The sequence below is a fragment of the Argopecten irradians genome, chromosome 2 (genome assembly GCF_041381155.1).
Source record: "Argopecten irradians isolate NY chromosome 2, Ai_NY, whole genome shotgun sequence".
Lineage (NCBI taxonomy): Eukaryota > Metazoa > Mollusca > Bivalvia > Pectinida > Pectinidae > Argopecten > Argopecten irradians.
The window spans coordinates 53,378,269-53,444,376 of NC_091135.1; the positions used below are offsets into that span (position 1 = coordinate 53,378,269).

At 34.9% G+C, this 66,108-nt stretch overlaps 2 protein-coding genes across 40 annotated transcripts; one reads left to right on the plus strand and one right to left on the minus strand.

Annotated features, from left to right (window-relative positions):
* Positions 1-13,443: 13,443 nt before the first annotated feature.
* LOC138315927 (F-box and leucine-rich repeat protein 13-like) lies at positions 13,444-25,294 on the plus strand. 2 transcript variants are annotated; one of them, XM_069257306.1, is made up of 3 exons: positions 13,444-13,789; positions 17,802-19,695; positions 24,936-25,294. In XM_069257306.1, exons 1-2 carry the CDS (start codon positions 13,766-13,768, stop codon positions 19,680-19,682), a joined length of 1,905 nt encoding a protein of 634 aa, XP_069113407.1. In that variant the 5' UTR covers positions 13,444-13,765; the 3' UTR covers positions 19,683-19,695; positions 24,936-25,294. The 2 variants fall into 2 exon arrangements, with proteins under 2 accessions (XP_069113407.1, XP_069113406.1); XM_069257305.1 differs by having other exon boundaries at positions 13,450-13,789; positions 17,802-25,294.
* A 2,146-nt stretch (positions 25,295-27,440) lies between these two features.
* On the minus strand, positions 27,441-57,263 carry LOC138315928 (uncharacterized). Of its 38 annotated transcripts, none has more exons than XM_069257312.1 (12): positions 57,115-57,263; positions 55,903-55,965; positions 45,904-46,021; positions 45,339-45,484; positions 41,322-42,716; positions 37,777-37,887; positions 37,333-37,383; positions 36,417-36,500; positions 34,872-35,086; positions 31,926-32,034; positions 30,113-30,265; positions 27,441-28,390 (listed from the first exon to the last, which is right to left on the minus strand). In XM_069257312.1, the coding sequence occupies exons 2-11, from the start codon at positions 55,939-55,941 to the stop codon at positions 30,149-30,151; spliced, it is 2,385 nt and encodes a 794-aa protein (XP_069113413.1). In that variant the 5' UTR covers positions 55,942-55,965; positions 57,115-57,263; the 3' UTR covers positions 27,441-28,390; positions 30,113-30,148. The 38 variants fall into 38 exon arrangements, 33 of the variants coding, with proteins under 33 accessions (XP_069113413.1, XP_069113410.1, XP_069113414.1 ...); XM_069257309.1 differs by lacking the exon at positions 57,115-57,263 and adding an exon at positions 56,470-56,759 and having other exon boundaries at positions 30,109-30,265; XM_069257313.1 differs by lacking the exon at positions 57,115-57,263 and adding an exon at positions 56,470-56,758 and having other exon boundaries at positions 34,962-35,086.
* Between the last annotated feature and the right edge of the window lie 8,845 nt (positions 57,264-66,108).

The following is a 66,108-nucleotide window of genomic DNA, read 5'->3' on the forward strand; positions in this document are numbered from 1 at the left end:
TCTGTCTGTAGTGGCAGTAAAGATACGGATATCTCTTGATGTGGTGCAATGGTAACATTCTGAAAAAAAAGTTATTTATATAGATACTCAAAATGTGTGTCAGTATCTCCATAATAGTATATATTTTAAAATATGATAATAATAGATAAATTATATAAGTAAGTATATAGCTACGATGACCAGGTGGCATGATGGTGTGACCCGAGGGAATTGTGATATTGATAGAGTCTGTATAACTGATGCCCCGAGGGAATCGTGTTATTGATAGAGTCGGTATAACTATGATGACTTGGGGGAATCGTATTATTGAAAGAGTCTGTATAACTATGATGACCCGGGGGAATCGTATTATTGATAGTGTCCGTTTAACTATGATGACCTCGGGAATCGTTTTATTGGTAGAGCCTGTATAACTATGATGACCCCGAGGAATCGTTTTATTGACAGAGTCTGTATAACCACGATGACCCGGGTGAATCATGATATTGAGACTATTATGACTCGGGGGAATCATGGTAATTATATACCTAATACATATAACTACGATGACTCTCGGGAATCATGGTATTATTAGAATCTGAATAAGAACGATAACCCGGGGGAATCATGGTATTGATCGAAGATAGAGTATGCACCACTACGATGGCCCGAGGGAATCTGCATGAGTATTGATAGAGTATGTACATTATGTATCAATTCGATGAATATGGGGAATCTTGGTATTGATGAATAAAAAAAAGCAAAGAGCGAATTTAGTGTTGTGACAGGGAAATGATGTTTAAATATACTTAAAAATTCATTATTACTTACTTTATTTGAGCAAGCGGCAGGCGTAGAAAAGTAGGTCAGATTACATTTGTCATCCACTTCTTTCAGCTGAAGAGTTCCGATACAATTTAACGATATTCATACGCCGCATACTTGATGCCCCTGGGTCACCGAACGGCGAGGAAATTATCCTTCTGCACTCGGACCTAAGTAGTAACCATTTTGGACTACTTTCGGTAAAAAATGGCGGCGCCCATGGTAACACGCTTCATTTATTCCTCGACTGCATCTATATCTACTATGTATGGGTTATTGATGATGTTTTCTTTGATTTTGTATATAAATAACAACTAGGAATTCGATTTATTGCCTCATTTTTGATAATGATTCAGTCGCTCTCTTTTGGGCGGTGTACGGTCAAACCGCAGGCCTTTATTTAAAAGGTCCCAGTGAAAACAGTTCCTCTATTGAGAGTCATCAATGTATAATATTTAAATTCAAGAAACATATTACGACTTTGTTGTTTATTATCCCCCGCCCAACGAAGTTGGCGGGGGATATACAAATGGGTTCCGTCCGTCCGTCCGTCTGTCCGTCCGTACGAATGGTTTCCGGAGCATAACTCTAAAAGCAGTAGAGATATTTCCACGAAACTTCATACACACATTGGTCTTATGGTCTAGTAGTGCCTTTTGCTATTTTTAGGTTTTCATTTTTTGCACTTTTTCCGTAACCATGGAAACATTGATGAAAATATCATATTTTTGTACCAGGTTCGTTTCCGGAGCATAACTCTAAAACCAGAAGAGATATTTCCACGAAACTTCATAGACACATTGGTCTTATGGTCTAGTAGTGCCTTTTGCTATTTTAAGGTTTTCACTTTTTGTACGTTTTTCTGTAACCATGGAAACATTGCTGAAAATGACAGATTTTTGTGTAAGAATCGTTTCCGGAGCACAACTCTAAAACCAACAGAGATATTTCCATGAAACTTCATAGACACATTGTTCTTATGGTCTAGTAGTGCCTTTTGCTATTTTTAGGTTTTCACTTTTTGTGCTTTTTTCTGTAACCCTAGAAACATTGCTGAAAATATCATATTTTTGTAACAGGTTCATTTCCGGAGCATAACTCTAAAACCAGCAGAGATATTTCCACGAAACTTCATAGACACATTCTTTTTATGGTCTAATAGTACCTTTTGCTATTTTTAGGTTTTCATTTTTTGCACTTTTTCCGTTACGATGGAAACATTGCTGAAAATATCATGGTAAATGTTACTTTGCAAAACTCCACCCATCTTTGTGTATATAGCTATATATAGTCTAATATAAATGTCAAGGCTGTATACCTGATTCAACAATTGCAGCCCCGCTCTACTTGAATTATACTCCATCTTTCTTTATCTCAACTACCTTTTTCCTGGGTTTCTTTCATGCACATAAGTCTCCACAATCAAACTTACCTCAGCTTTGATATCTCCATTGGCGGGGGATCTGAATGACTATGTCCTTGTTCATTTTTTCAACCGTTTACGTTCAATATTTCAAAGTTATACTATACAAAGTTTATCTAAATGACTAGAAATGAATTTTATCTAGCGGTAGTATGATAATTTAGCATAAATGTGTCGATCACATTTTTGTCCATTGGAGGGGATCCAGTGAACAAGTTAATCAAATTTTCTCGATCACTTTTTTGTCCATTGGAGGTGATCCAGTGAACAAGTTAATCAAATTTTCGCACAGTCTCTTTAAAAATCTACCCTAGGAGTAATGGTAGAGAAAATATGCTATAAAACGCTTTTTCATATACGTATCACTATACTTTGGAAATAGTGTCCGATAGTTGTAATGTCTTCAAATTTCTTGTGGTAACGAAGGTAGGTTTTTGTTAAATAAGAAAAAAATGTCAAATCCTAAATGCAATTGATCTTGTGAACCATCAATTGCAACATATATAGATAACTTTTTTGATTTAGGAAGGGGCCGGTATGTTTGTTTGTTTTGTGTTTTTGTTTTTTTTTGTGTTTTTTTTGTGTGTGTATGTGGGTTTTTTTTTTTTACACAAGTCCGTTCTGCCACGCGTCCCGCTCTTGAAAGTTACTGTACGTCGCTATATTGTTCAAATTAACGACTAACGACTTTTATTTTCGTCTCATTCCCCCTTTCTTTGACTTATTTAAATGATGAAAATGGTTTCATAATGTTAATTTCTGAAAAAAAAAATGTTAAACGTGATTGCATTGGACATGTATATACTCTTTAACATCATACACGTTTTCGTATTTCGAGATTATGCTCTTTTTCGCAATTTTTAAAATTCGCCACATTTCGTTTTTCAATATCATTTTCCGTATCTATTATATCTTAGCAAGTTTACTACAAAGTATTTTGTCTTATTTTGAGTAGCGTGTTTGCATAAATTCCAGATAAATTATCTGTTCTCGGACTATCGGACCTTCGGATTAACGGGCCTTAGGACTAACTGGTCTTCGGACTATTGGGTCGTAGGAATATGAGAAACAGGTATATTTCTAGATTTAAAGATGCTCCACCTCTGACAAATGTTTTTTTTTTTTCACTGTCAAAAACAGGAGCAGACGATTTAGTATTTTTCTTCAGTTACAAAAGTTACCTACTTTACTCCATTACCACCATTGAAAAGTTAGTGCTTCTAATTTTAATTCAAGTTAAAAATATGAAAAATAATTAATTGCATCCCGAAAAAATTCCGTGGCACTATATCCTATATGGAATGAAATACAAATTACACATGCACCAACGGCAAAATAAATTATTTTATATAATTTTTTGTGTTAATTAGACATATATTTACACGATTAAACATCAATTATTGTTCAAATGATGAATATCATTTATGCTTTGTCGACGATGGAGCATCTTTAATATGACCTAGTCACACAAAACTAAAACTAAACACGAAGTTGTAATCAATTAGCGTCTTTATGATACTTTAATGCTAGGAATACGGTACATATGGCTACTTCAAACAGCGATATCGGACTCAACATGTGTTTTTAATGGACATCACCACTTTTGTTAAAAGTGAATGTCTTCTAACATTTATTGTTTTATCTTTACGTATTCTTAAAATGATGATTAGGGGTATCATTCAAAAGATAATGCATATTCTATGAATTTCTTTAAAACAATGATTACAAACTAATGAAATTAGCGGTATATTAATAGCTGCAGTATAAGTAAATTTGTTTGTACATGTGTATGATTATAATGACTGATAAGTAAAATCAGAAGAGGAGTTTGTAATAATTACGATAATGTTCCCTTTATTGTATATCTTCACGTGTATATACATTAACATTGTATTTATATCTCATTTTTTGTATCTCTTTTTTGAGGAATAAAAGTTTTAATTATGGAGAATTAAATTTTTAATGATATATTAATTGAACTGATGATGCCACGCGACCGGAATCACGGATGATACATTAAACAAACTAGATTATTGTCTATATCGTTTTCATATGAAAAAAATTTATCTTATCTGGTATTCAAGTTGGAACAGTCACCACACAAATAAATGGATGTTTCGGTACAAATGTGTTTTAAGATGCTCCATCGCCGATGGAGAATAAATGATACTCGTCATTTGAAAAAATTGTGCTTACTCATGTAAATGTATGTCTAAATAACACAAAAAATATGTTAAATAGTATATTTTGCTTAATGGTGCATGCAAAATCAGTACTTTATTCCATCTGGGACGGTAATGGTGTAAAGTAAGTAACTTTTGAAACTGAAAAAAAACTTGATTCGTCTGCTCCTGTTTTTTATACAATACAAAAAAATACCATTGGTCAGCGGTATAGCATTATTAATGGTTACCGTTCCATGAATTTTCTAAAACATTTCATAGTTATAAGAAAATATTTTCGACTGATGAGTCTTGTTCGAGCATTCATATGTTCATTCTAATAAATATATCTCATACGTCTTGTAAAACACATATTTAGATAGTATACATCAGGAAGTTTGTTTTAAAAAAGTCATTCTTTGTAGTACATATAGAGCTTTGAAGCAGATGTGTTTCATAAGGGAGGTAACCCTCTATGATAAGAGCGCAGCTCTCTGCGCGGCCAAAGGCCGCGTAGAGCGAAGCTCTACTAACCATAACACGTGTGTGAGCATATAGATTCCAATACACTCCAGTACCCCTTGGACTTTGAAATTGTGTCCCACGGGAAAAGTCTCGCGCCTCCATGTAGGCAGCCATGTTTTAATTCTCGTTATCAGCACACGACGAGAGTTGAAATTTCTGTACTAGACTAAATGTGTTATCAGTATACGCTTTAAAATTACTGTAAGTAGTTTTTTATTTACACATGTACAAGAACAACGCAATAAATGTAGTTGTCCAATATGTACTGTGCATGTTCTCAAGCGCACGGCACCGTCAGCAGTGACGTCACAAAACCTGACGCCAAAGATGACGGCACAGATTCGCGCGTATTTTTGATAGCACATATGGCATGTTGCCAAGTTTTCTCTGCATCTGATAAAAACAAGATTGAAGTACGTGTATATTGAACTATTCCATTTGGATTGGTTTTTTTTTTTGCATATCAGTGAAATATTCTATTGTTAATCTCATAGAAAAATATAGACAATATAAAGTTATGATGTTATAATCTTTTACATGTAGCTGCGCTCTTCTGAGGCTTTGCCTTAAATTCATATTATAGTCTTACGGCAGAGATTTAAATAGTAGGGATAAGAAGGTACCTCATAGCCTTACTTAACGACGCCCGCAGCGGAAGCTATCCCAGAGTTCATCGCGTGTCTACAGTCGAGTACAGTCTAACGACGCCATATTGAAATAGCATAAAGTTTGCTCTTTATTGAAAATGTAATTTATTTGAATAATCCATCACATTTTCATAATTGTAGAGGTGTTTCACTAAATAAACGTGAATGTTAACTGTGAATGTCCTCATCCCGGCATGATTACTTCCTCGATCGGTACAATCGATCGCCCCGTGAAATAGTAATATGATAAAACCAGATAAAACCCACATACTCTGATTTCAATAATTGACCGATTTCCATTTAGTTTTCAAATATTTGTTGCTTGGTAAATTTTAAATGTTAATATATTAAATTGATCTAATTTGGACATATTGAACCTTTTGAATTTTTTGAGGTAAAACTGTACACAAATCATCGAAGTTACCCTAAATTTATAATGGCGACGATACTGTTCAGATAGGGTCGTGAAAGATAGCACAGTATAAACCACGTACTCTGATTTCAATAATTGACTGATTTCCATTTATTTAGTTTTCAAATATTAATTTTCTATTGATTGAGTTTGTACATATGGAAACTTTTAAAGCTCAAGTACAAGTGTTAACAAATTATCGAAGGTACCCAATATATCATGGCGAAGAGAAACAGTGCCGATCGAGCTGTGATAGATAGCATAATTTGATATCTAATTAACGGAAAGTGATTTTGCAACTGCTATAATCACACAGGTGTCATACTGTCATAAGGTGAACCGTCGGCCAGAACACCTGGCCACCGCCCCAGGTCATCGCCTCACTTAACTCAACGGGGGTCTATTTACCTGTGTTTGAGTCTCGAAGGCTATGCAGTAAGTTTGTAAATTAGATAATATTTTTCTAATCTTAATTTTCCCAAACCGCTTTATTTATAATGCATAGAACCATATTGAAATAAAAGTGAAATCTAAGTGAAATGTAAATATTCCGCTTTACAAGAAATTTGAATATAATTCATTTAAATATCTTGCTTTAACAAGCAAAATTGAATCTCCAGGGTTAAACTCATTAAATTTATATGTGTCGTTTTTTTCATTCTAACGAATCAAGAAAAACTTTTATAATATGTCATTAATAACCAATATTTACCAACATTTTGATCATTGCTTACAGAATTTTCAATGCATAGGTTTTAATTTTACGATTTTTCATAAAAACAACACAGAAATATCTCATCAGTATCTCACCAGTCCAACATCATTGGAAAGCCATTTTTTACATAAATGGTTAAATATACATGCATGAGATTAGCATCTCTAATGCAACAGTAAAAAAAAGCTATGAGATACTTTTCGATGTTTATTGGTTTGTATATGCAATATGCCGTACACAGTTTCATGGGCTAACACTATGATAACTCGCCTCCAGCTATTAGTGCGCAGACGCACGGCTTGGTCTCGCGGTAACCGTTCATCCGTTTACGATAACAATAGGTGGGTACGTGATATCGCGAGAACAGCCCTAGTTACTTATCCCAATGATGCTTACGGGTAGCGGTTATTTGACCATTGTCCGGCGGATCTCAAAATACATCATTTTCATGTGTATTTGCTACGCCGCTACGCCGCTTGAGGCGTAGCAGTTAGAATCGGATGCAAATCACGCCATCTTAAGAACGCTTGAATCAGATGGATGTTCAGTGTGTTACAAGCACTGTCTGTTGAAGTAATATTAAAACGAATTACGGAAACTGACTTTAATCTGTCCGGATTCCGACGCCATCTTCCTGATAAAGCATGGTCACATGTGCGCTTGCATCCGTTAATAGTGATTTCGGTGTAGAACAATCATTCGTGGTAAAAGTATTCTGAATCAGGATTTTCTAGAAATTAATCGGGCATTTTAATTAAATCTGGTTCCATTTACAGATTTACAGATACAATCTCTGCATAAACCCTTTTTAATTTGTTGGAAGCAATTAAAAGTATCATTAAAACTGTTCGTCTGTACTAGACCTGGCTACCTTGCACTAACACAAGCTCACAAATTATAAAATGGCTTTCAACAGAACAATTAAAATTGCTAAACATTATCATCATATCATTGTTTAATTGCCATATTCTGTCCAATCAAAGGGTTAAGGTTCCGCGTAGCCCACTTAGCTTTTTAGGAAGCTAATACTTGTCATACAGTTAGGTCCGAGCCTATGTTCGAAGAAGTGGGCGAGATGTTCCGATTGGTAACTATCATACATTATGTTTTACAGTGTGTACATTCGAGAAGTTCCTATTCGTACCAGAATTTATCTATTTTTCATAGATAATACCGACGGAATAAAGCAATATATTCATATGATGAATCACTACTAGAAATTACGGAACCTGTTAGGGTAATATTGAAAAAATAGTATGTCGTTATAACGACTTAGTATGTCTTAATAACGACATAATATCTCATTATTACGACATAGGTAAGTCTTTATTACGACAAAGCTAAATTGTTATTATTCAAATTCAAATTCATTTTATATATTTTTTTTTCATTATGAATGCATGTAGAAAAAACATATTTACAATATTACAATATACAATCATTAGTATTTATGAATAATATGAGCTAAGGAGAACAAATAATATTGTTAATTATCCTAATAAAAGTACACAGTTATTACGACATAGGTAAGTCGTTATTACGAGATACTAAGTCGTTATAACGACTTAGCTAGATACTATGTCGTTATTACGACAAACTAAGTCGTTATAACGACATAATATTTTTTTTATTTTCAATGTTACCCTAACACGCTTCCCTAAGAAATGTTTTTTTGTGAGGTGTGCGAAAAATTATGACGTCGGCAACTGGAAGGTTATTTTTGATGTATCGTTATCGTCGTCAGCTACATGTAGGTATGAATATAGGAGAAGGAGGGAGCTTAAAAACCCATTTACTTAATCATCAGCATTGGATAAATGTATGTGCATTATGTTTAGTTTGACTTTCTTTTATTTCTGTATTTTTGAATACCGACTTTTTAGGTGTGCGAAAAACGATACCTTTAGGATACATGTACATGATGTATGTTTCTGCTGAAACGTAGTTTATTTTATCAAGTAGTCTAAAAATAAAATTATTTAGGCATTAATGTCACTCGTGATTTTTGTTTTATTTAAATGATTTATAAAAATGTTTGCATTTTTCCAAAGCCGAAACATATATGTGACGGCGACTGACAAAATGGGCCCAGATGAGGAAAAATCACATTTTCATTTTTTTCACATTTTTATTTACTTCATGGTGTGTAGATTACGTTTACAAAATATTAAAGCCGTAGGTTAAAGCATTCAAGAGATATGCGACTTTGAATGAGGCACTATGTAGATTCATCAATGACAAAATTAGCGACGTCAAATCATCACGTCATGAACATTGACGTCATGTCACAAGGCTGCCAAAGACGTTACATAAAACATACAGGTGCATATGACTATGTTTTGGACTGGTCTTTAAAACATGTAATTTATTAAAAAAAAGTTTAGCTCGATCAGTGTTACATGAAACTACACCGGTACATTGTCCGTTCTATCAAAATACTAGATAATCTGTGACACGTACATATAACAATCTAATTCTACGATGTGACGGGGTGAAACACTGCGTGCTATGCGTAACAAAATATCTTCGCGAGTGATTTAGTTTCATGGTTTGGAATTTTAAAATGTTTTCGTTGGTAGAGATATTCATGGTTCGACAATGATATCATTAATAAATCAGATATGATATTTTTTTTAATATTCATGGTTCCACAGCAACCGCCAAAAAAACAACTTCACGAGGAAAATTTCATGCAATGCTATTGCTTTGTATGTTCGTATTAAAAAAGTTAAAGATCTGTGCATTTGATTAAAGTTTACATGTATATGCTTCTAGATTCTTTTAACTAGAATGTTGGTATACGAATAGCATTAATGGAGTGACCGATGAGAGATATACCGAAGACGTCAAATAATATTACATTTATGCATGAACAGCATTTATCTACATGCACATGCATGTGTATGCGCTCATGTGCTAAGAATTGACGAAGTCCGAATAGATGATGTAAATAAAACCGTCAAAACTAAATTGAATGTGGATTAAATGATCAAATAAAAAGACTAATGTATGAAACATCGTATACGGGTTAGATGAGGTTTTCAAAGTACTAGTGAATCGAGCCCGAACCCTCCGATCTCTTTGCGTTCACCCTCGGACACCACTGTGTACATGTCTAAACACCCGTCGTGTAGGCTGATTACATTGGTAACCAGTAATATATATTTTCAATTCCCCATGTTCCTTTCCGTATGACTTGAATAATGTCGTTCTATCTCATCCACAATACCGCATATAATACATAAAATTATACGGATTTATATATGTATTGTTATATATATATTGTTATATCTATACATTCAAGATCCATCTTGTTTTTGTATCAGTTGTTCTTAATCTGATTATAGTGTGCGGGTTTGTTAAATGTTTTTTTTAGGGCTGAAAACGATTAGTAATTTTTGTATTCGATTATTCGTTCACATGTAATCGATTACTAATCGATTAATCGTTTGAATTGAAGGCAACTATATTGTTTCACTACTGACTACTGAAAACGTCCGCCATGTAATAATAACACCTACTGTACGATATGACAGAGCATAAGCCTTACATAGTATAAGCCTACCAACAAAATAAGAATAGGTTTATTGACAAAACAAACGTATTTTATCCCAAATAAGCTCTGAATTCCGTTCCTGTATCATCTTCTGTAACATCGTTTAAATCAAGTCTGCTAAACCCGCTGTTTTGACGTGACCTTCACACGTACGACTAATCAACCCAAATCTGGATCGCCAGGGAGCGACATGGCCAAATTTTCGTCAATGAACTTTTTTATTTCCGTGATCAAAAAATATAAAATAAATCAACAACTCTTATCTTCAATTAGAATATGAATAAAAACATTCTTTTTATATGATAAACACATGCAATAGTAAAATTTAAATGTTCAAGATTACTGCTCCTGTCGCTCCCGAGCGTCCCGGCGGCGATTAGGCCTCCGTGACGTTACAACATGGAGTCGATCGCTAGTGAAGTGAAAATTGGCGAACAGCGTGTTGCAAGCTTTCTCATGACATCCAGTTTTTCATTGATTAATGACTTTAACTTCCACAGAGACGTAATTTAACAAGTATTTCTCACATCATATATGCTTTGTTGAGTTCAAAACATGTACATAAAGAGATGCAGTCGGAATGGCTTACTCAGAAATCCATGATCTGTCAACGTGTTTAGTTAGCTTAACAATGCACTTGCTATGCATGCTACGATTAACGATTAATAAAATCTTTAATCGATTATCAGCGATTAGCTTCATTAATCTAATCGCCTCCGATTTCGAATAATCGTTTCAGCCCTAGTTTTTTTAACGATATGACGTGGACAGTTCATACATGCACTCGGGATCGAGCAAAGTGGTCACAATATATAGCACCCAGGAAATGGTGGTGGGGAAGGAGGTTTATTATGGTAAACAAAGGCAATTCAGTTTAATAACTGTTGTGTTTTTTAATCAGATCGACATTTAAAAACACTAAAACGATGTATGTCTTTTACTGATTTTTTATGTTAAATGTGTGTGTTTTAAGTCAACTATTTAGATTTCTTAAACTGTGAATCAGGAAGTGTTCGTAGTTCTCCGATTCACACATTTTAAATTTTGTATCATGTAGATATGCTACTGGATTTAGTATACTGACCCATTATTGCACATAAAACAAAAAACTGTGGATGGAGTGATCAAATTTAAGAAACGATTGATCGCATTTACATTTAAGGGTCTTTCCTTTCAATATATCTTATAGACAACTCAAGAACTAAACCTATTTTTAGAGTTCTACTTTATATGTATTTCGGATAAAAAACGTTAAAGAGAAATTGCAATACACACGATTGAAAAAAAAGACGAACAAAACGTTTCAAACAGAGGGTTTTGAGAATTAGTAACAGTTTATATCAATTTGAACCCACCACAGTGCCAATAGATCACTATAAAGAGGTCCTAATGCTCTGGATAAAACGTTCCACAGTTTGTTTTATCTTGATTATAAGACCCCCAAAACCAATATATGTACACTCTGGTACACAGATAAAAAAATGCTATAAATTGTAACTAATTCTCAGACCCCTGTTGTTTCTTAAATAGTTTTTTTTCTACATAAAAGCTCTTTCAAGATGGTGTAGATGAAATGAAAAATACTGTTTCACCCTAAGATTTAAGCACTGGTGGTCATGAGTGATTTGACTAGACTGGGTGGGGTTGGTGTGCGGGATCCTCACAAAACTGTACAAAGTATAATAAATCATCTTCGTCCCTTGACGACTCCCTGCATCATGTACTGTATAATGTCATCAGAATTAATGCTATGGTCACAATGATCGGTCGGTATCCGGAGATAGGGGGTAATCGGGATTACACCGCTGGTTTGGGGCCATTCTCCGATACTGGACAACACCGGTCAAAAAATCTGTCCGACATAATTTACATGTACATTAAAAGGAGGCCGTGCGGTAATCGTACGACGTCTGTTTCAAAAGACTTTTTTTTTTTTTTCTTTTTTTTTTTTTGGGGGGGGGGGGGGGGGGGGGGGGGGGAGCCGTGCCTAATCGGAAGGGGATGTGACCAAAGCATAAGTACTGAACTCTACCGACGTCCACTATAAATACCACATTCCTTGTTATCGCATAGTTCTACAAGAAAATAGACATCATTTGCATTGATCAGAAACTTAACTTATTCTCATACAAAATTAAAGTTCATCCACAGGTGTATGGTTCTATAGATATTTTTGTTCTATCTCTATCTACTCGAATTGCGTATGTATTCATGTAAAGAGAAAGCAATATGTATAAAGCCAAACGTCTGTGGTTCATCTACAAATTTCAATTCTCGGCTGATGAAATCTGCTTCATTGTCCTCTTACAATACAGACAGAATATTTCTAACACAATTTTCTTGCCTTTATTTTGTATTTAATGTTTGCTTCAATGTATTCGGTATAATTTCAGTGACTTTTACGACTTTGATTTTCGTTATTTTATTTTAAATATGTTACGACGTATTGCAAAATATTATCAACTTGTGAAAGAGCAAAGCCTGTGGATTTTTCAGAATATCCGTGAAGAAACAATATTGCTAGATAAGATTTGAAAATGTTAAAACTGTATTAAATTTATTTATAAATATATTTGTCTGGATCCCCTGACATGTGGCATATTGGAATTTCAGTCGAAACTGATTGAGATAAATCAGAATTTGTTTCACTCCTATCTTTGATATTTTTTTTCTAATGTGCTGTTTGCAGCTATATTTATTTATTCGTTTGTATTTTTTGTTAGAAAGTACCTACATATATGTACTGATCACCTGATACTCACCAGTCTACCATTCATATTATGTATTGATACTGTACAGGTAGTTAGATTTATTCATAAAATACGGGCTTTATGAAACGTAGTTTATTGAGAGTTTCCGCAAATAAACGTGGTGACGTCGGCAAAAATGTGCGTAACTTTATAACGTCATTTATTCCGACGTCATAATCGCCGCATCTGGGCCCATTTTGTCAAAGCCGAAACATATATACATATTATTATAACAGTATTATAGTATATATCATTAAAAGTTTTCTAACAGTTGATTAAATCAGAGATTTTGTTTATTGATAAAAATTGCGATTTCTGCGTCGTTGAATCTCAAATCCGGAAACTTTACCCGACAACAACACACTTTTACAATGCATTTCTTGAGTCTTCGGAACGCTTGAATGAAACCAGTCCAAAAAAGTGTTGCGCGAGAGGTCACTTTTTGGATGTCGTCCAAAATCAGCGACGGAAGCATAAATGGTAGATAAAATAGTAACAGGGTGAAATAAAGGTTTGTTAAAGTCGTGTACACAAAAGTTAAATTGATCTATAATTAATTCTTATTATCTATTTTATAATTTCATAGGTAATTAAATTGCATATAGTATCTAATAGCGAGACGTTACAGTATGATCAGGGCAAATAAAATTGCTTGAGCAATATCAAATCAGCCAGTGTTACAATACGGGCACCTACAAGGCGAATGACTTGACCACAGCAATGATAATGTTGTGAAGAAAACTGACAAGAAAGAAAGAGAGTGGCAGCAGGATGGCCAGTCGACTACCCGTGGAGGTGAGACAATGGCTGTGAAATTAAATCATAGATATGTCGGACAATTTAACAGAGCAAACTGATCTCATGAGGGAGACGTCATGCATACAAGTGTCAAAATCATCTGACATGTTTATGTAATCCAGTAGGTCTACATTTTGTACATTGCCTAGTTTAAGCTGACCTACAATACATTTATGTTTCTGATATTAAATCTGATGTAAAATGATGTTAACTAAGAACGTAGATATCAAAATCCTTGTATTAACGTTGTACGTTGTACACAACCTGTAAGTAAGCATATAGTTATGACAAAACCAAGGTTCTGTTAGTTAAATAAATAAAAAACAGTTCATACATCTAAACTTTATCACATATAAAAGCTTATTTGACAAACCTTTATATAATTACTGTTACACTACAGTGGAACTTGGTTGATACAAACTCGGATAATTCGACAACCCGGCTTAATGTACAAAGTACTTTGCCGGTCCCGGCCGAATTCCCTCTTTATCTTTGTTTAAAGAACTCGGATAATTCGAATAACTCGAAGAACTCGGATAATACGAAGTAAATTTTGGGTCCGAATGACAAAAATCATACATAAAATGTTCTTATAACTCGAAATGAGATTTTTTGGCAACAACTGTGCCGAAAATGCCTATTTTCTTTTTCATTAATCTGCTGTAGAACAGCATTTCAAAATATATATCTCAGTTTTATTGTTATAATTTTGCAACTACCATCGGCGATTTTGACATCTCTCTTGTTCACATTGTTTTACGACATGGAACTAGTCTATATATACCAAGTAAAGATATAGCCAGTAGACATGAGAACTCGCATAATTCGAACACTCAGATAACTCGAAGATTTATCTCAGTCCCTTCGAGTTCGTATTAACCGAGTTCCACTGTATATGTTATGTACACTAGTACAGGACCCACTACAGACATGTACAGGTTTGGTGGACTTCAAAATCAGATACATGTACATTGTTGGCTCAGACTGTATTTTTTAGCCCACCATCATCAGATGGTGGGCTATTCAAATCGCCTTTCATCCGTGGTCCGTCCGTCCTTCCGTCCGTCTTGTTACCGCTAATTCTCAGAAAGTGCTGAAGGGATCTTTCTCAAATTTCATATGTAGGTTTCCCTAGGACTCTAGTTGTGCATATTGCATTTTGGGACCGATCGGTCAACAAGATGGCCGACAGGCGGCCATCTTGGATTTTGATAGTTAAAGTTTGTTGCCGCTATTTCTCAAGAAGTGCTGAAGGGATCTTTCTCAAATTTCATATATAGGTTCCCCTAGGGCCCTAGTTGTGCATATTGCATTTTGGGACTGATCGGTCAACAAGATGGCCGCCAGGCAGCCATCTTGGATTTTGATAGTTAAAGTTTGTTACCGCTATTTCTCAAAAAGTACTGCAGGAATCTTTCTCAAATTTCATATATAGGTTCCCCTAGGGCCCTAGTTGTGCATATTGCATTTTGGGACTGATCGGTCAACAAGATGGCTGACAGGCAGCCATCTTGGATTTTGATAGTTAAAGTTTGTTACCGCTATTTCTCAAAAAAGTACTGCAGGGATCTTTCTCAAATTTCATATATAGGTTCCCCTAGGGCCCTAGTTGTGCATATTGCATTTTGGGACTGATCGGTCAACAAGATGGCCGACAGGCAGCCATCTTGGATTTTGATAGTTAAAGTTTGTTACCGCTATTTCTCAAAAAGTACTGCAGGAATCTTTCTCAAATTTCATATATAGGTTCCCCTAGGGCCCTAGTTGTGCATATTGCATTTTGGGACTGATCGGTCAACAAGATGGCCGACAGGCAGCCATCTTGGATTTTGATATTTAAGTTTGTTACAGCTATTTCTCAAAAAAGTACTGCAGGGATCTTTCTCAAATTTCATATATAGGTTCCCCTAGGGCCCTAGTTGTGCATATTGCATTTTGGGACCGATCGGTCAACAAGATGGCCGACAGGCGGCCATCTTGGATTTTGATAGTTAAAGTTTGTTACCGCTATTTCTCAGAAAGTACTGAAGGGATCTTTCTCAAATTTCATATGTAGGTTCCCCTAGGACCCTTGTTGTGCATATTGCATTTTCGGACCGATCGGTCAACAAGATGGCCGACAGGTGGCCATCTTGGATTTTGATAATTAAAGTTTGTTACCGCTATTTCTCAAAAAGTACTGAAGGGATCTTTCTCAAATTTCATATACAGGTTCCCCTAGGACCCTAGTTGTGCATATTACATTTTGGGACCGATCAGTCAACAAGATGGCTTGGATTTTGATAGTTAAAGTTTGTTACCGCTATTTCTCAAAAAGTACTGAAGGTATCGTTTACAAATTTCATATGAAGGTTCCCCAAGGACCCTAGTTGTGCATATTGTTAATTGGGACCGATCGGTAAACAAGATGGCCGACCGACGGCCATATTGGATTTTGATTGTTAAAGTTTGTTACCGCTATTTCTCAGAAAGTACTGAAGAGATCTTTCTCAAATTTTATGTGTAGGTTCCCCTTGTACCCTAGTTGTGCATAGTACCTTTTAGGACTGATGCATAATGCCTTTCGGGACTGATCGGTAAACAAGATGGCCAACCGGCCGCCATCTTAGATTTCATTGTTGAAGTTTGTTACCACTATTTCTTAGAAAGGACTATAGCGATCTGTCTCAAATTTTATATGTCATGTGTTTGAAAAAGTTTGAAAAGCAGGGAAAAGATCCCTCTTTCCATTGTCAGACATAGATCTTTCTTTGGTGGGCGCCAAGATCCCTCTGGGATCTCTTGTTATATTTGTACAATTACAGTATACATTTTATGCTAATCTTTTTCAAAATTATTGAATAGGATAGGCCTATTTACAGAATGTTTCTGACCAGTATTAAAGCTTATTAAAATACTAAAATAAATACCTTTTCTGAATATTTATTAAATCTATATTACATGTGCACTTTAATACATGCTCATTGGGAGAATCATGAATTTGCATATTTGTGAAGTGCAGATTAATGTTAAACAATTCTTTACTTGTATGTATCACCCTCAATACTTTAGGGGTTACTATCACTGATGTTATATCCACCGGTGGGCATATATATACAACAATACAATATAACAGTGCTGGACAAGTATATAACCACATAAACTAATAAGAAGGCCTAGAGGCATTTTATTTGTCCTTTGTCATGAAGGGCTGCAAAGTTAATTAAAAGGAGTGACCTTGAACATGCAAATTCACACAAGTTAAATAGGCTATATTAACTCTTTAAACAACTTTTTTGTTAAACAACATATCTAATGATAATTAAGGCCTTATAATGACCTATAATATTGGGCTAGTGACATCCTGAGATAACGTGCTACTCACTTTGTTCAAATAAATGACCTTGACCTTCATTCAAGGTCACACAGGCCAAAATGACTAAAATCTTTTTAAATGACTTCTTGTAAATAACTTCGAGGCCTATAGCTAGAGATCTAGACCTTATTGGGTCGATAATAGTTAGTATGATTAGTTGATATGGGCTATCAATTTTGTTCAAATGAATTACCTTGACCTCCATTAAAAATGACTTTAGTACGTAACTAGTAAAAACATGGAAAAAATTCAAAGTTACTATCTTGGGCCTATAATATGCAACATGAGCACCATGCAGGTACATGCATATGTGAGTCGTAAGTAGATTAGAAAATTGAGTATAAGTACAGAGGCTCTTCAAGGTCATTGGTATTAATTTCTTTAATAAATAAGCCTTGTGTATTATATATGGCCAGATGCGTGTACACTATATATCATTCTGCCCTTTTTCATATCATCATATATTTCTACTATATTTATGACCAAAACACATGGTATATTCTACTCAAAAGTGTTTATTTAATTTAAGAAGGACACTTATATACATTAAATCATTTGTGAATAAATTAATGTCTTGTGTTTAATTTAAGAAAGGCACTTATGTACATTAAATCATTTGTGAATAAATTAATGTCTTGTTGCTTTGTTGACTAGGTTGTTGCCCATATGATGCGCTTCCTGAGTGTGTCGGACAGGAAGGAGGCTGCCTTGGTGAACAGGACTTGGTATGAAGCATCTCTGGACCCGATCCTCCAAGATGATGTTGTTCTGCACTTCCACGCCCTGACACCTAGTGAGAGAACTCCTCAACTTACCAGGCGCAATCTCCCCCACCTGATAGTGGACCAGTTTGACAATTCACACAGCTCTAAGGTTGTCTTACTGAAATCTTGTGAACAGCTCAGTAAATCACTTCAGAGTCTTTCTCTCAAGTCGAGTAACATCACAGAGAGTACTTTTGTAGAGCTACTCTCTCATTGTACAAATCTGGTTAGTCTAAATTTGAGTTGCTGTAACTCTCTTTTCATGTCAGGAAAGCTCCTGGAGATGAATGGGGATATGCAGAAATTGAGGTCAGTACTAGGCTCTGTGCTGGACCTTGACTTGTCTGCGATCCGTTACCTGTCTGATTCTACATTTAATCGTATCGTGACTGTGTGCCCTAATTTGACGTCATTATCGCTTAGCTCTGTACAGATTACCTTTAATAGTTCTTCATATCTACCAAGAGGTCAGACAAAGTGTGCCAATAGCTCTCTTTTGACATTTGACAATATTCTCGAGTACCTGAAACTTCAAGGTCCCATAATGAAAACTTTGAATCTGAGCAGGACAGCATTAACAGATGATACATTAGAGACTCTTGTATCACTAGAGAACTTACAGTTAGAAGAATTAATTCTTGTCTGCTGCAAAGATATTTCTGATTCAGGTATTTCTGCCATTTGTAAGCATCAGCTAAAGTTGAAGAAAATTGACTTGAAAGGATGCCTGGATCTCACAGACGGAGCTTTAAACCTGGTGTGTAAACATCTGATGGCTTTGGAGAATCTGAAGCTAGGAAAGTGCAGAAGGATCTCTGACCATTCCCTAAAGCAGTTGAAACATCTGCCGTGCCTAGAGCTGGTGGACCTTTCAGAGAACTACCTTGTGACCTCGCACGGCCTCATTGAAGGACTCTGTGGTAACATCAACATTCCTCTGATGTATCTTAATCTGAACTGTTGCCCGAGCGTGTCCGACAGTTTCATCCTATCAATGTGTAAAGTGGTCACAAACCTTGTACATCTCGATCTAGGATCTTGCTTCCCGCTCACTGACCTCAGTGTAATCACCATCGCAAAACACTTGAAGTATCTACGATTTCTGCGTTTGGCCTGGTGTAAAGAGATCACAGACTTGGGCCTCCTTGGGTATGAGAGTACGGAGGGTGGATCGAGGGATCCACACGAACACAATGAACATGGCAAATGTCGATGCACAAGGAAATACAATAGCACAGAGATATTCCGTAAACCCACTGGAGACAAACATACAAAAAGTGTACCAGGAGAAATAGAGAAACTTGTGTCCAAACATGATGAAGTTTGCTCCCTTAAAAACCTTTCAATTCTGCGTGAATTGGATTTGTCTGCTTGTACTAAAATAACAGACTTAGGGTTGACACAAGTTGTCCAGTTCAAAGAACTCCGGTCACTGAACTTGAGTATGGTTCAGATAACGGACTTGACCGTTCATTGCATCACCTCACACAATCCTAGCCTAGAACACCTTAATTTGGCTCAGTGTGCTTCCCTTACTGATGATGCCATAGAGTGTGTCGCTAAACGACTACCCCGCCTCACAAGTCTTGATATCTCTAACTGTGACAAATTGACCAATAAAAGTATACAGTTTCTCAAAGATTACACCAAGCGACTTCGTACCTTGGACGTATCTTTCTGCGAGAACATTTCTGTTTCTGCTGTGGATGACTTGGAGACAAGTCGGAACTTAATCAATGTACATAAAAGGCTACTTGGTGGCAGCTTCTGATAGAAGTTTGATGGTAGGTATTGTAATACATGGTATAGTTCGAAGGAGGAAGTGATGGAAAAGTAGTGAGGAATTGAGTGAGAGGAACGCATATATATATCAGCCATAGCACATAAGTTAAGGTTTAGTGAGGACCATTTATATACATGTTATGTAATTGATAATTTTTGATATATGTGATTTGACATTTGTGTTAAAACTTATGATACATGTAACTACATGTATGTGCTCAAGATAAAGAGATGTTTTTTTCCGAAACAAATCTACTTTATTGTGTCCCCTGCAATGCAAGTGCGACACATAGGTATCTCTATGTCGGTGTCGGCATCAGTGTTGGCTGTGTCCGGAAAACGGTTTCTGTACAATAACTTAAGTATTTATTGTCCGATTTCAACCAAACTTTGTATATTACAGTATATTAATGGGATCTCAGATGGGTTCGATACTGGTTAAAATCTGTTTATATCTGCAAGAGTTTCGGAACTTTAAAATTGTCAAAACAGATAAATCCATGGTTTCTGCTCGATAACTTTAGTATTTATTGTCAGATTTCAACATTAAATTTGGTATATTGCATTATATCAATGAGATGTCAGATGGGTTCGATACTGGTCAAAATCTGTTTATATCCATCAGAGTTTCGGAACTTTAAAATCGCCAAAACAGATAAATCCATAGTTTCCGCTTGATAACTTTAGTATTTATTGTCTGATTTCAACCAAATTTGGTATATTGCTTTATATCAATAAGATCTCAGATGGGTTTGATACTGGCCAAAATCCATCAATATTTGTAAGAGTTACAGGACTTGATAACTGCAATTAGTTATTTTAAAAACAATATTTTCAACTGTAAATAACTATTTTATGTGATGTTTTAAATTGCTGTGCAGGCGACACATCCAATTTTGTGGAATTCTTGTGTTTTACTTAACTGAGGCTGCTCATGCACCGTTATGTCAGGGATGATACAGTGTACCATTTGACAAGGTTTTTTTCGCCAGTTTCTAATTTTCGCATTTTTCCCCACAACATCGCTTGGTGAAATATGTGTTCACCTGTGAATCTGAACTAATTAAGACAGAGATACCTAATATTTGACACAGTTTACAGTTTTATTTTAAACCCAGGTTGTACTTCAATGGCGAAAATATGATATGGTTAAAATTAAACATCCTATTTTGGGGAACAAATGGCGAAATTTGTGAGTGGCGAAAATAACCCGTTATACGTATGTCAGCGTGCCAATATGTAGTAATGATATTCATGTTTTGAATGACAAAATTAGCCTGGAGTTATCTCTCCTTGAATCAATGTAAACTGATAACATCTTGAGAAAATGACTGTCTTTGGTTGTGGTGGGAACTTTGTATTTTATGATTATTATTGTTATGTTTATGATGATAGTGTGTGTATTTTATGATTATTATTGTTATGTTTATGTGATAGTGTGTGTATTTTATGATTATTATTGTTATGTTTATGATGATAGTGTGTGTATTTTATGATTATTATTGTTATGTTTATGATGATAGTGTGTGTATTTTATGATTATTATTGTTATGTTTATGATGATAGTGTGTGTATTTTATTATTATTATTGTTATGTTTATGATGATAGTGTGTGGCCATTATTTGTGGTTATACTACTTATGTGTATATATGATAACAATGCTTGACCATTTAATGAGTACAGATCAATTAACTTACAATGTAAAATCATAATTTGACCAGTATTTCTATCTTTCTTTTGAAATGTAGTAGTTGAAGAAAAGATGTTATTTGTAAAGCATCACAAGTGATAAATGTGCTGTTTAGTGTATACAACACCTGTACTGTTTTAGTGTATACAACGCCTGTATTGCTGAAATGTACATTTTATAAAACACCTGTACTGTTGTAGTGTATACAACATCTGTACTGCTGTAGTGTATACAACACCTGTACTGTTTTACTTAGTGTACACAACAACTTTGCTGTTGTAGTGTATACAACACCTGTACTGTTGTAGTGTATACAACACCTGTACTGTTGTAGTATGTACAATGCCTGTAATGCTGAAGCGTATAAACCACCTGTACTGTTGTGTATACAACACCTGTACTGCTGTAGTGTATACAACACCTGTACTGCTGTAGTGTATACAACACCTTTATTGCTAAAATGTATACAACACCTGTACTGTTGTAGTGTACATAACACCTGTACTGTTTAAGTGTATGCAACACCTGTACTGTTGTAGTGTATACAACAACTGTACTGTTGTAGTGTATACAACACCTGTACTGTTGTAGTGTATACAACACCTGTACTGTAGTGTATACAACACCTGTACTGCTGTAGTGTATACAACACCTGTACTGTTGTAGTGTATACAACACCTGTACTGCTGTAGTGTATACAACACCTTTATTGCTAAAATGTATACAACACCTGTACTGTTGTAGTGTACATAACACCTGTACTGTTTAAGTGTATGCAACACCTGTACTGTTGTAGTGTATACAACAACTGTACTGTTGTAGTGTATACAACACCTGTACTGTTGTAGTGTATACAACACCTGTACTGTTGTAGTGTATACAACACCTGTTTTATTGTAGAGTATACAACACCTGTAGTGTTCACAATAATTGTGCTGTTGTAGTGTATACAACACCTGTACTGTTGTAGTGTATACAACACCTGTACTGCTGTAGTGTATACAACACTTGTACTACTGTAGTGTATACAAATGTATACAACACCTGTACTGTTGTAGTGTACATAACACCTATACTGTTTAAGTGTATGCAACACCTGTACTGTTGTAGTGTATACAACACCTGTACTGTTTAAGTGTATGCAACAACTGTGCTGTTGTAGTGTATACAACACCTGTACTGTTGTAGTATATACAACATCTGTACTTCTGTAGTGTACATAACACATGTACTACTGTAGTGTATACAACACCTGTACTGTTGTAGTGTATACAACATCTGTACTGTTGTAGTGTATGCAACACCTGTACTATTGTAGTGTATACAACATCTGTACTACTGTAGTGTATACAACACTTGTACTACTGAAGTGTATACAACATCTGTACTGTTGTAGTGTACATAACACATGTACTACTGTAGTGTATACAACACCTGTACTGCTGTAATGTATACAACAACTGTACTGTTGTAGTGTATGCAACACCATTGTACTGTTGCAGTCTATACAACACCTGTACTGTTGTAGGGTATACAACACCTGTACTGCTGTTGAGTACATAATAACACATGTACTTTTGTGATGTATACAACACCTGTACTGTTGTAGTGTATACAAAACCTGTACTGTTGTAGTGTATACAACAACTATACTGCCTTAGTGTACATAGCACCTGTACTGTTGTAGTGTATATAACAATTGTTCTTCTGTAATGTATACAACACCTTTATTGCTGTAGTGTATACAACACCTGTACTGGTGTAGTGTACATAACAACTGTACTGTTGTAGTGTATGCAACACATGTACTGTTGTAGTGCTTACAACACCTTTGTACTGTTGAAGTGTATACAACACCTTTACTGTTGTAATGCATACAACATCTTTGTATTGTTTTTACTGTATACACCACTTGTACTGTGTAGTGTATACAAAAACGTAACTGTTGTAGTGTATGCAACACCTGCACTGTTGTAATTTATGCATACAACACGTGTTCTGTTGGAGTGAATACACCTGTACGGTTATAATTCACACAACACATATACTGTACTGTTCTAACTGTATATATCACCTGTACTGTTGTAGTGTATACAACACATGTACTGTTGTAGGGTATACAACACCTGTACTGTAGTAGTGTATACGGCATCTGTATTGCTGAAGTGTATAAATTAAAACAACTGTACTGAAGTAGTGTACACAATACCTGTACTGCTGTAGTGTATACAACACCTGTACTGCTGTAGTATATACAACACCTGCACTGTTATAGTAAAATTGTTGCTTATTTAACTGCTATTAAAATTGTTGCAAATATATAAATGCTTGAATTAAGTGCTAATTTGGTGCGTGACATTAATAATGACCAGGGTACGAGCTTAAAAGATTTTTATTATCTCACCTGGTCCGAAGGGATGGCGAGCTTATGTCATGGCGCGGCGTCCGTTGACCGTTGTCCGGCGTCCGTCCGTCTGTCCGTCAGCATTTCCTTTAAATTGCTACTAGTCATAGAGTTCTGCATGGATTTTAACCAAAATTTGGCCACAAACATCCTTGGGGGAAGGAGAACAGAATTTATATAAATTTTGGCTCTGACCCCCCGGGGGCATGAGGGGCGGGGCCCAATAGGGGAATTTAGGTAAATCCTGTAAATCGCTACTTGTCCTAGAGTTCTGCATGGATTGTTACTAAATTTGGCCACAAACATCCCTGGGGGAAGGGAAACAGAACTTGTATAAATATTGGCTCTGACCATGGGGGCAGGAGGGGCGGGGCCCAAAGGGGAATTTGAGGTAAATCCTATAAATCGCTACTTGTCCTAGAGTTCTATATGGATTGCGACCAAATTTGGTCACAAACATCCTTGGAGGAAGGGGAACAGAGTTTGTATGAATTTTTGCTCTGACCCCCTGGGGGCAGGAGGGGTGGGCAATAGGGGAATTAGAGGTAAATATTCAAATTCCTTCAGAAAAGAAAAAAATGAACATGTATCCAGAGCATTACCTGGCATTACAAACCAGGTGAGCGATACAGGCCCTCTGGGCCTCTTGTTGAAATTTATATCACCAAAGGTACTTCTTTTAATCCATTTCCTTTTCATTTAAGAATTTATCTTCATTTTGAAGAAATGTAAATATCATTACATGTATATATGATATATCACAAATTGATATTTATTATGACCTAAAATGTCTTCTGTTTGACGACTTTTAATCCGGTAAGCACTACTGTACGGATATGATTTTTTGTGACCTTACCTACAATATCTGTGATGAATTTGGGTTTATTTACATCCTTGTTTTGTAATTTACATTCATTTATATTCGTTGGTATTATAATGACACGTGATACTTTTGTTTATAAAATTGTACCCATTTATTTTGAATACGAGGTTGATTTTTAACTGATCTATTACTTATTTTAATGTTTTTTAATGTATTTCTTATTACATATTGACAATATCACACTAAAGATTTACATGTATATACAATGTTTTTATTCTGACCAGCGTTTTGTCTTCCATACTACAAAGTATGTTTGGATTTCAGATCAGAAACAGAAAGTTCCGATTCGCCCAAACGAATAGGTCAACGGTCTCCATGAAGATCAAGTACATCATCAATTAATTGACGTTTTTTTGTCAAGTTTGTATCAAATGTTCTCCCACAACAATAATTCTACAATTATTTAGAGTTTCCTATTGAAGAATATATCATCAAATCATTTTTAATTACGCGTCTGGACTGTAAATTGAAGAAATTCTCTGTGTTAACATCAATAGCTAGGTATTTATCGCTTTGTTATTCCCCATGTTGAAATAAATGGAAGTCTTTAGCAAAGTAATGTGATGAAAAGGACCCTTAATCAATAGCTTACAATATTTAAAAAAATGCTAAAACAAAAAGTCTGAAAGACCCTTAATCAATATTTAAAAAAATGCTAAAACAAAAAGTCTGAAAGTTTATCGGAAAAATGTGAAGTAATAAGATGATAGGGCAGATATTATGTCGACCTTTATCTATTCTATAAAACATATATAAAGTAAATCAAAACATCTGTTTTTCATTGTTATCTAGAATCCATGTACATGTATATTTTTTAATCTTATTCATGAATAGAATTACTCCAGAATTTGTCTTTTTATGCGATGCTTGACTTAGAGTTAAATTAGAGTTCATAGTCATGATGTTCAACTTTCATTGTTAAGTTTTATTTGAAATTAGTTAATATGGTTGTTATTTTTGGTAAGTTTGATTGTTTCGTTTGTTAAATCTATATTACTCCGGCGTATGAATAAAAACAAAACGTGTATATGGTACGCACAGTCTTTTTGTTATTCTATATTCCAAGATAACATCTGAAGACTGTCATGTGCTCCAAAATAACATTGACAGAATACCAGATTGGACAGATGTATGACTTATGAAACTGAACAAGGACAAGTGTAAACACATGGAAATCGGAAACCTACTAATAAACAGCCATTACAATATCAGAGACGGAAACAACAGAGTTCCATTGGAAAAGATTAAAATAGAGAAAGACCTAGGAGTCACTGTGGACAACACCCTAAAGTTATCAGAACATATTCAAAAAGCAGTGACCAAGGGAAATAACATCATGTGCATCATCTTCCGAACATTTATTTATCTAGACAATAACACATTTACAACATTGTATAAGAACTTATAGTCAGATCACATCTTGAATACTGCTCGGTAGTTTGGACACCATGGACTAAGAAAGACAAAGGCACTGGAAAACGTCTAAAGAAGAGGAGCAAAGAGACTAATTAGTCTTTAAAACTTATACCCAGAAAGACTCGGGGCCTTAGGATTTCCTACTCTTGAATACAGAAGATTAAGAGTGGAGACCTACAAAATCATCAACAAAATTGACATTGTCAACAATGACACAATATGTACGCCAATGGGTCATACAAGAACCAGAGGAAATGGGAAAAAGTGTTCAAAAAACATTCCGTCTAAATATAACCAAAAAATGTATTCAGTAACAGGAATATAGAGGTATGGAATGCTCTACCGGAGCATGTGGTCAACTTTGTAAATATTAAGATTTTTAAACATAGACTAAATAATCACTGAAGAACCACGTCAGGAAATTCTACCATCTACATGTACCTAGACTAGGACAAATACGTATCCAAACAGTGTATATCTACATAGACATTATAAATAAATGCTGAGTTCTAGTAAGTACCATTAATTCTTTTAAATACATCCAATCACACGTCGTAATTTACATCCTATAACAAGCCAAAAGGCTTTCTATTGCGGTTGGACTGGTGGGATACTGGTGAGATTTTAAACAGTCTTTATACAAACCGGTTTAACTGAAAGGTGACTGGAAAGATTTCGGTAATGCATGTTCAATGTACATTCAAATGTTTTGTGGTTTCGAAAATCATTTCGAGGAGTAGACTGCATTTTGAGGGAAGTTCTTTGCACTTATAACAATTTTAAAATATTAACCAACAATATTTATGATTATTCTCATAAACTTCATTGCGCCAAATTTATTTAATTTTTGTTTAAAAGCAACTACAAGATAATGGAAATAGATACACTATTATATTTTAGACAAATAACATTTGTAGAAAATTTGTTTGAAGCTTTCGAAAAAAAATGCGCCGTACGTATACTCATTGCAAATTGTATCCATGCTAAGACGCCACCTCCCTCCCGTTCGTTCAACTCTTTATAATATGAAACACGACTTCTCAATATTCTTAAGGGATACGTTGTCGTTAAATTCTGTGTGTCAATACTGTTTCATAATCATACACACGCAGGTTTAAAAATGAAATGAGATTTTTCATCTCTGATGCTGCTAGCACAGGACCGTGATATCTGACCTCAGTAATCAGCATGACATAAAATTTAAGGAAATCCTCGGGCTTTGTGGCTTATGTCTGTCACTAGTAGATTCACAGGTTAGCAGAGCAGGCGCTTTGACCTTAATTATCTCTAGTAGTCGCCTACTTGGTTGAGAAGTATAATAAATCATGGAATACAAATAACAACGAAAGTGCGTCAAGGGCGTTCACATTTTTTATGTAGCTAAATTAATAATAATGTAAACAATATCATGAAATTACGACCATTTCTCCATTTCTATAACAAACCGCACCTGAAGCAGGGATAATATGCTGTACATCTTAAGTTAATTATAACACAAAGAAACTTATTCTTACTCAAATATAATAAATTAGTCATATCTATATTGTCCTAAAGTTACGGAATATGTACACTTGATATTTTCTCATGTAGCTCCAATACAATGATGTTTTGCTAACAGCACATGGTCATCATTGGTATGTAGAATGAAAGAGTTTGTTATCATATAAAATTCAAACAATAAAAACATTGTCCTTATCACAATGTGGCTTTGTGGCAGTTCAATTCAGGTATAATAATGAATTGGAGAATTATACACACAATAATTAAGAAAACACTTTATACACAAACGAGAGGGATAGTAAGCAGAATTAATTTACATCTGATCACGTGCTGATAATAAGTACAGGAACTGGACACCAAAGTGTCCCTAGGATGTTTCCATATAACAATGGCCAATTAAATTGCACACGTCCGACAACTTGTAAATCTCTGAAAAAAACCATTTACTCCATTTCTACTTTTCGAATATTTGTCAATCGTCTGTGTATCACACCACCCGAGTTTATATTAAAGTGTCCCATACTTCGTCAAGGACCACAATGCCAAGTTCACGAGTACCTCTCGTTGATAGATGTTATCCTTTTGTTGTTTGACCTCTTTTGCGAACCCTGTACCTGCCCGATGCAGTAATTTGTACCGCTTATTGTTCCGTGTTACGTCTCGACCCATTTATAAAGCGCATCAAAAAGAAAAGGTATGAGAATATGTCAGAATGTTTGTGTAGCATGGAGACCATTTTCAAAGAGAAACGCCAGTTTCTGCAACATTGACTCTCAAGTATTTATACCATCCGAACGTTAGTCCTGAAAACAATACAAAAACCCTATATTAGTACACATCATTATTGTATCGTCACAATATACTATGATACGTATTTTGGGATTTCTTTTTGAAACAATGTTACGGATTTACCAATGATTATCATTGCATTACTTGTACATGTATATACTTCTACATATGCTTCTTTTAATTACATTTTTTTGTATAAATAATAGTTCTGTTTATCTATGCTAGCATTATTTTGTATTGACTGAAGTATTGACTGAATTATTAGTTCCTTTCTTTACTCACATTTGACAGATATAGAAATTTAAGATTAAAATAACAAAAAAGATGGTCCATACTTACGGTCTGCACAAGTGAGGATAGAACTGATATGTACGTGTCATGCAGGTAGACTACACCATTCACTAACGTTGGAGAAACATTTCTAAACACTGCTCTAGCAGTGTAAATTAATGGAACAGATACTAGATATAGTTTCTATGTTCAGCCAAAGAAAGTTATAATGAATAGACAATTAGATGTTAAAAAGTACTTTGAACTTGTGTTAAGACAAACTAAGATTTCATTTAGTAACAGTTGCTGCAACATTAAGTGAATGATAACTACAAAGTTTGAACAGACACTAAAGCATATCGATATGGCAGACGGACATGGTAGGCTAAGGACGCTACGCTACGAGGCATGCGCAAGCTTATATATATAGAGGAAGGTCTCCAAGAGAAGTCTCTAAAATAAAAACCATCCGCGCAAATATCCGGCAACCATCGGAGTGTTTGGATAGGTGGTTCGATTGTCATCGACCGTTGTCATTGGGAGTTAGGGCGTCTCTCTATGGTGAAAGTCGGTCGTGCAAGGATAGAATGAATATAATTTCATACTAGGATTTATTTGTTATTTACATAGTGGAAAACGGTTCTACAAGTTATTTCGGTGCACGCAAGAATTAAGATGTTGCACATATATAGATATATAAATGTTGTTGTAGCTCCATTTCTGGACGGTATTATGGTTGTGCACTAATATTCTTAAATGTGTATACCCTTTCCCATCAAATATTAGAAACATGACCATATGATGATGAACTAATTGAATGATGATAGTTTTACTTCTATATTGCAATACGTCCGAAATGAAGCTGTCTTCAACATAAGTGTATACATTTCGGAATTCACGCAGAGTGAGGATAGTTTTGAAGAGGTGATGTGTGAGTAGTTGGAGGACGACGTCATCCGACGCCTCAAGAGGATACGAGGATTTGTTCACACCAGAGAATGTTACCCTTGTATAGACCATAGTGTATATAAAGTATGGATATATCCTGCTAGAGTAGGCTTTGTGCACGATGCATAGTATTGTTCTAGCACTTGTTCCCTTCAATGCGAAGACTTACTGGAATAATTTAACAAAATTGTACGTATACTGAACGTTTTAAGTTCTTGTCTTGACTAAGACATCTAGGTAGTTTTTCAACATTTTAAAAATAGTAATAAGGAATCAATTGAAGTTACATTTTGAATATATATTTGTTAAAGAAAATTTTCGAAAAAAAAGATAATTTTAGAAACCAAACTGTACATCAGTGCGTACGTACTGGAAGTTCACACCATGACATATTGTCTGGTGAAAGTAAACTGCACCATTACAATTCTGTTTTAAAATTTCAGTTTCTTGAACAACTATTGTCGGCATGAAGAGAACAAACACCTAGATCTACTCTAGATCCTGGTATCCATACCTACCCGCCCCTAGGTACCTAAGAATGACCTCCGGGTGTATTAAATGACGGAGGCAGCCCTCTTGTTCTTGCGTATCACACTGCGAACCCGTCTACGTACATCCGACATTGGGGAATATTCGTTGTCTCCGTGAAACTTGGTGTCGGGGGTAAAGCTCTGATATTGTAAAAAGGTCAAAAGGTCAAAATGATGAAGTTATTAATGCAGTTCTGATTTATATTTTACTTTACAATTTAGTAATACTGATTAGAATTATCTCTAATTATGAGTAGGTATATATTGTTACGTCATAGATGTGGTTCAAACATAACGTCGTTTAAAATGACACGGCAATATATATCTACCATGAAGGGAAGGTAACTGCACCACGTAGATACGGAATAGAATTGAGTCCCTACATGTAACATTCTTTGGATATTATGATAATGGGGTGTTATATTCATATATGTACTTCGTTTAGATAGACCCGGGTAACTAAAACGGGCAACAGGATGTTGATGCCAGAGGAATAGGTCACCTGTTTTATACTGGAAGAAACCATGGATAAAGGTAGATAGGAAAGGGGCTCACATCTACTAAACCCAACGCCAAAGGGGGAGGGACACGAAATGCATACTGTAAATTTTGGTCTTAGATCTTACAATACTTGTTCCCCTCTGATGCGCGTATTTTCGGGTTATCAAAGGTCATCGAGGTCAATCTCAACCATTGCTAGCTAAATCATGAAGATTTAAAAGTAAATGAAGATAGATTGTCTTGTAATACGGGAATACCAAGGAAGCCAGTTCCTCGTCAAGCTACAAAAATCTCGTGGATTGATAATGATTTTGAGGTATTTACATGTATGACAATTTTTACAAAATGTTTCTTGGTATATATTGGCATAGCTACAAGTTAGTGATATGGTATTTTAACAAGTAAAATTACGATTTCAATTAAAAATGTTAGTAACGTCATTTAATGATCGAATGATCAATCTACAGGATTATCGGAAGGGTAAAGGGTGTTTAAGTGTGAAAGGGAAATGAAATACCATATTATACTAATTGATATACGAAAGCACTTGATACAAATGTCCATGATGTTGTTTTTGTTGTTGCTATGTATACCCGGACTATTCTCCGTCGGTTGGTCATATTGCTGCTGAACATATATAGCATAAATGCAAAACACATGAACACGTTCGCCACACGCGCGGCATCAGACGAGCCATATATAGCACATATATTATCATCCCTGTTTCTGAATTACAATAACATGACATGCATGGTGTGTATGTACAGTAACAACAAAGGTGGATGTCTGTGTTTACATTATAAACGGTCGTGGTGCAACCTGTGTATAACAACATACAGATTAACATTACAAAACAATTCCATATACACTAATAAGTGCATAAACTCAGTCAATCCATAAAAATTGGGAATGATTGATTTCTGACTAGATATATATGTATTAAAATTCGATATCGAAGCTAATTTTTTCGTGAATTTTCAGATTTTATTTTTAATTTTTCTTGTTAAACGTTTATATGAAATAATGGAAAGTAATATTTAAAAAAGATAGTTGCCTAAGGATACATTAAAAATTGTGAAAAAAATATTTAAAATAAATATCTTGTTTGCTAGCGAATAAATTACAGTGTAGTTTTAACAGCCATGGTCATTTATGAATGTGGCAGGCGTTGTGAACCAGTCGACCACATTAAAAAACATATAAAATAAGAAAATACTGTAATAGTTTTAAGTGTAAAATTTATCCCGTCGACGAAGCAGCACTAGTATGGACGACATTTGCACAATAAGCAAGCACTTACGACAGGCGGCGGGCGTACAGAAGTTGCTCGTACCCGTACCGAAGGAGTGATTTTTTCACTATATTCAGTTGATGATGACGTAACGCCTTCTCCGGTTGCCCTGAAAAGACTTTAGGTCAGAAAAAGACAAAGAGAATGGTTCGTTAGTACATAGCAATCACTGCAATCCTTAGCATACGTAGGCAACCCGAGTGCTTCCTTTTGTGTCACAGTGGCAAGGCTTCTCTGCGAGAGGTTTTTTTTTTTGAGTGGTAAAACAGCCTGAAGCAAACTTTGGTAAGGCCTCATTCTCAATTGAAAGTGAAGTAGCCGTGCACAAATATGGATAGGTATGCTTAGCCAGTGTCAGATTCGGATGCTCGGAAAAGCATAATTCAATTTGATGGATATTTGGGCAAACAAGACACAAATGGAATTCACAAACAAAGCGACATTTCTTCGCATATTTCGCATAATTTTCGGTTATGTACAAAAACATTGAAACAATATTTATTTTTCACATATTTATATAGCATATTATTTTTACATTTTATCAGTAAAATTGAATAGATAAATATTTTTTTTCATAATTAATGATTTTTTTGTTAATAAGTATAGATTGATGAGGAAATCCTCTACTGTACATTAATATTGTCACACCCAACGTTAATAAAGTGGATGAACTGAAATCAGTATTTACGCATCTCAATATGATTGCAATTATACTAAATTACTGTCTAGAATTTCTACAAATGATCGCTTTGGTTTCTACATTATTTCTCAATGCATGCTACAAAGTAGGATCGTTTTATAAAAAAACAAAAAACAAAAAAACAACCTCATACATTGTTTCTTTGGTTTTAAATTCTCAGGAGTAATCTGGCGAGAAATGTACAAATTAATTACATTGTAGCACACATATTGAGAAACATGTAAGGGACACACATACAGAGTAAGACATGACGGAACCTTCAATTATCTTATTAAATGATATTGTATGAGTTTTTTTTAAATCCGTATGATTGAATCTATTAAAATATTTCAATGATTTTTTTTCGATTTAAAGTTACATTTATTGTATACGTATAATTAAAATTAGTTGTTTACAGAAACTGCAGCGGGGACTAGCCGAAAATCCTATAACACGTACGGAACAATTTCAGTACCGTCACACCAAGTGTTGAAAATGCAGCTACATAATCATAGATCATTAACTCATTCACCCCTGCTATTTCATAATGGACTGGTCTAGTCAATAATTTGGAAGATCTTAAATGTGTCTCAGGGGTAAATGCGTTAAGGTAAGATATATTGGGAATATTATAAATGATAGATATTTCAATATATTTTTTCGTCTTTCTTTCCACTGGGTCATGCAATGTTTAACAGAAAAGCACATATTAGTTATATTTCATTTTCATTAATATATTTAAATAAATATCAACATGTATATTAACAATTGACTATGATATAACTTAATTCGATAATAAATCAACTAAATACTAAATAAAAACCCGATTAAAATATTGACTTTAATCTCGCTGTAAGTTCTGTTCTTGAATATTGAAAATAGTTTATAAAAATTATATTTGAATATCTATCAGTTCTTCTTGAAACGAAACCATTGTGATCATCTACAAGCAACAAACACAACTATTATATCAGTGCATAAGAAAGAGGAAAGAATACACGTTATAAACTTAATATAATTCTGGTGCAATAAATAAAGAAGATAATAGAAAATAAAAGAAAGGAAACAGATACAAGAATATTATTCACATGTTTTGCGACTACATTTTCAACTGAAGAAATAGAAACTGAAAAGTGAAGATGCATGCCATTATAATAGATGACACTAGGCTACAGATGAGGAAGGATGATATGTGGTGCGGTGTAGTACTGTGGGAAGGTAAAGACGTTTGTCACACAGTGGAATCAGTCGGAGTACGTCTTGCTCAGGTTTGTTTTATAAGTTAGAGGAAGCGAACGTTGATACCAAAGACCTCTTTTATCGTTTAAAGCCTAAACAATACTGTCAGTGTTTTACTTTATTCTATTGATAATGTAACTAAATCAACACATTTGAATGCAATCAAAACTGATTCCTCATTTTGTATACTCGTGTTCATGTATTGAAAGGTTAAGATATAGATGAACGTGACATGGATCATACATTATCAGAATTCAGACATCCAACATATATTTTGTCATATTTAGATTTTTTGTGTTGCTGAACATAAGTAATTTTCATAAAAGTCTTTGGTATCATATTGTAATTGAAAAAGGTGTGGTGATTTAAGAAACTTTCGACAGAATTAGCTGGAAAAAGAGTAATTTAGATCATTCCAAATTATGTCAAGTTAAGAAATATTTGCAACTCAACAATAATATTTCTATAATTTTTATTTCGTAGACTCGCACAGTTCGAAAGTTTCCATGAGACAGTTTTGCAAATGGCAGATTAGCCACGCATGCGCACAAACAAAAAAATGCAGCAATAAAGCAGGATAAGATCCACTGTTGAAGACACTACTGTTTCACCGACTCAGTACAGACAGTGATTTAAAATTTATCAGACAGAAAGGCAAAGCATCATGACACTAACATGGTACGCGAAGTCTTTGTTTTTCCAGTTGTCTTAAAATTTGAAATTATTTGCCGATAAAAAGCTCTCTTAAAAAGTCAGACAATGAAATGGCGATTAAGTGTGTGATATTACGGTGTTACACTTCGATATATGTTACCTCAACTACATTCTTCAATAGTGGAGTTATTGGTTAGTAGTCTCTACATTTCTACACGTATATAGTACAGTAGTTCATTAGATACTAAAACTATTCTGGTAATCACTCCTGTTTAACGGCATGTTAGAGCCAATCTAAATATATTTGTAGCGCGAAATAGTTTAACCAATCCATGCACTGCATTCGTCCCGGCTAGGCAGGCATTGGTGGTCCCGTCACTTACGAGGGGTTCCTCTGCTCCATATCCACGTACAAATTCATTATTTTACTCTTTACGTCTTCGGATTCGGGTTTCAAATCAGGCTCTAGATACCTGTCCATTAACTGGCGATGTTTGTCCATTTTGCATTGGACTTGTTTCATCTGCTCCTTCACAGCTGCATACGTTTTGGGCATTTCGATGATATCCTCTGGATCCACGCGAGATTCAATACGATACTGGAATCAGCAACAGGATGGTACTAATATCGGGTTCTAACCCATAATTATCCTAGCCTATAAGTTCTTATATAATTCATGACACCAAGTAAAATATTGTGTAAACAAATTTCATAGACGCGCATGCTTAACTTGAAATAGATGTTAAGGTCTAGTAGGGATGGACTATTAATGTTGATATAGATCACAATTACAGAACGATAATTAGATTTCTTAAGTTGTGTTTTTGCTAAATACTAAATTAATTATCATAAATATAAGATATCAATAACATATCTTTAATTATATTTGACTAAACGTTTTGTGCGAAAAAAAATTACATACGTTTTGCGGGAAAATGCAATTCTTTCTTACGGCAGTAATTGAGTTTTACTTTTAGTTTTTTATATTTATTTTTATAACGATCTCGTAAATAATCTCTTCTATTTTTAGTTTTTCATAAAATAGTTATATGTTTCTTGTTGGTTTTAATTTTGAGCAAAAACGCTTACAAATATTGCGACAATTACACAAGAAAGAAATGCATTTTGATACAATACAATGTCACAACGGATCACAAAAATAAGCGGAGACATATTTAGCGCAGCTAAAACATCTCATTTTCACAGCTTCTCAAATCTAAAGCAATTTTGCGAAACACATATTCAGCAATAAAATAAAAGGAGGTAATTAACGAATAATTGTTTTCTTATGGGAATCATTCCAATTCAAAATGAATGGTTAGTTATTATAAAAAATGTGAAAAAAAGATTAACAGAAATAGTATAAAAAAGATAATTTGTAATTTTTTTCATGTTTTAATTATTAGTTATTCATTTATCTTTTTAAATTATGTCTTAGAAAATCATCATAAAAAGTAGCAACAAAATAAAAACTTTATAGACAAAAAAGCGGCAACAGAAAAATAATTTTTCGACATCGACACAAAATAAAGCTGTGCATACGTGCATGCAAACAGAAGCTTATTGAAAAAAAATCTTTTTTTTCTTTGTTTTAAACAATTGCGAAGCAGACATTGGTATTTTGATTTTTGTTTTCTTTGTGTAAAATAAGCAATCGTGCAAACTCGCATAATAAATAAAAAACAATGTATGAATATTTATATATACATATATATACATATTTATTTCTGCGACAGCATTTAAAGCAAACACATCTGACACAGCTTCAAAGTAAACATGAATAAACAATGGACACATAATCTGCGGTGCCATAAACGTACAAAGTATGCTGAAATAATTCTTATACTTAAGCATAAGCACACATATTGCAACAAGTTCATAATCAACGATACAAAGAGCAGCAGTCACGAAACATTTTCTTTACAAACCTGCCAAGACAAAACATTTTTGGGTTGAGTAAACCCATCAACGTCCCGAATAGCTTTTCCTCCTCTTGTTGAAAATGTTGTCGACTGAAATAATGCGATTGGAATCAAAACTAATGACCAGTACAGACAATGACGTCATAGAAATGACGTCATTGGGAACTTAATTAAGAAAACGTCCACCTGCTTCCCACAACGGTTTGTGTTTGTGTGTGTATGTGCTTCGTTATGATGAAATATGTATTGAAAATCAAAGTTTATCGATTTATCAAAGGCACATAAGGGACAGATCTGCCTTAAACAATTTTTTTCACTTTGTTTTCAATAATATTCCATCATTTTGAAAATGTTTGAATGAAACTATATACATAATGATTACATATCATCCAATTCAGCTACATAAACAATGTAAACTGATGGAGGAAAGAAGTTGTCATGCAAAGGACAAGGTTACCTTCATTTTCTGAATGTATAATTAAATATTATTGCTGTGCAACGCTTGGAAAGACAACGAATGATATGCGCAGCTACTAAACATGTATCATGCGTATTCAGTTTCTCCTCTGTAACAAGTGCTTTCGTACATTTGATATCGCGCCGAAACGAAATGGATCCTTGTGTACAAAACCCACAGTCACATGAGCAAAAGTGAAGCTAGCTTGTGAAATATTAAAGTCAAAAGCTTGAAAAGTTCTGGTTATAAAACAGTTCACCCTTTCGAAAAATACAGACTTTTTGCAATATAGCGTCAAAAGCTAGTTAAGAGCAAGCAACTGCACAATGTGATCATCAATGACCAAAGGTTATGTACCTTCTTAATGATTTTACTGAAAACAAAAGAATGAGTGTTAATAGATGGCGGTTTTTAGTAGGAGAAGGAAAATGGCGTCTCCTGAAGGGATCCGGCGGTAATACTCACAACTGGCTTTGAGGCGGACATCGATGAACACGTAACGTCCTCGGGGGCAGTCTGTAAAGGTTAATAAAGGATCGAACTATGATAGAAGCAGCAACTCTAGTATAAACTAAAATAAAAACCAACATTGAAAAAAAACTACATATAAGGGTAACAACGTGCATACAGAATAACCTCAACTTTCACCAACTGACGTTCTCGGAATTTGCTAAGTTTTTTTATCTACTACAACATCTTTTTCTATCCTTGTCTCCAATCCCGTTTACATCACTCATTCTACCGAACAATAACTACTGTTTAAACAACCAGTAGATTACCAAAACAACATCTGACTCTATAATTATGCAATTTGAGGAAGTACAATATCATACTAAAAGGGATGATACTCCACATTTAAACAAGAAGGCCATTCATGTCTGATCAGATTGACAGGTCTGTGATAAATACCTGTTCCCTTTCTTCCTTCTTAATTCTGCGAATAACCTTGGCAGCGTAATCCGACTTGGGTCTACGGCTTTTTGGTGTTACAACGTCGACCTTGCTTCCCACGAGAGCGGCCTGTTTTGGAACAACGTAAGATCAGTGTTGGACTAACCAACTGGGCTTTACACGAATTTCGTTGTCTCATCCATAACAGCTAGTCATTTATCGTTACATTTATTTTGAATTTCATTTAAGAAATTGAATAATTCAAATAAAATTTGGATGAATAGAAAATTTACATTGTCATTTTTGCTTAATAGACATGCTTAAGTTATTATTAGATTTATTCAAATTAAGTTTTAAAAACATTTTTAGAAATTGCTATAAAGTGAGTGATAACTGCATTTCACAGGAATAATTGTTTGGAAAATTCACGGCTTTACATATATTTCTATATCAAAATAACTTCTAGGGTTAAATGTTAACCATTGTTTTACATATGAAGCATTTTGGTTGCTTCATCAAAGCAAGATATTATTGGTTATCATAATATCGGGTTTTGTTTTGTTTTTTGTTTTACTTTAATGTGTATGTTATATGCTGAAAAGGGTATTGCCAAAACTTATCATTCACTGAAAAGTTCATAATTTTATAAGTCGAGTGCATTAGCGAATTTCAAGGGTTCTTCATGCCGAGACCGGATATTTCGACATCAAAGATAAGAAATTATATCCGTTATTTTGAAACTTGGTTCTCAAGTCGAACTATCTGGTAATCACGTACCATTGATGGAATTATGACATGTCGAAAAAACTTAAGCTTGCGGCCTCTGGAATACTCTGATTTTCATATTGAATATTGCTATGGTTATTTATAAAAGATAACAAGACAAATTACACGCAAATTGCATCAAAACAAATTGCATAAAAAACCACGTAATGTAAATTGAATGTAAGCTTAGTTGTGAGGTTAGTTAAAGAAGTTCGTTTTGTGCAGAAACGTAATAGCCATCAAACTATTGTATGTGTACTTCAAAGACAACATACACATGTCGAATATTCTGTGCGCAGTATCACTCGCTTTATAAGCCATCATCTATCATAAAATCATCTGCATAACATAGAAATAGACATCCGTTAAATATTATTCAATTCATAGAAACAAATCTATAAAAATGATTAAAATTGCTGCTATTGGAGAGAGACACACGAAAGCACCACAGAGCCATGCTGGCGACATCGACACATGCAATACCAACCACCACATGACGGCACTGAGTGTGGAACATGTCATTCAGGTAGTATCCCACCATGCTTCACACTTCCACATGTTTACGCATGCTTAACTGACTGACTGAAAGCGATATTCACTTTGTCTGAAAATGGAAACACCCAACGGTTAGTACAGAAATGCATAGCAACAAAGCACTAGCGCGCGCTGTCTTTCCCATGAGAATCAACAACATATATAGTCAAAAAGAAAGCAAAAATGTTCGATCATGAAGTAGACGAAACAATATACAAAAAATACACTGCCGCTGTGGATAGAACAGTTACAATGAGAACATGTTTTGATGGTGAGACGTGAAGACAAGCATGACAGCCATGGCTGAATGGGTTTGCAACGTACCAGACTGGTTAGCTTGCTTTTGCAACAAACTGATGGACAAGGAATCCGTTCAAGACTGTTTCATTATTTTTAATACAACGATTCACTTCAAAACAATATTTAAGAAAATTCATGAGGATTAAGGGTCTTTTTAAAAGTTTTGGAATCGTTCAAGATAATTCTACTATATTACAAATGCTTTATATGAATATATAAATTCATATAAATTACACCCCGATCTTCTCGTGAATAACCTTAAATATTTTGCAAGCACAAAACTGCTTATGTGAAGAAGACACTACCACCTTTCCGGCGTATTTTCGTTTGTAAACGAGAGGTATGGCCAGAAACCGTGCAGTCCTTCTGTTGAAGGTTGGGTAATCGTAATCATACAGTCTGTAGCGGGCCGGATATACGGATCTTGAAGGGTACACCGAAAAATAATTAGAATACCATTCGGTTGGCGAAGAAACTTTCGGACCAAAGACGGTTTCGATCACACGTGGCGACCTGAGCGGGTAATAGCTGTGATACTGTTGCCACGCGGAGGTGTAGAAAGGCCACCAGGGAGAGTAGTGTGGGATACTCGAGAATCTACCGGGATACCAGTCAGCCATGGCCGCCTTCTTGGTATAGACTCTGTAGTTTGAGTCCGTGGCGGAAGCAGGTCGAGGACGTGAGAAGGAAGATACTACTACTACCTCTTTCCTCGGCCGTCGGACATAGGATTGTGAGGGAGTAGACATGGTCTTAGGTGGTGGTGGTAGGTAGGACTTGGGAGCGGCCGTTGGGTGGTGGTACGTGAAGTGGCTATGGGATCGTGCACGCCTGGAGGCCACTGCAGCTTTTGGACTGGCATGGGTCTCAGTGTTCACCTGTCGGCGAGGAGTCAAATGTGAGAATAAGGAAGAATAAAACATATTAGATTTGGCTGAAATATAAAAAATAAATGTTTTAGAAAATGCCACTGAAAAGGAAACAAAAAGATGACTATTGGTTGATATCTGTTCTGAGAGGGTTGATGAGTGTTGTATGAGGCAAAGCACGTTCACGGAAGAGGACTTGGAATGTCTATCTATTCATAACGGAGTGTTTTATAGTAGGATTGACAATTGTTCATTCTCATGGGCAAGAGAGTTATTCAGCTCCCCAAAAGAATACACTTGTATTCAAGCAACCCACCGTCGACGTTAGATAAGCAGAAAGCGCTGCTGGCTGGGACGATATCAACCACTTCATTTCACGAGAACACACCAATCAGTGACGGAACTAGATACAATCGGAAAGCACACTCCTACTACACTATGTACATTTCCAACAAGCACACGACCAGGGTCTAAAGTAACTTCAAAATTGTCTCAAAACAAGACACACCCGACCTAATTGCCGAATTTGGACAAAAACAAAAACGAAAACGAATGATACACACTAAAACTGATGATCATGATTACGTGTTTTTAGATTCTGCCATTTTACGAACACAAAATCAATAACCGTCATGATATCAATCAAAGTTCACGTTGACCTCCTCGAACAACTTTAGTGAAATAGGAGTCTCATAAAATTGTGGTTAATGTCATGAATCATCCACGACAAACACAGAGGCGTGGACCAATGAAATTTGAATTGAAACCATGACGTATGTACACCGAAGTTACCCTGCCCTGATTAGCACATTGACAACATGGCATAGTTACGTGTGTATATATGATTTAGTAGGGCTTAATGGGAAGTTATATACTTTGAACAATTATAAACGTGCGATTTTATTATTAATACAGGATATATATAGAGATTATATAAGAACTTTCCACAATTGCTACGACCTCGCAAGACACTAAAGAGTGAGTCCAAATAAGGAACAGGACGTGCAAAGGGAAATGGATATCTAAGGTACAAACAACAGGAAGAGGAAAATGTGAGGATCATCTCGGATATGGAAGAAGCCTCAAACGCTTTACCTTAATCTTAATTTTTTCAAGAGTTGTTAGCTGAAGTTCTGCGTCGGGGTCGTACATTTCCATGGAATCAATTTGATCTAGGGAAGCATCAGACGATGGCAAAGCTCTATGTCTGCTTCCATGCAGTGGGAACAGATTAAGTCTCTCCTGTCCATAGGAGTAGTCCCCGATTCGTTTTCTACGACTGAGTAGTGGGGAAGAGTAATCGTAACCATATAAATCTTCATCATCCTCGTATTCTAATGCTAATGGCAATCTCCTTCGATAACGGGGCAATCTTAATGCCTCAGAAAGGGCGCTATAACCACTTGAAAGTCTGTCTTTAATTCCCTGTCGAAAGTTTGATAAATCATTTAAGTAACCCCTAAAACCATGATCTGACGAGCGAATAGCGGACATCGCTGGACCCGCTAGCATTGGACCCTTCAACATTAGAGGACGAGCTACATATTCGAACCCCATAGACTTTCCCCTGACAGGATCTTTCATCTCCCCCTCTACACTAAATACTAGAGCCGCCGAGTCATACTCCTCTAGATTTACGTTTTTCAGAGCCTGTCGCGCTTTAGCAGCTGTTTGAGAAATGATATCGTGAAACATGACATCGTTTGCAACCGAGGAACCGTGCCGCACTGAAGTATTGCTCGGAACCAACGCGGACTTATTGATATCCAAAGCGGACCGGTAAGGCGACATTGAAAAGAGGGGGATATCTGCGACACTTGTGTAGCGTTGAGGCGTCTCCGACTTTTCATCGTCATCATATATCCTCCGTTTTCGGGGCTGATAAGCCATATACTCAACTGGGCTTGGCGAGCGTTCGCGCGGGGGCACATAATAACTACTGATATGACTTGTTGTTGACTGTACGTCATCGTCGACGTCATCACCAAAGTCATATGTGTCATCACTTCTGATTGGATAATTCAAATATCTGTCTCTATCATCATCATCAGTGAATGTATCCTCAATGTCACTACAGTCTTCAATTTCATCGTAAGATGGATAATATCTCTTTGTCTGCTTAACGAGTCTAGTGTATGAGCTTCCTACGCGACTGGGCCCGGCCCTTCTGTACCTTCGACCTTGTCCTAACTCCCTGTCAGGGGACTCTCTGGGGCTCTGATAGGGGGAAATGGTGGGGGAGCGAATAGGGGACTCTCTAGCGAGTCGCCGCCTCAGCTCATATGTTTCAGGATTTCGTATATCTCTAAATATTGAACTAGACACCCAATCTGATTGGGGACGAGCTCCTGATGGTTTCATTGTTAGAACACTCCTGTATGTTTCCGATTGTGGCCTCTCAGTCTGAAAACGCCTATGAGGAACATAAGCAGACGACACTTTCCGACCAGCGCTGGATTCGTAGGCAGCAGGCGTGGATTTCGACGGGGGCTGCGTGAACATGTGAGGGTATTTTGTATAAGTAATTGTGCTGCCTCATGAAAATGCCACAACTATATACGCCCTAATAAAAGTTTTGGAAAATATTTTCTAATTTACAAAATTGGAATACTTTAACACGTAAACTATTATTAGCGTAGAGTATGAGGTAATGTTGAATACATTTGGTTAATCAATGGATCGAATATGAAATCGAAGAAAGGATGTTTCTTGTGTTGCAATTTAACAATAAATAGCCACAGCTCCTCAAGTGTCAAATGCTACTTTAATGTAATTCTTACTTGAGGGAAATATCAGTGAATATTGACTTCACGTTTTAAAATTCGTTTTATAAAGATATTCATTATTATCTGTAATCTGAGAATGGTACCATTTGTTCTTGAGGTAACTGACCATCGACTTTCAAAATCAAAGCAAGATGAAACACAGCACAACATTTTAAACTAAACTTATGTAAGCAATAAGCTGTGCGTTTTTGTTTCTGGCATATTGAGTTTAGCTATTTCGATATAAAATTTAAATTTTCACTTTTTTCAATTCGGGATTTAGAAAAATGAAGGAAATACGAGGATAAAAGGTGTGAATGGGCGTTATATCTGTCGTTTTCGAAGTAATGTATCTTTGGGAAGAGATCATAATCTTTTCAATGAATTATAACATGTCTAGCTTCGTGGAATTGATATTATAAAACTGGAGTCAAAAGATTTTAATAATTTCTAGATATCAAAAGGGCGTCATTTATAATTTGGTCAGAGGGGTGAAAGAGAAGAGAAACAAGAAAGACATGCGGTTAATTTCTTTCAACCAAAACTGTCATTTTTACCTTATTTATCCAAAAAGATCTGCTTGTACACGAGTGTGCTAGAAATCAAACTACAAATGATACACAGTAACGACGAACGAAACTGAGATCTGTGTGAATGAATCTTTATCAAATGGCTAATAATCAATCATGAATTTAAAACATCATGACAAAGTATTAAGTCGTTACTAAGCAACACATATAATGCAGCAAATGAAAAATATGGCATATGTATACATGACGCATTAAACTATTTATGAATTCAAAACTTATATTAAAATCTAACAAATGAAATTTAATACAATGATGATTTAATGATAAAGGGATTAAATAGCTGTGAGTACGCATTTTCAGTAAGGAAAGATTTGGTTATTCTTTATGAATAGGTAGAGCACTCATTTTAATGCTTTGGCCATAGGTTTAGTGGGTGTTATTGTGGAAAAGTGTCGACGTTATCTATATATAAGTGCTAGCTAGCTCTAATTTGAAAAGGGAGAGCACTTGCATTTTATGCTGCAGCCGTTGCCGTTTGTATTATGAGGGAGGTATTTCGAACCGGTGGATGGGGAAGATTTGAGGGTTTTTTTCTAGTTAAAAAATATATACGTACATCACGATAATGACCTCTCAAATTGACTTGTATAATATTTTATTTATTTATTATTTCATTTAAGGTCGACAATGACATTTGGAATGGAAAAAAGAGATGGTAAATGATCGTAGGAAAAGGAAAATGTGTTCGTTGATGGTATCGTCAATGCATTTGAAACTAGTTTGAGAATTATCAATACTCTATTGTAATTTTGAAGAGAATATTGAAAGAATTTGGTTTCTTGTTTGTTTTTATTTGGTTATAGGTTCTGATAAAATGTGTAGTTGATTTAATTCGCGGGATACTTAAACCGTTAACTTTAATAATGAAATGGAACGAATGAAGATGAAAATAACCATTGTATCTGATAACTGGTGGAAATTGAAATTGAAATAACAATACTCTACGCGAATATGTATCGAAGAGAAAATCGTAAATATTTCGTTTCGCAAAATCAAACCACGAACTACACAGTAGGAAATGAAAAGGGCGTGGTAGAATGCGTACTCTATCCTTTGTTAGTCCATGAACTGTTAGTTACATACATAGATGAAAGCCGATGGTTTTGATCAAACATTCAATCGAGGGCCCCGGATGATAATTTGTTGGTTATAAAAGTATAACAATGAGACATGAAGGTGAGTATATATTTGATATGATTTTACCAATCGGTCACATGATACCAGGGCCCCTGGCACTACTGATGACACTACTACAGGCTATACAGAAATTATATATATAATGAAAGATATATTGAATAGCATAACAAATGAATCATAATCAAAACGAAAGTAAAATCGGCATATCAAAACTAATGAAATTTCCTTTACATCATGACAAAATGAACAAAACCTGTGCAATGAAAGGCAACTGAAAATATGTAATATGACTACATAGCGATATGATACTTTTTGACAGATGTGTTCTGGGAAGAAGTAAATTTGATTCAAACCTAATCTCAATTGATAGCACCGATTTTATGCAAATACGATTTTTGGATCTCATAGTGGTAGGACGGAATCTGTCTTAAAATGGCGAAAGATATTTGAACTTGAAATCTGACATCTTTTTATTCCTCTCTATATTGTTATACGTAATGGCGTGAGAATTATAACGATAAGATGTCCTTATACTACTAAATATGGGCGAAGATTTTATAAATATGAGTTAGGCGAATGAAGAAACGAGAACTATATATCATATGCTTATGGTCACTCACGATTGCGTTATAGGCCTCTCTGAGAATTTCTTGGTCTCTGTTTTTAGATTTAGCCGCCATGTCGAAGGCATCATCAGCAGCATGTGTCGAAAAGAGAAGCTCACGGTTGACGTTTCTCCGTATCTCGTTCTCCGTCCCCGTAGTGTCTATAGACAAAACCATAACATCATCAATATACCATATCCTGAGGCAATGTTAATGTAGAAGGTAGGCAAAACCAGGTGTCTTCGTTGATAAAGATAATTAGATATTAGAATTTTGCAGTTTGATGGTACGAGATCAGTATAATGTTTATTTTGTTTAATTATATGGGTTAGAAATTATATTTTAAGGATAATTATATATTAAGAATGGTTGCAAACCTTGAAAGACACCCATTTCTTTCCTCTGGCTATAAATGGTGCAAAACCGTTTTGTTAGCAATGTGTGAAATGAAACCATACACTTGACAAGTTACACTGTACAGAACAGCGTGATATGTATCTAAGTTATAATTGTAACACGCTATATGGTAGGTACCGTGGTAGTGTGCCATTCTTTTGTTAGAACAAACGTCAATACTTACCGTAGTATGTTGAGTATCTGGGACGGTAGATATCTGATAGGTAGAGGTCATCTACAGGTGACATGGCCCTCCCTCCATAACCCCATCTATTTCTCAACACTGAGTGACCCTTGGTGCTCTGAAGGGAAAGACACTTAACATACAAATTCAGATTACCAATTAACATTTTTATACATACAACTTCAGATTACCAATTAACATTTTTAACATACAACTTCAGATTACCAATTAACATTTTAACATACAACTTCAGATTACCAATTAACAATTTACAGATTCTAATAATTTCAGATTACCACAAAATGGACTGCCATCAAAAAGATAGCGTTAGAATGTTTTAGATTGTAGTGACTAAAAATTTCAAAAGCAACATGAGAGATCTACTCTGCCAAAGCGATTCCATTACTATTCAAAATTTTATTAAGCAGTTTTGTAATACTATTTTTGCCTGTGTTTAATACTTGGATGATAATTAAGGTTATATTGTACTTTTCGTATAAACACATCTGAAAAGTGTGTCAGGCATCGTTTGCCTGGCGAATTGTTTTTTCAAAGATACAGATGCTAATGAAAGATGGATACCAGATTATGATTTAACGGAAAACAACATCTAAGATAAACATTCAGACAAACTAATCTTACATGTAAACAAAATCGTAAACAGACTATCACCATGAAGGAAATGCTGTTTTACTTCCAGAATTTTTCTGATAAACAACCAATAACATGAACTGTGTGGTGCATTCGGTGTAAATCAACAGCAAAAAAGTAGCAATTATATTCTTTGTAGCAAGATAACAAACCAAACTTGATATATGAAAGTGGAATTAAGCTTCTTACTCAGACAGATAAAACAATGACGGACTAATCTAGACCGATAACACAAAGAGTGAAACGTGTAAACAGTACGGTAAACAACAGAAGAACAAACAGGAATTTGGCTCTACCCAGTAATGTAAATAGGTGTATTACCTAACTGTTCCAATAGATATAGGAAATCTCGGATGATTAACAGATATTTAAGCAGATTGATGTTTTACTAAACAGTCCCCCGAAACACAAAGGGATAATAAGTAAACGTTGTCTTCTGATGTCTTTCTTGTGTTTCTATCAACTCGAAACGTTTTTTTGTCTGATGGAGTTCGTGCGTGTATTGTTATTTTGTTTTTGTTTCCGTTTTGGTAACACACATTCACAGTCCCTTTCGAAAGAGTTTAAGAATTCTAAAATTCAACAAATACTAAATAAATTATGAAGATCACAATTAGTGTCCTCACAGAAATCCCTTTACAGTAAACAATAGATCACAAATTGTGTCCTCGCAGAAATTCCGTTAACAGTAACAATCTTAAAATGGAACTTTGAATTTGTATGGCTTTTTCTTTAACCTCATATTACGTTTTTAATTGTAAGTTTTAAATAGATACAACGAAGTAGAAATAATGATATATTCCATCCATTATCACGATGCACGAGTTTGAAAGGGAAAAGTTACATTTGATGATACCTTTATTGATGTATAGATATTATTCTGATGCATGGCTGTTTACACATTCGTGATCGTGGGCCTCTGTAACCCCATTTCTTTTATAATACCCACAGATTAGCGCCTTTGTATAGAATAAAGAGGTTCACAAAAATGACAATATTTATGATAGGCATTTCAAATTAGGAAATGTGCTTAGATAAGATAACTATTGGAATATGCAGAGGTATGTAAAGTTAACACCGTTGATTTGTACATACTGCTTACATAAACATAGGCACACCATAGTAGGAGTAACAGCAGATATGATAGGTATACCAAAATATGGAGGACTATATTATATTCCGGAGTGAAAATAATATGAACATTCCTAGCTGAACGTCTCCATAGATATATAATTATATTAAGATGTTTCTATGTGGGATAAAGTATAATTACGCAATAATATTCCGATTTTTTATTAGCAATATAATTATGAATCACTCGAGAGTAACAATCAAAGCAATTTAAATCTACTTTATCTACATGCATCCCCACTTCAAATCGTTATTCACATTGTTAACTATTCTTAACAAAAAAACATAAAACATACAAGAGATAAAATTCTAATCTTATTCAGACATCTTCAAACCCCATTTCCAACATTATTGAAACAAATTATGAAATGCTACTCTTCTAAAATATATGATTTACAAAGCCATTAAATATGTATCGCATCATCAGTTGGTTTCCGTTTCCCCAGTCTTGCATTTCCATTTTATAATTAATTTCTTCTTTGTTATTACTGCTTTCTTCAAATACTCAATTACTATGGCAAACAAGTCAATTACTATGGCAAACAAGTCAATTACTATGGCAAACAAGTCAATTACTATGGCAAACAAGTCAATTACTATGGCAAACAAGTCAATTACTATGGCAAACAAGTATGGTATTGAATTATTAACTTCAACGTAGATATATTAACTTTAAATGCTTTGTGATATACTGATGAATTTATTTTTAACTTAAGTGAGAAGTGGTTAAAGTAATATAACTCGATCAAGTAAACTTTTAACATTCAATACAGAACCTAAATGAATTGGATATTTAAATCTGTGTATTCTGACACGAAACTATTTCGAGAAATATCCTCATATAGTAGTTTGACATTACTGGATACTCACAACTATCATGAATGTCTAAATATATATATCTATTACATCCAGAGAGTTTACGATCATCAATTATTTGGCGTTGTATTGTAATGCAGGGTTGATCTGACGGATTTGTGTGACGGTTGTGTATATACTGTTCATTACAGAACACATTTTAGAGCTTTAGAACATGACTAAAATATCCTGTTTAATTACATAATGACGTTAATGTTACATAACTTTACGTAAAAGTTATGGGAGAACAATATAATATAGATTCTTTAGGAGTAACAGTAAGTGCTTTAAATCATAACAAAACTAAGGTTAACTGTCCATCCCCATGAAAACAATAGACTTGCTTGGTATAAACACAGGCGCATTCCATTATAAGAACGTGAGGGTGGTCTTACTAAAATTGAGTTAGACAAGAACCTGTTCTGATGGTATCTTCTGCCCAACATCATGTCTAGATTGTTCTGTGTTTCAGCGAAAAACACTTCACTTAGGATAAGTTTGGCAGAGGAAGAGGGGGCAGATGTAGGTACTGAGTTACACTTCCTTCTGTCTTTATATAGAACATGTAACGTTAGCCTCCATCGAGCCACCGCTTCCTTGTGATCCGTGGCATATCGTGCGCCGTGACGTCATTGCGTACACTTTCACTACCGTAAAGTTGGAGGCCACGGAAGGGGGAAACGGAGCTTAAAATAACGGCTGATATCTTTGAGGAATTTATAATCTCTTTGAATCGTGAAAAGGCGAGTAGCTATTTTGGAACCTTAACTATCCATATAGCTACACTTTTAAACAAATTTATTTATTCTATAAATATAAATAGATTCAGCATCCCTCTTTTCGCCTCGTTATTTATATACCTGCATGAGATGAGTATCTACTGAAGAATGTGCGTATCTTCACTCACTCTTTATGCGATAAAACGATAGGCTATCCTAATGAAACATGCATGTCCGTGTAGTTTGTTGTGTTGTTTTGGCGTATTGAATCATCGCTTAATAACACCAGTTTGTACATATATTCTGTCACACTACACTATGTTTGTGACGACTTGGCACCCGGAAGTGCAGACTAAGATGAAATAGGAGACTGGTATGTGTGACGGACGCACATGATGCATTCTTTATCTATGAGTACACATACCTTATGTATGTTTATGACGGCTGGTGATGTTTGCCCATCAAAACAGTGGCTGGTGTTGTTCAATAAACGAAACAATTGCCAGGACATCATCACCAAGCACCAATAATGACTTAGCACATACTCAGCAATTTAAGTGCTTATTCATCTAAAACATCCCATTGGCTAGAATTATTGTATCAACAAGGTGGAAACAACATAGTTCAACTTCGAAGTGATAAAACTTCATTGAATCTATTTGTTTTACTGATCTTACTGTTTTGTTATCCTTTAGACGTTTACTACATAACCAATTCAGAGATAAAAAGGACATGAAATGCCGAATGCATATTAGTTTTACAAGATTTGGGGAGAATCTTCAGCAAAATACCATTCTACAGGAATTTCAACAATGCAGTCTTATGAATCACTTCCAATTCTATTCTTTTTCAATGGCCATGTGTTACTGCTCAATAAACCTCTTTTTGTACCATTCTGAATTAAACTAACGTTATCGAAATATAAAAAAAACTTCTTTTACTAACTCTGAGAGAAGAAAACAAGTATTGAATGTCAGTTAATCATTCTAAGAACAAATTTAAGGTGGGCCTTTTTATACCCCAAATTTCTGCACCAGAAGAAAGGGTTGAATGGATTTAACTTTTGACATGTCAGCCGCGTTACGTGTTAAGTTTAACTCTCTACCTTGTTGTCACGTAATTGAGATAGTTACCATGCACAAGTCGTCAACAGAACGAAAAACTAAATTGAAACATAAAGAAAACATAATTTGTACCTATTTAAACTACACTTCATTCTAATGAAAGGTAATAAATCAATTCTTTTCAAACCCTAATGCCAATAAAAGCTGCTCACAGTAGTTACCTCTTTTCGATTACGGTATGGCTTGATGCCAATATGACAATGAAACAAATTATATATAGATCTAAAAGCAAAAAAAGTAAACGTGACTTTTATGTTTAATGACCAAAGATAAGTTAGTTACGCCACACAGTGTAGGATTCATCCTGCATTAGGTTTCATACGTTTACGGATTTTACATTATGATATGACAGATAGTTTCGCAGTACAAACATGCCTATTAAAACAACGGATAATGTATGTAAAAGGATAGAAGTAAAATGGATGTCATTGATCCATTATACTTTCAACTGTGGTATTGAATGATATCCCTTTAACACAAATGTTATAATTTTAGAAATATAGGTGGTTTTTTTTTTAAATTTTGATCAACATCAACATGTACGAAAGCCGATTGGGCTCATTTTGGTAGAAGAAAAAAATAATTTCGCATTATTACGCGAAACTTTGGCGTTATTACGCGAAACTTTGGCGTTATAACGCGAAACTTACTATATATAATTACATTGTTTCAGGCATCGGAAGCCATATTTTGATTCCGGAATGCTGGAGTTCACTCAAAATAAATGTTGAAACATCGTTTAAATCTGAAAACTGTTTCCATCTTGTTAAGATACCGCTTTACAGATGATTTGCTTTTAATAACTTTCGGACGCTAAGCTACAATATACTCACGTGCATCAACATAATTTTCATGTTCAAGTTTGGCGTAATAACGCGATAGTTTCTCGTGATAACGCGATTTTTTTGTCTTCTACCAAAATGAGCCCAATCGGCTTTCGTAGGTCTAACATCTTAAAACAATATATTAATTGTCTAAAAGTTTCGCGTAATAACACCAAAAGCGATTTACGCGAAATTAAGCGATTTTTTTTCTCCTACCGAAATGAGCCCAATCGGCTTTCATAAACATGAGGTATTTAACTGAACGTCATTTTTGCTTGACTACCTTTATACAACTTATGATTCAATGCGCAATAAAAAGAACTAGATTTCTCTTTGACCATGAATGATATAATATAATCATAATCATATATCATGATATATTATATCATGATAACTAATATATCATGATAACTTCAGTTACAACACTCAAGATATGATAACAAACCACCTTAAGGCAACACATACCGGTGTCATAATGAGTCTCTAGATAAAAACCAAAAACTGTGGAATTTCACCTCAATGGAAATAAGTATAACATATACAATCTATTACATGTTTCTGGATAGCATTTATCTCTGGGATAGACTAACGTACATGTATACTAAAATAGAAATGTGCTAGGCGCCCACTTTTCTCAGTAAGCCATCTCTGCCGATACCTCATACTGAGAGCACGCGCGCACGTGTAACCTATCAACCATCTACAGTACGTAGCTGGTGTATAATAAACGAGTTCGCGAGTAATAGCTTTCTCAGGTACACAGATAGGCAAGATGTAACGTCATAGATATACATAATTTGTTTACTTATACTGCTGATCAGCCAGATTTAAGGCACGAAGCAGATAAAAGAAAGTCTATTGAAGGAACAATGGATTTGGTGTAGTGGTTGGCTACATTTTGATGGCAATTGCAAGAAAGCTATATATTTCACGCTAATCATTCGTTTATTTTTTAAACGGTTTGTTTTCATGTTTCAAAATGTAACTAAAATTGTAAATTTGGGTCCAAAGTGCAAAACAGGCATTTAGCCAGGACACCAAAACAATAAAGAGATACATGTACAAATAATCTAGTTCGCGGCTACTTCAGTTTCAAAATGCACTAAAAATCAACTAAAGTCTGACGTCAATTAATGAAGTATCCTTGGTTACTACCAATGGTTTACGACGCGAAGCCCAACGGTGATTGTTACCTGCTGTGTGTTCTGAGCCATATAATCAAATCATGTACAGACCGATTACCTTTATGAGATTTTGTACTCAAACACCTAACCTTATCTTACAGTTTCTATAACAGTTTCTCATAACGTTTATTTTAAATTATCTTAAAGAGTACATAACAATGAAATAGATCTACCTTAATTTCAGTTTAATGCATATTTATATCGATCTAGTCATGTCGACTCCACATTAGGGTGTGGTTGAACTGCTGATAGGTATCAAACGATCGAGAAGAAGTTTCAGAAGTAGATAATACACAATGGTCATGCTACTGTGGGTTAACCGACATTGTTAACGAATCATTAGCCATTACAGAGCCATTGTTTTGTAAACCAACAACACAAAACACATACCTTTTGTATTAACCTTAATACTTCGGACATTGACAATACACATACAGTGGGCGGTTTGATTACTAACAGACTGGACACTGACTGACCAGAGACTGACCACTTGGCCTTGACACGTTTAGGGGGTAAGGATATCTCTGCTAACAATTAGTACATATTGGCATGTTTTCTCGCCTCCATACACAACACATAGGGACAGATCTGCTCTCGTTTGGTGTTAATCATTTATAAAGTGTAGCCCGATATCTGATCACCCTGTCTCCTATGCCAAGTAATTCATAAACAGCGATCCGCGTGTTTCGAGTAAGGGCCACCACCTTTTTTTCTTTGCTGTTGTCCTTTCGCGAACAACTACTTAAATTAATATTTTGATTTTTAAATAACGTTCCTGGGGACATAGATCTTTGGAATAGCTTTGCGTTTCCTCCTTGGTACATTGTACCAACCAATTGTAAAGTTCTACCGAAACCTTTTTGATGAACGTCTAATTATAACGAAAGATGTTCCTTATACAGTATATACTATACATTGAAATGATGATGATGATGATGATGATGATGAGGTGATCCTTTACCGCTACTTTATTATGTACATACATCTGTGTGAATGATTACGCCCTTATACCCCTCCCGCAATGGTTCAGTGCCACAACATTGATGACGTCTGTAATCGGTATCATAGTGTTGACCATGTCTTGTGCACATGCAAGGTACAATAGACCCCCCTCCCTAGTGTACATGTATACCGATCTAGGAGGCTAATGATGTGAACACTTTATGTGCGCAATGATGAATAGAAAACCATCTGGGAGGAATAATCAAACCAAGGTCAAAGGTCATTGTAATCAGCAAACTCTGTGATCGTCTATCTGATGGAACTGTGATGAACGTGCATCACACATGCGGTGTGCAATCTGTGTGTGGTATTACACGACTGAACATAAAACGTACTAATCAACACGCGTAAATGTCGATCAAACTACGTAATCATCACACGATGTTCCAATTATGGGGCAAGGTCAGGTCACAGCCTATTTTTAGAATGTGCTGCTCATTACATCTTAAATGTGTACAGTAAGGTTGAAAGCTTATATTTTTGTAACTTCATGGTTATCGCATTTTATTTTGAAGTTATTGATGTTTGAAAATCTTCCATTTATTACTGAATCGAATACATTATATAAAATTAGTCTGACTAAGATCTCCTAAATTGATTAAAATTTGTTATTTATCAAAAACATAAACAGCAGTGTATCAAATTTAAATTATCACATGGACCAAAAAAATGAAATATTTTTACGACTACTTCATTGAAAAAGAGCTCTTTTTTGCACCCTAATATTTGTTTTCGAAATGTACACACTCATAATGCATCCAGAATATCTGAAAATAAATAGCTCGATGTTTACATTTAAATCGGACTAAGGTAAACCTTATATCATGTAATCAACGTGAAATTTGATATAGACACACACCCATATACCCCTCCCCTAGTCCCCCACCGACACCTCACGACCAACAGTTACCATTACCCCTCCCCTTGTCCCCCGCTGACACCTCACCACCGACATCTCCCCCATAGGAGGTACACACATATATATTATCTGTTTGCATGTTTACGCCCTGTGAAACATGATCCATACGGATAAACATCTACAGACTTCGCTAATGAACATGTGTACTACAGAAGCTGTACTCTCCGCGGTAAAGATAAACCGCAGTAATAATTTAAAATTATATTAATCATCGTGAAGTTTATGCATTCATTCTGTAATTGATTTTAATGAATTGAATTAAGATATATTATATCATTTACATTATCATTAGCCCGAGATACTCAGCATAAATTCACTACTCCTTAAATACGGAAGTACAGGTATGAACATTTTGTACAAAATTGTATTCATATTGTCTTGAGCAAAACCGAAACGTTATTAATAGACACAAACTATTTCTATTTATGAATGCGAAACTTTTCACGCGATGCATTATTAGTGATATTTTTATGCAAGGATTTATAAGTGAGAGATACGTCCTTGTTTTATGAATCTAAAAAGTTTTTAATTTCTTTAATATGAAACTTAACCAGCGAAAAGATGCATGCATTTTGTAATCAAATAAAAGGACTATTTTTTTGTAATATATACGTAAATAACAGCCACAACATATTAATACACAGTGTTAAATTTTGAGTATGGAAATATGGCAGTATTCACGCCAAGAGAATAATACTGAAAGTTTTAGAGGCAGTTTTAGAGGTATCTGTATTTTAACTACGAATACTAATACTGTCTTATCAGACCAATGAATTGATTGTAGGTAATGTCGTCTCGTGTATCGTAGTGACCGCGAATTGAGACAAAAATATCAGACAAATACATGAACAAGGGAAAGGGTTAACTAACGAACACCATATAAAAAGGTCAAGGATAAAGAGAAATAACCGTCAAACATTGAATATGCTATTGTTGCCAAATGTTACAGAAAATGTTCATGGCAGCCAGCCAATTTACCGGAACCGGAAATAGAAATATACATGAGACGGGTCAAGGAGAGAACAAGCCTAATTTAGATTGTGACGACAAACAAAACAAAAAATCTTGTTTGATCAAAAACCCTTCAATGTCTTTACAGGGGAAGTATGGCATAGAAGCCAAACGTTGGCCTGATGTACGTCCCGTATAGAACCGACATTCCATTAAAAGCAATAATAATTATTGTACAAACTATGTAATCTAACATGTGATTTTATGATATTCTATAAACATTTTCGTCAAAAAACAGAATAATGTCTAGAACGAACCCACCCATACGAAATGTGAAGATCTATATTGTAATTATCTTTTAGTGTACTGAATTCTGCATCGTACTACATACAACTATATTCAACGGAACTATTTCAAAACTACGAAAAACTTTCATAAATTATGAAATAAGTAATACATTTAATCAGCATAATTATTTTATATCATTTATATAAATTGTACTGTGCATTGACAGATTCCACGTCAGTAGCTAAATTGCAAATATTTCAATAAACATTTAAAGCAAAAATCGCCACAAAGCCTATAAAACAGTATATTTAAAACAGTAGCGCATCAGCGAAGTATCCGTATAATACTTACCGTGAAGTAGCCGGGGGTGTTTAACCTTTTTCTGGCCATTTCCGGTTCCGGGCAAGGCCTTACCTGTACGTGATAAAATCGTTTACAATAAATACCTGGAACTGTCACCTACCTGTTTATTCTACTGTAGATTTTGTTAGCCTTATATGGTCAGTGTAGCTATCTGCAGTCTGTAAAAACAACTTCCGGTATAATCCAATATGGCCGCCAAGACATATCCTTTTCAACTATTTTAGAGCTCTAAGGTATTGATTAAAACTTCTGGCAGATAAAACGACTATTTCAATTCTGCAGATATATTAGTACACGATTAAAAATATTTTTAATACTGTAGGCTATTAGGCCAAAACCTGATAATGGAAAGAAAACGTAGTCAAATTTCACAGGAAAGGAGAAGTTTTAAAAACAAACCAAAATAATAGAAAACAAGTAATTTGTAATTTGAAAATACAGAATTACTATACTGACCATTTTAAACCAACGCAATCTTTTGATATGAATATATTGTATTAGTAAATATGTCCAGCATGCATCCTATGGTAGTAGCTTGTCTCCATAGCGTTATACCTCATAATCCTCGGGGTGGTAGATTAACATATCCACAGAATCCATGTAAATCTAATAGAGAAAGCCTCTAATTTCCCTGCAAGAGTTGTGAGAACACCGGTCGGTGGAGACGAAAAACGGAAATAAGCAACGAAAACGTTAGCACAAGGAAAATGCGGCACGCACAGATTCAGATTTACAATAGAAGAATCCAAAGAAATTCCTTGTCCTTTATAAGGTCGTTCCAACACTCGAAACCAGAGGCGGACAGTGCGACTCCGCCTTTACACAAAATTATCATCAGAAATATGCCTGATGAATGTAAAGGTTGACAAGATATGAAGTATTTATAGGCTTTCTACATGCACATCGACAAAGAAAAAAAGATAGATGCACACATACTAATTCCATGTAACCCGTCAATCATGCACAAGGGTATTCATTACAAAGATTGTGAAGTATGACATCGCGTTTTTTCATTTGATGAATTATCCTAGCATGTATACAATGAAATACACTGATAAATTAATATGAGAAAAAAAACTTGAATGGTAATTAAGTAACAATTAGATTACTTTCTGATCAGAAGGTGATGATTTATCAACGCTATTATGATAATAAGTAAATGAAATATTTTAAGATGAGGTGAAATAAATTCAGACTTACTAGTTCAGTGTTTTAGAAAATAACGAAAATATCCTCAAGGTAAGCCCAGCATAGAGGGAGTTGGGACAAGATACAGGAGCCCGTATTCTAATGTACGGAGATTCCATATACATTTCCTCGGACAAGTCTATTTAGCTAGATAGGTAGATAATGTTATAAGATACATATGATAATGCTTGGCGTGGAAACTTCAATATTATATCACAATAAGTCAACAAATATACATAATAGGCATCAAAATCAACCTATCATATACATTTACTTTAGTAAATAATTTGATTGGGTTTCGTCTCAAGTTAACCCTGACCTTCCCTATGAAATGATAATGGACTATTCGAGTACAAGATTCCAGTCTCAGTAGCCCTGCTCTGCCTAAACATGGAGAGTAGATTTGGCGTCCTTGGTAAGATCCGATGTTTCGCTCTTACTACGCTCACTCGGCGTGAGGGCGTATGGGCAGACACATAGAAGGCACACGTGCGAACACACGTGTGTTATACCTACTAGCACTAGCATGATATGTACTTACACCGGCGTTATTTAATTGTTTGTTGTGTTAGCTGTTAGACTATTCTCTCGGGCACTGAACTACGTATACAAACGTAACGTTCGTGCATTCCCAGTCTAAAATCTGCTGCTCGGGCGAATATTTCCCCCATTTCATGTTATAATCTCACTCGTAACTACAGGACACGACGTCATTGAGGCAGACCGCGTTCCTCGAAATATGTAACAGCTGTTTAATGCTAAAAAGGTAAACACTCAACCAAAATGTCCTTTGTATCTTTTCAACTTCCATCCTCCCTTGTTTTCTCCACGGATTGTATCTGATTAATATTAATGTTTACATTTGTTCTTTCCCATGATGTCACATTATGACGTCATTTGTTTTGAAACGCGATAAAAGACTTGGATCCATTTTGAAACGTCCATGAAGTTGACAATAAATAATTCTAGATGAATGCATTTTATATGGTCGCTCTTAACAACGGCCCCGAGCTAGCTTAATAAACTGCAACAATACTTACTGTTCGCACTGTCTTTGAACGGCTAATTCATGTACAACGCTAGTGTTAACTATAGTGACTGTTTTATGTGGTCATGTTTGTACCTGCACCCTAAAATTAGACGGACTCTATTTAAAAATTCCAAACTGCGTGCGCCAAGGTGACGTCATATTGATCCTCAGTTTTCAAACCTTTAAAAGCGGGCATACACTGTCACAATATAGGTTTTGTTTACATGCGTAGGCATACATCCACTACGTGTAGTGTTTCATATATGTATGTTTTAATTAACCGAATCTTTAATAGTTGTTATCCTCAATTTAAGATTACACATATTTGGATGTTTAGCTAATAAAAATTTATCAACCTTGGACTATGCTGGCCAGAATTTTAAGAATGCTTAAAAATAACATCGAATTGGGAACTCACAGTTTTGGTCCCAAGAAAGTAGGTCTGATATTAGCTCGCAAGATTTTTTAAGTATAACCCGCAATCAAAAAGTGTCCAATTAACCTAATACGTATAATCCTCCATAGATTATTTCTTGGTCTGTCATTGAGACATTTGATGATGTCGACGATGTTTTCTTTACGTGGTCTTAGTTATTTACTGACATTGTACAATGATGAACATGTATTTCAATAGTCAAAGCAAGTTTAAAAGATTGCGTGAAAGAGACTATTTTATATCAATTTTTAATATGATCAAACACTACCATTATCGCGATAAATCTTATCCCAACCATAATTACTTTAATACCATGCAAACACTATACATACCAACAACTGTGAACCGTTTGATTAAAGTAAAACTGCTGCTTTTTTCTGCAATTACTAGCAAGTTGACCGGATCTCTTGACAAAGTGTCGTGATAAACTCTGAGTTTGTTAATGATCATTTTTTTTTCTATACCTGTAGCTCTATACCTGTAGCTGATGTAGAATTTGTTGATACTTTTCACAAAACAATTTATGTATGTAAATCTGTAGATTAAGATAAAGTACATTTTAATGTCATCGAAGTTGTTAAACTATGCTCCTATCGTTAGACCTCTCACCTAAAGTCTAGTAGGTTTACTATACTGAATGGAATCTTGCAAGCATACCAACTCATTAACGTGGATTCATGTTAAATTCAGCAAAGGATTTACGATCCAGATATTTTTTATGTTTTATCAAAGATTCCCAAAAGACATATGAACTGTACATATATCTGTATACCATTCTTGTTTCTTCTAAATAAGGTTTTAGTCAAGATTGTTACATTGAAACAGACCTTCTTGTTATTGTCAACTCATGCCATGTGCACATGAAGTTGATCAATGCAATTTCACTAGCGTTACTATATCTTTCTATTAACTTTATCCCTTTACAATATTTAGGGCTGAACCGATATGTATGCTGACGGCACCACCCTGGTCCGGCTCCAGTCTTGTTAGTGTTCACAGTAATCTGTAAGCTGACCTTAACGTAGTAACAAACTGGTCTAATGACAGCAGAATGTTGATCAATGTTGATAAAACACATGGCATGGTGATATCTACCAAGCCAAAACAGTGTAGAAATGCCCCTGTGTTAGATTTACATTTGAACAACACTGCTTAGTCGGGCACAACAGTCAGGTAGTCAGGTACAACAGTCTGGTACAACAGTCGGGCACAACAGTCTGCAAACATACTATGTAAAGGTTGGCAGGTGTTTAAGCTGACATGTGTGAAAATCGTGCACATTTTTCACTTCGGTTATATAAATGCGTTGTTTTAAAGAAGAAATCACACATATTTCCTCGTCAGTGCAAGAGTGAAATATTTTAATGAACGTGTATTTGGTCACCGTTAATGATATTCACACATATTTCCTCGTCAGTGCAAGAGTGAAATATTTTAATGAACGTGTATTTGGTCACCGTTAATGATTACTACTATTCAATAGTTAAAAAAAAATATATAAATTATTGATATGTAGTATGATGCACTCAGTCTCGCTGATATGACTTAGCTGGATTCAATCATTATATAGGAGACAATGGGATACATATGTGTCAATCATCTGGTTCCCGAATTTCTATAATGATACTTTCCAGCATTGCAGCCCATTACAAGATGCAGCAGATCTAATGAAAATAATGTTTTACAGATCACTGTACCTGTGGTTAAGTTGAAGCCAGACTATAAATCAATAAATCTCTTATGACAATCAGCAAACATAGTAAACTTCATTTAAAAGTTTTTTCGTAAACATATAAAAGAACAATTATTTTTGCCAGTTTTATCTTGTCGTTGATTTAGCGTGCAATAAACTTGTTATACGAGTTCCATTCCAGATTATAATAACTTTCACATAGAGATTGAACAGTGTTTTGATTACGTTAAAGATGGTATGAACGCAATGGGATACAGACATAAATTGTATTCAATGTAGCGCGTTAGCGCTAGATGTAGAATATGTCTGTATCCCATTGCGTTCATACCACCTTTAAGGCAATCAAAACACTGTTCAATCTTTATATTTGTATAAATAAGTCTACTTTTGCGTCAAATTTAAAACGGTGATGGTTGGTAAGTTGGGTAACTACGGTAGTCAGGATGACCGAAGATATAGTTCCGAATGTGGAATGTTATAGCTGCAGTTAGGTTTGAAATATAACAATGACACCTTTAAATTATTTATAAATTATGTTATTTTTTTCAATTTGATAATATATCAATAATGTACATTTCGAATAAAAATTGAGATAATCGAGGCGGAACGACTACCGGTATATATCGTTGTCAGGGTAGTGATGCGGTCCGAAGTGGAGCGAGCCGACATATTTGATTTTCAACCGAGGAAAAGTAACTGTGAAATAGTCCTTTGATCAAATGGTATGACTGTTGAGCTACTGAATGTTTGTAATGTATGTATCGGTCTACGTACGCGATATAGACTAAATTCTTCATAGTCACGACTTTTATTTTATTGTACGGATGATAGACAAGACGTGTTTGCATGGTGTATGACTGACGTAACTATGGAATATTCCTCGAACATTCCCGAGGAAAGCCCCCGGTTGTTGCCTCGAACAGCGATTCTTTTTGTTGTTTATTACCGTTACAATGCTTGAACACATATTCTGTTTTGATGACAAATATATTTTAATTGGATCTAATAACAACTCTTTATTATTATTTTGAATCTGACAACGAGGAAACTTTGTTTACGCTTCATACAATAGACCAATCGAGTAGGCTAATGACGAGCATGATATTGTCTGTGCCGCCTAAGGATCAGTCTTGAGACAAATAAATAGAAGACCGAAATCCGTTTTTTTAGTTTATTATTAATTCAAAGCAAATCTATTATCTGTGAAAAAGTAAAATGTAAATTAAGTAATTAAAGTTTATTTAGATTATCAAATGACGCAAAATCTTACCGAAGCGTGAACTAGAAGTAGTCCGATCCTACTCTGGGTTTGTATTCATGCGTCGTTGCGTTTACGCTAATTTGAACGCAACTCCCATCCCGTTGACTATATAGGGGCATATGTAAATATATATTGATATACTTATAATAAATATACTAAGTTGTTTCTATGACTTAATCCTCGGCCATTTTGTGTCGTTACTTTAAAATGATTACACACGATGTTGATAACATATAATTAAGTAATTTGAGATAGGTTATGTGTGATTTGTAAAATTTTAAAATCATTTCAGAGCAAACTATTGAATTAAATTAAAACTGAGCCTATAACATGTTGCTACATTTTGTGTATATTAGCTTTTGTTTTTATATATCTTTGCTTTTAATATCGTTATATATACAAGGTTCACGCCATTTAATGGGAAACACTTATGCAAACATTCTTTATTTGTATTTATCTCCTGTGGTAGAACTTGATATGATCTTTTTTTGTATTTTTTATTATGTACTTTTACCCGATTTTTACATGTTTACTAACAGGATGATCATGCGGTACATTATCTGCTTGCTAAGTATGCCCATCCTCAGTAAATAAAGTTTATTATTATCATATCTATAAACATAATCATTTTACTAGAAATTTAGGGCTGGGTGTTAATCTATGGATATGTATAATTTATTTAGAAATCTATTAGTAAATATAAAAAACAACTACGTAAAACTGTTTCATGATTCCATAACATAATGCTCACAATGAATAAACCTCTCTTGATGTTTACTCGGCTTGGTAATTTTGTGAAAGTATACATTGCACCAGGGATGTTGGAGAGGTGTGAACGGTATATGATCTACCCTGAAGAGTGAGATAAGTAAACAACAAACTGCTTAGTTACTCAAGTCTATTTATAGATTCGTGATTAATTGGAGTTGTTTGGAGACAAGACACCATGTAGAGAAGAGTACCATGTTTATGTAGTACAGAGTAAGTTAAGTAGAAATACAAACTGAACAATAGTTTCCATGGCAACCCAACGCACTGTCTGTACTTGTAACTGTGTATCCGGTAACCATGAAAACGAAAACCACTGACTTTGCACGTGAACCGTTTGCCTTTGTTACAGTAATGAGCTTGGCATGTGTAGGGTGTGAGGTTTGTAACAACGACTAGCCTGGGCATTGCAATAGACAGCTATGGTCATCATCATCCTGGCTAAAGTGACAGTAAATGGGTATTGGAATGATCCTACATTGTGTTTGGACGTGATTAAAACATTATTAAAACTATACCGCGCTGTGTTTATTATTGAACGGTGCCAGCTTCATCATTTGTTTTGGTGAAGTTCCAAAAAGCCCAAAAGGTATCATAATGGTAGAAATAAGAGCAAATGGATAAATATTAAGTAACAACAATAACATTGTACAGTTCCCTGTACAGTCAATATGTGACATATAACATCTCATATATACTTACTTACAATGTATAACCTACTTTAGGCTATTTATTTTCGTAAATCTGAAATATCTAAAATACAGTCAACTTTAGCTGCAGCTAAATCCGAAAATCACTAAATCAATAGAGGAGATGTCATGCCTATCGCGGGAATACACCGCTTCTGTATATAGGTATATTTAACGATATAACACTTTGGATCGTTTTATGGCCAGTCAGTGAACATAAATATACCTCAGAGCCAGATTTCAGAAAAAAATGATAAATGAAGAAGTAGGTCACGATGACCTAATCACACAGTTGTTTTAATTTGGCATTGAACACTCTTTTTGCTGCAAAATTTCATTTGCAGACAAGGGTAATATGGTTCTTTGATGTATACAATGTATATTTGATGTACACTGTGGTTGACTGTGACAGTAACCCCTTGTGTATCGAGGATGGGCATTACCTGGCTAAAATTACATCCAAGGGTCACATGGGCCATGTGTGACGGGATAAATGAAAATCTCAAGCAACACCTACACTGCAAGTAGGATGTAAGATTTGTGCCAAGTACCGCACTGCATAACCGTAAAAGGCGACTAAATTTAGGATATTAAACTCGTGGCTACCTAGATCATTTTTGCAACAATTTGCTAACTTGACATTGATGTTTAGCACTGTTTCTGGATCATAACATGATCTGCTTAAGATGTCTACATTTTAGGATCTCATGTATAAGTTGCAATAACTTCTGTCCAATCCTTTCGTCTCCGTTTTGACAATGAAATATGTTTAAACTAAATAAAACACATGGCGTGATTATTAAGAAATTGTATTCTTCATCTTATCGCCATATATCACTAAACTAAGATAGACACCTCTCATTGGATCGTCTTCCTCACACGATAACTTGAAGATGGTACACATAGCAAGAATTTCGTGAATATGCCGCTATGTTGAATATAATATATTCTAACAAAAATAAAATGAAATAATATAAATTGAGGTAAAATTCATACTTGTAATTGATTTTAGTGCTTTTAACAAGATGAAAGTATAATTTTATAGACATGAAAAGTAACCGCAGAAATTCATCTTTAAACTCAATTTGGAATCGACTAACCAGCTTCAGTCCTTTATTTTACTCTTTATATATTTAGATGGACTAAACTTTTAATTCGTTTCGATCATTATTTGATCGCTTTGGGTTTTCTAAATCTTCAATTCCTTTTCTGTTGAGCGTTTCCATTTAGTGCCAGCTATCAGAATTAATTGATATCTTTAAAGTTTAAACTTTCGGTATTTTAATGTACAAGTAGCAATGCCATGTAAGGTATATAGTTGGGAACTATGTTGATAACTTAATGGCATTCGCCTTCACACGATCCATCCTTGTATGACTATTGATTGCGAGTATAAAACAAAGAGAAGGCCTCACACAAGAGTTTTGGATAACGGAGCAAGCGTGGATATTATATACTGTGACTTTATGAAGGCTTTCGATAAAGTACCTCAAGGTCGACTTGTGCATAAACTCGCAAAATATGGCATCGGTGATCAGTTTTCCACCTGGATCTAAGCCTTTCTGTTTGGAAGTAAACGTGAGAGTGGAATCCAGTTTTAAGCGGAATATCACAAGGATCTGTGTTTGGACAACTTCTCATTGTTCTCTTTATAAATGATATTCCCGATGTAACAAGTACCGGGACAGTCATCTATCTGTATGCGGATGATACGAAAGCTTTTAGATCAATAAAAATGAAGAGATTTTTAAAATAATACGACAGGATATTTGGAAACTTTGCTTCCACCCAGACAAATGTACAATGATGCGATTGGGATATTCAAATACAACTAAATATGGATACAGACTGAAAGAAAATGCCCAATTTTTAAAATTTGTTGACTCGGAGAAGGACATTGGTGTCGCCATATATGATAAACTTACCTTTGACAAGCATATGAAAAGGTCAAGAAAGCAAATTTAATCATGGCAGTATTGCGGAAGACAATGGAATATATGGACCAGCACAGTTTTAAACTTTTATACACGACATTAGTTAGGCCACATATTGAATATGCTGTTCAAGCCTGGTGTCAGTATTTGGAAAAACATGTAACAACAATAGAAAACGTTCAACGTCGAGCAACAAAGCTTGTGCCAGGTCTCTCAACTTTGTCGTATATAGAACGTTTGCGTAAACTCACGTGGGAATATGATTGAAAATTTACAAAATACTTTCTGGAAAATACGACAAGGAAGTCTCAGATTTGTTTTCAATCAACCAGGGATCAAGTACACGTGGACATGATTTGAAAGTGTGCAAAGAACATTCAAGGCTGTGTATGAGAAAACACTCGTTCACACAGAGAGTTGTGAATACTTGGAACAGTCTCCCAACAAATGTCATTAAACAATTTGAATATGAACTCGATTCGAGTTAGGAAAATCAGTCACAAAAGTATTTATACACTGTAAAATAAATCCGTAAATTACTAAGAGCTGACTATTATAGGATTATAAAAAGTCCTGTACATGTTTACATGTATGTTGTCAGAATAAATATATGTATCTATGTATGATAATCAAATCATCTACACCAGGTCGTCAACTAATCGAAAATTGATATCATATATGTTTCTTCTGATTCAGTCGTCAAAAATATTCAGTTCAGAATCAAATGTAAACGAAATCATTAAACCCTCATCTATCATCAGAAATATTTAGGATGAATTCCCGCATATTTGTTTAATTTTCGTCCCCCACGAACATATTTTTTGTGTTCTTGCTTTATTAATTTTTAGAAGAACATTTGTAAAGTACTTTCTAAAGGACGTAATTAAACTATTAATCTATTGTTTTGATGGTTTTGAAATTTCTGTTAAACTTCCTCTAAGGATGTTTCTGGGCCAAAGGTGGTGTTCAAGCTAAAATTAAAAATCCCATAGAATCTGCCCACAACCCAATTTTCTTCAAGCTTTGCATATCGATAATACTATTAGTTGCCCCTTTAAAATAAGACTACTTTTTCTTTTTGGGAATTTAAAATTGTCCAAAGGGCCAGATATCTTTTCATTAAAATAACCTTCACAAATATGTCAAAATATGTCATCTTTTGTTAAATATTCTTCATATTAATATTCAAAATCCA

Excerpts from the sequence above, each read along its gene's own strand:
- LOC138315927 (XM_069257306.1), top strand. The coding sequence starts at position 13,766 with ATGGCCAGTCGACTACCCGTGGAG. Across the intron at positions 13,790-17,801 it reads CCAGTCGACTACCCGTGGAG|GTTGTTGCCCATATGATGCG; the intron begins GTGAGACAATGG and ends TTTGTTGACTAG.
- LOC138315928 (XM_069257309.1), bottom strand. The coding sequence starts at position 56,514 with ATGGATTCTGTGGATATGTTAATCTACCACCCCGAGGATTATGAG. Across the intron at positions 45,485-45,903 it reads CAGATACTCAACATACTACG|ACACTACGGGGACGGAGAAC; the intron begins GTAAGTATTGAC and ends TTTTGTCTATAG. Across the intron at positions 37,384-37,776 it reads AGAAGGAAGAAAGGGAACAG|ACTGCCCCCGAGGACGTTAC; the intron begins GTATTTATCACA and ends TAACCTTTACAG.